This window comes from Haliotis asinina, chromosome 4, assembly GCF_037392515.1.
Source record: "Haliotis asinina isolate JCU_RB_2024 chromosome 4, JCU_Hal_asi_v2, whole genome shotgun sequence".
Taxonomy (NCBI): domain Eukaryota; kingdom Metazoa; phylum Mollusca; class Gastropoda; order Lepetellida; family Haliotidae; genus Haliotis; species Haliotis asinina.
The window spans coordinates 81,792,272-81,863,609 of record NC_090283.1 but is presented as its reverse complement, the minus strand read 5'-3'; the positions used below and the strand labels follow the sequence as shown (position 1 = coordinate 81,863,609).

General features: G+C 43.7%; 2 protein-coding genes across 3 annotated transcripts; one reads left to right on the top strand and one right to left on the bottom strand.

The window, feature by feature from the left end:
• Positions 1–21,520: 21,520 nt before the first annotated feature.
• LOC137281195 (uncharacterized) lies at positions 21,521–25,670 on the top strand. Its single transcript, XM_067812316.1, has 2 exons — positions 21,521–21,790; positions 25,434–25,670. The coding sequence occupies exons 1-2, from the start codon at positions 21,521–21,523 to the stop codon at positions 25,668–25,670; spliced, it is 507 nt and encodes a 168-aa protein (XP_067668417.1).
• Positions 25,671–29,220: 3,550 nt separating this feature from the next.
• Positions 29,221–69,943, bottom strand: LOC137282774 (monocarboxylate transporter 12-like). Of its 2 annotated transcripts, none has more exons than XM_067814565.1 (7): positions 69,866–69,943; positions 58,221–58,453; positions 57,673–57,816; positions 56,575–56,639; positions 34,262–34,982; positions 33,794–33,844; positions 29,221–29,893 (listed from the first exon to the last, which is right to left on the bottom strand). In XM_067814565.1, exons 2-7 carry the CDS (start codon positions 58,414–58,416, stop codon positions 29,658–29,660), a joined length of 1,413 nt encoding a protein of 470 aa, XP_067670666.1. In that variant the 5' UTR covers positions 58,417–58,453; positions 69,866–69,943; the 3' UTR covers positions 29,221–29,657. The 2 variants fall into 2 exon arrangements, with proteins under 2 accessions (XP_067670666.1, XP_067670665.1); XM_067814564.1 differs by lacking the exon at positions 69,866–69,943 and adding an exon at positions 69,544–69,674.
• Positions 69,944–71,338: the final 1,395 nt, after the last annotated feature.

Below are 71,338 nucleotides of genomic sequence, written 5' to 3'. Positions count from 1 at the left end.
TCAGTTCCAGTAATTACTGCTTGGAGAGGTTAAAGTGACCCCGTCTAATTGTATATCACAGTTTCCCCCAAACACTTGGCAAGCGGCACATGTTGATATTTAAGTAATAGACTTGTTATGACATCTCGCGACGCGCCAGCAGGCAGTAAAAATCACTGCTGACATTTCAGTCCAGGCTATTATTTGGTGTACAAGTAGTATCTAATAGGGAATGAGTTATGTAAAATAACATACATCATACACTTCAAGGGTGACCTCGTGTTTTGCCAAAGTTTCGCTAACACAAACTATGTAATGTAAAAAGGTGATATGTAAAAACTGTGTTACATCAGGGCTGCTTCACGGACAAACCTAACATATGTAGTGTCGGACAGAGGATGGGGAACTGGATGGGGAACTGGATGGGGAACTCGTTGTTCCAGGAATAACACCAGAAGCAGGGACCGGCATCACTCACTGACTAACTCACGGAAAGACACCTTTATCCTACACTATCAACATCAACAGTTCTCTGATAATAATGCACAGTTGCCTCCCTTGGTCGAGTTAGAATAAGGTGAGGACGCCTAAGACAATCTAGACATTATTCTCTCGACTGTTGCCAAATGTAAGAAAAGCGTTATCAAAACAAGGGGGACATAATGGCTGTGTTTCTGTGTAAGTCGTGTTACTGCGGGTCACAGTGCACTCTAGTCGTCTAGCCATGCTAGAATCAGTGTGTTTATAATCCTTCAGGCTTATCTTCTCAAGTAACGGTAAATACAATCCGGTTATGTGAAATAGATTATTATATAGGCGCTACGTACGTCTGCCACAGGTAGGGCATCCATCTCAGGTTACAGTCCTTGAGTCTGCGTGTACTCATTCTACCCTGCCCCACATGACACTGGCAAGACGGGTGAGTACGACTAACACACGCGTGCACGCACACAGAAATAAAGAAGAGGTCACACAAACGAATGCGATTGCATCATTTTCAGCGCCTTTTCTGAGAATGGAATTTGCAGTTATGCGCATGCTTCAGCGGGGATTACAGAAATGTGACTCTGGCATCTGAAGCTATGTATTTTCCTTCTTGGTGTTGGAAGTTCGTATCATCACTCATTTGGTGTGACAATTTTGACGACCATTCTTAGGCATCAAAGGGCGCCACTCCTATGCGATCCCACCTGTACGGTCGGCTAAGAACATCGCAGGAAACAGGCAGTGGACTCGTAATCCAGATTTGTCACGGACGGTTCAGGTTCCACTACACTATATCAACATCACACGCTCCTCGAGCGAGGACCAATCAACTCAAACGGACAGAGGCCTGTGACAGCTGTGATTGGATGAAATAGTGTAAGATGTTTATGTGTTTTAAAAGCACACCCACCCTATTATTAAAACTGACCACAATTTTAAGCATTTAGTGCTGTTATTTTTATCACCATGGGTTATGCTTATGTGTGTACATATATTTTGAAGTAGGTGACATTTGGTGCGGAGATGGGGATTGATGTTTTCCGCTTCCTGAGTAGTATATACAATGGGGGTTCTAAAACACTTTCAAGAAAAGTCTCTACAAACTAAATAAGGCTTTGGTTGGGCCCTTAGCTCTTGCTACTATTACCCCTACTACTTAACGTGTGTTGGAGGTAACACTGTGCCGTACGGTACGATCAATAATTCTTCTCTTACCCGGCCTATGTCACGTTTACCTCGATGAAACAGTTTAACGTGAACCGCCTACGATCTCTTTGGTGTTCATAATAAAGGCTTGTTGGGCTTTTTGTATCCCCTGTTCTATGTACCTTTTTTTCTCGTCCTCGCTGATAGCAGACTTACGAGACTTGGATCGAATATCTTGCTTCATTCCGTTATATTTTGTGAGTTCAGAGAGGATTGAACGAAACTCCTCTTCTGAGATCTTACTATCAGAGAGTGCCGTGGAAATACGCCCACTTACTGTGTTGAGCTTTGCTTCGGCCAGAACCCTGATCTCGTCGTGTTTCAATGCCTTACGATGCAGTCTGCGTGATACCAACTTAAGCGCCAACCCTAACACCCCCGCTATCCCAGCTGTTATTTCAAAACCTAGCACTATAGGTGCAGCCACGATGGTGGTTAACAACCCAACACCTGCAGCCCCTAGTCCCATGCTGGTTGCCATAAGGGTAGTGTCAGCCCCGTCCACGATATTGAAAGCTCTATTGTACTTCTTACATAGTGCTTTCCGCGTGTCACGGTCATGTTCTAGTTGGCGTTTCACATCACATAACTGCCTCAAGCGGAACCCATCTACGGTTTCCAGCGTCTTCGCTACTTCCTCTACGACTGGGTACAGACCCATCCTATAATATATATTATGAAAGATATTTTAATTGGGTTTCAGTTAATAGTCCATAAGTGAATTTGAATTCTATAAGGTCTATACCACTATTCAGGGTAATAGGTGAGAGGTTAATAGACTTTCCTGTTGTAATAAAAACCCCACTGAGGCTTATTAAGCGGTTTATATGACCCGGGGTATCCCGTTGTATAACAATACGACAATGTTGACCTATGTGTTCGTCATACCAGTGTATTGACACCCCGGGTACAATTTGGTGTACTCTTGAGTTGTTTTCAGTGCTTAAATAAAAGAAGACTTCTATGATGAGTGTGGAAGGGGAGAATATATCAAGAATATTTATATTACTCAAATGATTGCTAAATGTTAATTTATTTTTTCCTACAGACCTTAAACTATTTACGGAATTAATAGATATCATGAATCCCCTCTCCGGAATGATGAAATCCCCGATCCAGCTACCGTTGTTACTAATCTTAGAGATCCACTGATTTTCGTCCATTGTGATATAAGGTGAGGCGAGCTTTAAGTTGATCCTCCATTTGGGCTCTTTAAAATCTGATAACGACACCCGTCTGTACACGTTGTCTTTGAAGTGCAGGATATATAAGGTGTCTTCCTCACCAGGCTGATCGAATCCCTCCGTATCTCCTAGGTCGTTAAGCGTAGTGTTGGGTCGATGACTGGTCATTATTATACTATTACGATATAATTTCCAACTGGTTTTTTGATAATAGTTCAGGGGTGAACTTCATACCCATGAAGTGTATGTTGGCAGGCAGGAAGATATTGGTTAGTGATATCTTGTTTTCCACGATAACGTTGACCCCCTGCAGACTGGTGTTGGAGTCGGAACCCACCCGCACGTAAACGTTGCAAACTTGATACTGGTGTCGTTTCACCCACCCGAGTTTGATCCCCTTCACGATCTCGACATCATTCCCCGATGGTTCCCCTAGGTAGACTTTGATGATCAGTGTTGAGTTTGCCGGTAGACTCTCTAGTATAGTGACCACGCCTTCGAATTCAGACACCAACTGCAATTTCACGTTTTGTACGGCCGGTTTACTCGTTAGCATGTGGGCTGCCATAGTGTCGAGTGGGCTGACGACTATGCTACGTCTCTGAGTTGGGACGTAAGCCACGAGCAGGGTTCCATTGTTCACGACTTTGTTTAGGTGGTTGTCTTTGTTATCCGTGAACACGTAGGGAGAGACGAGTCTAATATTGAGAAACCAGTCGTCGTTATCGGGTAACAACACCCACTTGTCATCTTCGGTGAAGACGAGCATATATGGTTTGTTTTGGACGACGGTAGTGCTCTCAACATCATCTAAGTCGAACAGTTTACCCCCGAACGATGGGTATATTATCCAGTTATTATTACCGGTGTTGACAAGGGCGTACTTAGTGTTGACTTTTGCTCTTGCGGTATCTACTATATCACTTAGGGTTCCACCGGAGGTGACTTCAACGCGTTTGTAAATGTTGTTTTTCAGTTGAAAGGCGTACGATGTACCATCTACTCCGGGAGCGTCGAAACCGCGCGTGTCTCCGAGGTCGGAGATCCCGATATTGACGCATTTTTTCACTCCGGGCCCTTGTGCGCTGGTCATTTTACATGAAGCGTTAAGCTGAGGTATCCTATATTTACAGGATTATGATTTATATCTAACACCGATATTGTCAGCTCAGGTATGTTGCCCTGGGTTAATCTCTTATACTGCCGTGGTGAAAACGACTCGGTTCTACCGTCGTTGTATTTCTCAGTTTTCACCGGCACTGCTCTCAGTATAGTGGAAGGGTGACCTCCTTGAATGTTGTACGTTGTGCTCACCTGATCGAGATGAATGTACAGCTCTCTGTACGGTACTAGATCGGGTAACTTCGTGCCTGTGACGGTTGTTGTTGGTTTTATCTCGTCAGGAGACATACCGAGTATCCTCGCTAATGGTCGGCCGAGCCTCAATGAGGTTCTTCCCTTGTTGATTAACACCACTGTACCGTTTGAGTCGTTCATCTTGAGTTCGGCTCCCAGGGGTTTGAAGACCTCGTCGTTTAGAGAGCACACGCTGTAGTAGCCGTCAGTTATCTGGCTGCGAGTTCCACTGACGAACAGCTTATTGTTGCTGATGTTGATGTTAGTCCATTGCGGTAGGTAGGTGATATCGCAGAGTGCGACTTCGAGTTGGTCTGACGTGTTATCGATCGCGTGCGTCAGCTGAACGGCCTCACCGCTCGTTATTCCTGGAAGTGTTATGTACATGTTAGAGTATATATGCTCATTATATAAGAGTTTTAAAATGTTGTTTTACCCTAAACTGGATGTAGATTTCTCCCCCATGAAGATCGTGGTTGCTCCTGGGTTGTATTTCAATGCCCAGCTTTTAGATGTGTTCGATAAGTATAAGCTTTCGGTGACTAACATCAAGGCAGTCCACGCTTGGTTCAACAACCCTATGCAGTTCTGGCAGAATCAATTAAACTTTGCCGTGTGGTGCGCTACAACGGGGTGTGGTGTGACATTGACCGACACTCGGCGTGGACCGCTGACCGCTGTGTTCAAGTTCCACGTGTACTACCAGGTCAGACGTATCCTTAAAGAGATCAGCGCCCCCCTCCCACAGGACAAAGCGTGGGACGCAACAAACAACCCGTACGATAGACGGGTCTACGAACGTATTTGCAATGAATTCGAAATATACCCGAAGACGGATTGGAGTTTGCCGGGGCTGAACCACGGGTTGGGTATTCCTTACAGCGATGGGCTCTCAGTAAAAGCATTTAAGAAAGATTTACTAACAAACTTTATGAAACGAAAAATGTTTAGTACTGGGAATTTTTTCCATGCATTAGATGATATTGTTCCTAAACCTACCAAATATGGACCAAAACCAGTGAAAGATGCAAGTGATGATTTAGTGAAACGAGGTATACTTAGGCAGGACTTTGCTTTGTCGAGTAATGAATGGAGGGATGATCGTATGGACTTTGAAGGTGGTGTTGCTTTCACAATCCAGAAAGTGGAGCAGTCAACCGCAGACGGGTGGAAAATGTTTATGCTGGACACGTCGAAAGGATTCACTCGTGCCGGGGTAGCCAGGTTGAACGACTCGATTCGAACGTACGTGTGGGCGCTGTTGGGTGCGCAGTCGATGACGCGTTCCAACATCCTCGGTAAGGGAACTGCTTACGACGCTCAGAAACAGTTCGTTTCCAACGTTGAGGATGCTATCAATTCTCCAGTTGATCTCCCGTGGGCCATCGACCGTTACCAAAACGTGTTAGAATACGCCAGATCGAAAGTCAATTACGTGTTCGGCGTGGGGCTGTACATGGCTCCGAGTGATATGCAACTGAGAGTAAAAAAAGTGGTGGGTTATAACAACAAAATAGTCATAGCCACGGCGGATCAAAAGTTGGGTATCAACCCCGATATTAACACCACCTATATCCCACACATCCCACCACGTGAAACGGGTATAGTGGCGTCACCCCCGGAGTCTAAAGTTCATGTGGGGGTACCCCCCACACACCCTCATATGCAGGCTCAGCAGCATATTGATAGTAAAACGGCCCTGGTGGTTGGTGGGGTAGCTTTGGGACTTATTTGGTTAAAGATTTCTTAGCCGCTACGTACACCAGACCCGCCACGGCGACGATGGCTGCCCACAGGTTTTGACTGAGCCACGTGGCAGTTTTAGCCAGAGCGCTCAACAACCACAAGACGATGCTACCCAGGATGCCGGGAAGGGCTTCGGCGGCTTTACCAGCCAGTTTAGCTAGGCCTTCCCCAAGTTTTTTTATCCAGTCTTTAACCCCCCCACCGCCACTTGGAGTTCCGCCGCCGGCTGGCACCACAGTACCCCCTGTCAGTGACACCACCAGGGTTGATATGATGAAACCAAATGCAGTCAGAATGCTGGCGATGGTGATCCCTTGCTCCCGGAACAATATCCGAATCCTGTCTGCTAACGTGGTGTCTCGGTAGAGGACTTGATTGATGGTTTCCCGCACATGGTTGGTCTGGGATCGAAGCTTTTCTTTGTAGCCGGACGCTGTCTCCAACCAGACCTGCCTTTCATCTTCCAAATTATGTATTCGTTCCTCGATGGTGGTTTTAATAGACTCGTCCTCAGTTTCACCGAGTTTTTTCTTTTCATAGGCGATTTTGTCGTCTATCTCACTCACTTTGGCCGTGCTTTTCCAGAGATGACCACGAATGGTTTGCATCAACAGGTCCAACCCCTTCAGTTCCCGAAAGGTAATTTTGAGGCCCGGGAAGGGCTTGTTCTCGTAGTCGGCCAACACCTTTTCAATATCATAAGTCATGTTTTGAACCGATGTGGCGTCCCTGATGCCTTCCAGATCTTGACGGACCTTCGGGGGAATCTTCTTCGGGGGAATCTTAGGTCGCGTGCCACCGTAATTTGTGAAACCTAGTTCATCTTGGACAAAGCTAGTATAATATTTACCGACCAATGTTGCTAAGGCAAGCGGTTCTCTCGTTTTTTGATGAAAGAGATCGATCTCCTGGTTATTATATAAAAAACGCAGCTTGCCCTCTTTATTGAGGGTAAACTTGTTATAGTACCTTCCCAACGGTTTGATTTTGTCTCTCTTTTCAACTGCGTTGTAATAAGCGTCGACGGCGCCCCTCACGAGTGTGGCTTGCTTGTTTATATCTTCAACTTCGTCGACAGCCGGCTGTAGGCCAGTACTGAATGAGGTCTCCTGCTCATCGGATGCCTGGGCACTAGCGCCCCGCATCTCCTCCATAGGTATGTCTTCATCCATTATTTAGTATTAAAAATATATTTCGTTTATATATAACAATGTACGGCAGAAAATTAGATCCTTTCAGAAGATTGAGAGAGCCATTAGGAGCCAGAGCCGTGCGCCAGTCGGTGACCATCACCAACAATCCCAGCAAGATAGACCAGAATCAAACTCTGCTGGCTAGATTTCCAAACCTTGGTGAGAATGACCTTATTGTACCAGGCACTGTTCGACTGGCGTTCAATATCACGTTGACCTCAGACAACGACAAACGCGAGCTAGTGCGGAACGTGGGGCGAGCCATCATCAAGAAAACGACCGTCAAGATCAGCGGTAACGAGGTGCTGAGCATCGACGACAGCGACGTGTTTCACTGCTACAGGGATCTCTGGAAAAGCGAGGGAGAACGAGTCAATGATGTGTACCAGGGAACAGCAAATCAACCCGGGCGCGCATAGGGTATGTCTTCACGCAAGACCAGCAAGACAAGCTATCGGACGGTGAAAAGGCCATCGCTCGAGCATACGGGAATCGATTCTGCGTGCCGCTCGACTTCGAGTTGCTCACGGGACACGCGCCATTTTACCAGGCCGCGCTGGGTGATAGGCTCGAATACGAGCTCACGTTTAACGACTATAACAAAGTAGTGCGTACGCCGAACGGTGATGAGGCCAGTTATGCCATAGAAAACATCTCTCTGGAGTTCGACATGGTCACTAGCCCGGAGCTGGCCAGGCAGGTTCGAAGCCAGTACTCTGGGAAGATGGCTATCCTGTACGATCGCGTACTGAGGCATAGATCAGTCGTGCGAGATAAGAGCGACACTGTGTGGAATATCAACCTGAACGTGCCGGCGCGATCGATGAAAGGTATCCTGGTCGTCCCCGTGGAGTATTACGATCCATTCCGGAGGGACAGCGAGAAGTTTTTCAACCCCGAGATTGAAAAGGTGGAAGTGACCATCGAGGGCGTGCCCAACCAGCTGTTCAGTCATGGTATGAGACCACACCAGCAGTGGGATGAGATAAAAAAGCTACCAGTGGGGGATTATATAACAAAGGACCTGGACCTCGGCTCCGTACAGATCGGTGAATACCTGACCACCAAGTACGCCCTATGGTTGGACATGCGATCCACGGATGATGATAAACTGCACGGTAGCGGGCGTCGTATAGATAACGGCAGCGAAGGGATAACCATCCAGATTACTAAGAAGGCTCAACCCGCTGGTAAGTTGAAATTATATCTGTACGTTATTATGGACGCGCAACTTAATATAGACAATGGGAGATTCGTGCAAGCCATCTACTAGTGGGGGAGACCCCCACACCCCCCGGGGGTACCCACAACTACCCACTGACCCACACTGCGCCATAGTGTGCGGGCAGACTGGTTGTGGGAAGACCGTTTTCGTGTTGGATATGTTGGAGGGTTACTACAAGGATGTGTTCGATAACATCGTTATCATGTGCCCTACTCTGAGCATGAATAAAACGTACGCGCGACCTTGGGTGATGACGGACCCGGACGTACACAAAATCGACCCTGGAACACGCCTGCAGGACTGGTTGAAAGCTCTTCACGAGAAATTTAAAGGGGAACTGACGCTGTTTATACTGGACGACTGCAGCGCTAATCGCGAGATAACAAAAAAGAGAGACATGCTATCGTACCTGGCCTTCTCCGGCCGGCATGCAAATCACAGCGTCTGGGTGCTAACGCAGAAGTTCAACTCGGTGTTGAAAGACCTCAGGGAGCAGACGCGATGGGTGGCCTTATTTCATTGCAAGGACAGGGATTCGTTCGAGGAGTGTTTGAGAGAGAACGATGTGATGAGTAAATTAGAACGGGAACGGGTGAAGAAACAGCTCGCTGAAACTAAACACGCTAAGCTCGTGCTCAAGACCGACCAACCAGTAGCATATAGAGTATGCTAAGCAAAGCTAAACAAAGCTAAACAAAGCTAAGCAAAGCTAAGCAAAGCTAAGCAAAGCTAAGCAAATGCTAAGTATAGCTATGATATTTGAAGTGTTTGTCGTGTGCAACTTAACCTTCATTTCTCTGTGTTTTGTCTGCATCGGGTATTATATAGTTAAAACTAAATCTTACTTGTTATATTATAAGATGGAGTGTGAGGAATTGCTCGAATAGTTGGTACCTGGGGGTACCCCCACTGGGGTCTCCCCCACTGATGATAAGCGAGAGAAACTGGTGACGTTGGCTGTTGGCGGCAAAGCCAAACATTATTTTGGAGACTACACTACGGATAAAATTCACAAAATGTCAGCCGAAGAAATCGATAAGCTGTACGCTAGATACGAGTCCCGGCTCGGAGCAGAAATGACAAAGACAATAGGATCGGCTATGACCCAGATATACACCGGTATTGTGTCATACTTCCTTCCCATTCCACCAGAGCGCCGACTTTACCTGTGGGAGGACCTCGAGAAAGACCCTTTTATCGAACACGCTGTGGGCTCTATCAGCTGCGAGCTGTACCACAAATATGGCATGTTGTTGGCTCCAGTGACGGCGGTGATTATCACGGCAAAGCATTGTCAATTTGAGAGAAAGAATAATAATAATAGTATAGATGGATGCTGCACAGGAACCAGTGGAGGTACTGAGGGAAACCCCAGTGGTGGTACCCCCAACAGTGAGGGAGGAGACCCCTTCACAGGAACCCCCAACAGTAACCAGGCAGAAGAATCCTAAGAGGGTAGCTGCGGTAAAAAACGGTGGTGTAACCAACATAAAGTGACCAACCCAACCCGACTGTTGTTGGCTGTAGGCGTAACTGCTGCCTTGGCTATCTCGTGGTTATATACACGTGAGGGAAACCCTCACCGTGAGGTACCCCCAAACAGTGAGGTATCCCCCAACAGTGGGAGGGTAACCCCCACAGTCGACCCGCATATCATGTTATAATTTTAATATTTTTATATCATATACATAATGTCTGAGGGGAAAACGTTCGTCAACGACGCATACCACGCCACAGTGGTCGCCAGTCTAGCCGTAGGGTACGCTCGGTTGACTAAAATGGTGCTTAAACAACCAACTATCAAGCTAGATTTCAACCTGCAGGATATGGGTATGCTCATAATGAACCTTGGTATGGCGATGGCCACAAAAGACATCCTAGTAAAACAAGGGATAATACCTGAAAATATAATGAAATAAATATAGGATGGCCACGATAGCTATGATGGCCGGTGGGGCGTTAGTGAATGCCCTGGCATTTTCCGGGAGTAATTTCCTCTTCTCGAAACTACGAGATGATCACGCAATACAGGAAGAAAGGAAGCGACACGATCTCGCTACTGAGAAATTACAAAGGGCACAGGCCGAGTACGCTAAAAAACGCCTCCAGAGGATCGATTTTATTAACGAACAACTCACGTGTGAAAACCATGCCGTTCAAACATTCAACGATGTCGATGAAGCAATGAAAGAATACTACCTACTAACTGGTAAATGATTGGAACCGCTCAATAAACCCACACTCGCTCAGTACTACACACCATCCAAGGGACAAATGAATCGTGAACTGGTCTTCATAGTGTTGGGTATAGCAGCTACTGCGTTGGTTGCGAAGCAATTAAATTAAAATACCTATATAAGTAAACATGAGACACGCTCCATACCGATGCGAATACATACTTATGGGGAAGACCGAGGCCTGTGGTAGGAAATGCAGGAATCAGGGGTTCTGTTGTTTCCATATGGGAATTCGAAGTCCTAACTACACGTGTTCTGTGTGTGGTATCGGGGTTAAAGGGCACTACTGTCTATGTAAAGCTCACGGAGCGAACGTAGTCAGACATCAACTCATCTACGAGAATAAAAAGGGCTACATAAAAGAACGTAGGCGACTGCTCAAGATAGACTCCAATTAAATGTTTTATGTGAACCAATTAGACATTGGTTCTCTTAGGTGTAAACACTATGACTACTGTGCGCGAGCTGAAGCGGGTCGCAAAACAGAGAGGTGTGATCGGGTATTCTCGAATGCGGAAGTCAGCATTGTTGAGATTACTAGGTTTAGAAGCCCCTCCTATGGTAACACAATTAAAAGCTCAAGCAAAACAGCTTGGATACACGGGTTATTCAAACCTGGGGAGAGCCGAGGCACACGATTTGGGTTTAGGTGGGTATTCCCGTATGAGAAAACCACAGCTTGTAGAATTATTACGACAGAATAGAGCTATTGACCTACAGTTTGTGCGCACTGAGCGTGCTGTAGGCAACTATTTGAGAGGTTGGCGCATGCACGTTGATAGAAACATAGACATTACAGATATCAAGCCTCTGATAGCTGATAAGGTCAACCAGGAACTAAATAACCTAGGAAGTATCAAGTTTCAGATCACAGTGAAAATGTCGCTCGATAAGCAGGTTGGGGGTCTCACAGGGACCACTGAGTATGTTCAGCCTTACTTCCGAGGTAAACAAGAGGTTGTCACACATACAGAGACCATTGACGCATCAATCGATACCAGTTTTCAGCAGATACGAGAATACCTAGAACGCTACACACACTTGGGGTCCGGGTGGGCTGTAGATAAAATCGATAATGTCTATCTAGACATAGATAACTACGTGCCGTTCAGAGGCGGGTCATACCTAGCCTTGCCCCCCTACTATAGGAACAAAAATGCCATAGTAAACGTTAAGAATAGAGGAAACGATTGCCTGAGGTTAGCTATCAGGTCAGCCTTATTTCCAGCTGACACTAATCCGAACAGGCCTTCTAATTATCCTCAGGATGATGGGCTCAACTGGGATGGTATAGATGAACCCACCCCCATATCCCAGATCACTAAAGTAGAAAAACAGAATAATCTGGCTATAAATGTCTTTGGGCACGAAGGTAACACAACAATAGTACACAGGGTCAGCCCGGTGAAGGATCGACAAGTTATTAATATATTCATGATCCAGCGAGGTGACAAGTATAACTACACATGGATAAAACACTTTAGCAGGCTGTTGTATGACCAATCGGCACACAGAGAAAAGACCCACTTCTGTGAACGATGCCTACATGGCTTCACACGAGCTGATTTATTAGAATCCCACTGTGAGGATTGCCAAGGTGTGGGGCAGACGGCCATACGAGTCGACATGCCTAAGGAAGGTGATAATATCCTAAAATTCGGTAACCACAAGAACCAAATGTCTGTGCCTTATATCATATACGCCGACTTCGAAGCCTTGGTTTCCCCCACACAAGAGCATAAAGCCTGTGGGTTTGGATACATTGTCGTCCGTTGTGACGGGGAAACGAAAGCTCCGGTAGTGTATAGGGGTCCTGACGCGGCTGAAAGGTTTCTAAAGTGTTTGCAGGAGGAAGAAAAAATTATTAGGAATGCATTGTATAGAATCGCTCCCATGCGTATGACCCGAGTCGACAGGCTAGCTCACGCTAGTAGCACTAACTGTCACGTGTGTGACTCACCACTTAACGGTGATTCGGTGAGAGATCACTGCCACATAACTGGTAAGTATAGAGGCGCCGCTCACAGCGCGTGCAACCTCAAGCTTAAAATCAACCCTAAGACAATAAACATCCCCGTTGTCTTTCACAACTTGAGAGGGTACGACTCACACTTGATCATGCAGGCCATCGCGAAAATCGATGGTAATATAACGTGCATCCCCAACAACATGGAGAGATACATCTCCTTCAGTTTAAACGGACTTAGGTTCATTGACTCGTTTCAGTTCCTCCTGTCGTCACTCGACAGTCTGGTCAAGGCCAACAATACCTTCCCTATCACCGATCGATACACAGACGCCGAGACTAGACCCCTGCTTATGAGGAAGGGTGTGTACCCCTATGAGTACATGGATAGTTGGGTCAAGTTCACCGAGACCAGACTACCCCCTATTGACTGCTTTTATAGCAAGCTGAATGAGGCGTCCGTCTCACGAGATGATTACTCGCACGCGACTAACGTATGGAATAAACTGGGTTGTAAGAACCTGGGTGATTATCACGACCTGTACTTGAGGACAGATGTACTGCTGTTAGCCGACGTGTTTGAGACGTTTAGGCGGACGTGTTTCAAGCAGTATAAACTCGACCCCGCATGGTATTACACCAGCCCAGGTCTGTCGTGGGACGCCTTGCTTAAAAAGACCGGAGTTAATTTGGAATTGCTCACAGATTACGACATGCACCTATTCATTGAGAAAGGCTTGCGAGGTGGGATTTCCATGGCATCCAAACGATACGCGAAAGCAAATAATCAATACGTGAAAGGTAACGATCCTAACAAGCCAACCAATCACATTCTCTACCTCGACGCAAACAACCTGTACGGCTGGGCCATGAGCCAGTATCTACCTACAGGGGGATTCGAATGGGTACCCCACGTTGATGTTATGGGGGTTGCACCAGATTCGAACAAAGGGTATATCCTCGAGGTTGACTTAGAGTATACCAAGGAATTACACACATCACACAACAGCTACCCCCTGGCCCCCGAACGTATGAGGGTTAACCCAGACTGGATGTCTGAGTACCAACATAACTTGTTAGGTGGGCGTGTGACAGACGTTGAAAAACTTAATGAATAAGACCAAGTACATCGTTCACTATCGCAACCTACAGCTGTACCTGTCGTTGGGTATGAGGCTGACCAAAATACACAGGGTGCTCATGTTCGACCAGAGCCCATGGATGGAGCCCTACATCAGAATGAACACAGACCTACGAAAAAAAGCCACCAGTGATTTTGAGAAAAATCTCTACAAGCTCATGAACAACTCAGTGTTTGGTAAGACTATGGAGAACCTGAGGAAACGCGTGACCGTGAAGCTGGTTTGGTCGAGTGAGGAAGACAAGCTCAGGAGATTAATAGTCAGTCCGGCATTCAACCGTAGTAAGATATTCACAGACAACCTGGTTGCCCTACACATGAAGAAAAGCCACATAAAATTCAACCGGCCTGTTTACGTGGGGATGAGCATCCTCGATTTATCCAAACACCTGATGTACGACTTTTACTACAACGAGCTCAAGAAACAGTACGGCGACAGGTGTGAAGTGCTGTACACTGACACGGATTCCCTGCTGTTAGAAATTCGAACCGAGGACGTGTACGAGGACATGAAAAAACACCTCGATTTATACGACACCAGCGACTACCCTAAGACCCATACCATACACAGTACGGTAAATAAAAAGGTCCTAGGTAAGATGAAGGACGAGTGTGCTGGCACGCCCATAGCCGAGTACATAGGTTTGAGACCTAAGATGTACTCCATACTGAAAGCCGACAATAGTGAGATCCAGAAGGCTAAGGGGGTTAAGAAGTATGTGGTGAAACAACACATCAAACACGCCAGATTCAAGGAAGCCCTGTTCAAGACCCGTACCTTTAGGCATAAAATGAACACACTTAGAAGTGATGGACATAAGATATACGGACTGACTATAAACAAGACGTCCCTGTCGCCTATGGACACAAAACGTTGGATAGCTATTGATGGGATAAACACATACGCGTATGGACATGAAAAAATTTGAGGCTATTTACTACAGCCCGCGTGGGTACTGGAAAGGAGCTAGCGCAGTAGATAAGCTAGCTAAAATAGCGCGAGTACCCCCGGAGGAAGCCAAAGCGTGGCTTGAAAAACAAGCCCTGTGGCAGATCTATTTGCCGGCACCACGCTACGTGCCTAGAAGGAGGTTCGGTATTAACATACCTAATAGCGTTCACCAGGCAGACCTACTGTTCCTACCCCATGACAAGAGGTACAAGTATGCCTTAACCGTAGTGGACGTAGCCAGTCATTACAAGGAGGCCGAACCCTTGACCACGAAAGATTCGGCCCAGGTAGCCAGAGGATTCGAACGCATATACAAACGCAGCCCGCTGACGTGGCCAACAGAGCTGCAAGTTGACTCCGGACGGGAGTTCATGGGTGCCGTGTCACAACTGCTAGCCAAACACGATACAAAGGTCAGGCGTGGCACGGCCGGAGCCCATCGCAGCCAAGCCATAGTTGAGAGATTTAATAGGACTTTGGCTGAGCGCTTGTTCGGCCATCAGTATGCTAGGGAGATGGTCACCCCTGGAAAACGATCGACTGAATGGGTCACGAGGTTACCCAAGGTGGTGTCGGCAATCAACCATGAAGTCACCCGTCTCACCGGTAAGAAACCGGCAGACGCTATCAAACTAAAATCAATAGTTGCAGAATCGGCCGCTCCATTGCGTGGGAAGGAGAAACAGATACCAGATAGGGCCCTAGTGAGGTATCTATACCAGCCAGGGGAACACGAGGGTGATAGCCGTAAGCGGGCCACCGATCCTATATGGTCAGTCAAAACTTACAACATAGATAAAGTGGATATGAAAGCTGACGAACCTAACTTGTACTACTTGAGGGATGGGCCGGGTAGGGGGTTTGTAAGAGAAGAATTATTGATCGTACCGTACGGCACAGTGTTACCTCCAACACACGTTAAGTAGTAGGGGTAATAGTAGCAAGAGCTAAGGGCCCAACCAAAGCCTTATTTAGTAAATAAGGCTTTGTAGAGACTTTTCTTGAAAGTGTTTTAGAACCCCCATTGTATATACTACTTCCTGTGCTTGGAAAATACGGCGGACAAGTTGGCCACAACATGTGTTTTATTGTAGCTTAGAGGCCAGCCTGTGCCCATGTGTACATGGAATGGCTGTTGATAGCCTGTATGATTTTAAAGAAAATATAACGTTACTATAGAAGTCTATGGGAAAACATTTGGTGTCGTGTAACCTTCAATGGATGGTGATGCAGTTGGTCAAAACATGAATACCTCCGTGGCATCTGGCGGACAGTGTTCCACAAATACCCATGCTGACCCACATCTAGATATGTGTACCGACCTCACTCTCTAGTTTAAACACAACAGTCGTGAAGAACTGAATGATAATTTAAGTAAATCTATATTTATTTCAGCAACTGTAGTACTAATCAGTTCACGGGATAGATCGCGCCTGTTTGTGGTTGGTGTGTGTGTCTAATCAAAACTCTGTATTAAAACAACGTCTGTTCAGGTCAAAGGCAGCGAGGTTATGTTCGTGTTCAAACCTTCTAATTCTTCAGAATCAGCCGAGCGTACATTCACCATACACCCCTTTCCGTAAACTCCAGATGCACTCGTCCAGTCTCAATGCTGCTTATCAGAGAAATTACAAGCCAATCATATAGCGAGTAATGATTGCGTGCTTGGATAAAAACAGTCCCGAGGACTAAAAGCGTTTATGGCATCATGTCATTGTCAAACATCATGAAAAATATGTATTGTCAGATGGAAGTTAAAGAGAACGTAGCTAACAGAATTGTGTTGCCTCACGCGAAGTCTCCAATACATAACGGCTTACACGCGGTGCTTCCGGGTGGTGTGACAATCTTGTGGGCTTGTTTTGGAGATTGTACGTGCGCTTTAGACATTTTTTCAGGAAACATATTCATAAATCTTTACGTTATAACAATACTATTCCATAGCTGAATAATACGATTTGGTCAGGGAGGGTCACATACGTCCCACTACATAGTACGGTTTCAAGGAAGATATCTGTTTCAAGGGGGATAAGTTTCCAATCTCATCTATCGGAGCTTCCGTACACGAGCAACCAAGTTGTGGTTTGTCTAGGTCTGTCAGCACGTTCCTATGTTACACGTGGTCAACGTTTGAGACCGCATCAGTTCCCTCCCACACTGAGCTAACGCGCAGATACAGATTTAGTAGAGTTCAAAGCCGGGATAAACCAAACTCATTCACTCACATACTCAGTCATATTCGTTACTCTGCTTGGATTTTCAAATAGCTCTACTGCCTTATGGATACCTCGGGAGAGATTAAGGCTAAGGGAATAGAGCCTAACAGCAAATCAGGAACCGGAGTCCCCAAGGCTTCTCGACGGTGCAGAAACCATTCGTACTGGCAACTGCCTTTCCATTGGACCATTTCCACGACGCAGAGAGGGGGTAACAGTGTTTCCTCCATATGCACCTACCCCGACCCTTGTACAATGGAAAGGTCACTACATCTTCGCTACGCAGCGTCGATATAACAAGGGAAGCAGCAGTCTACCGGTTATAAGTCATCTGCTTGATTGGTGTAGAGCTGGACGCCAGGAGTTGGTTACCGCCTGCCTTAAGCCTTAAGGTACTGCCTCGCCACGGTCCCTTAATCTCACTGGGTGCGTGGGGTTTAGGGTGAAAATTGACAAGTGGATCAACAACCTGTCCATCAAGCAACAGCCAAAAAAGAACAAAAACAAAACGAGAAAGGAAAAGACAAAGTCTTCTGCCCTGAAGTTAGGCACTTAGAATATCACGACAAAGCCATTAGGTTTCTCTGAGAAATCAATGACACCTGTAAAACAGCTATCATCGACTGGGAAATGAGCAGATTGAAGATGGACATCGTCGCCCTACAGGAAACTAGGCTCCCAGGTTCAGGGTCTGCGAAAGAGAAGGACTTCTTCTCCTGGAATCTGTCATCCCACCTACAAGAGGATCAGAAAGAATCCTGCCCCAAACTGTTGCTGGACCAGCCATCCTCATCAGCGCCTACGATCCATCTATCACTTCTACCACTGATGTCAAAGACATCTATGACAAACTCTCGAAAACAGCCTTCAAATCCCCTGAGGCACCCGCAGCAAAGTCCAGATCGCCAGGCGCTGTGCAAACGACTACTGACTCCAACACTGCTCCATGATACAGATCGCAGCAATCACCAGCAACATCAACCGGATGTATGATGGAATCAAACAGGCCCTAGGCTCCAGCAAGAAGAAATCACCCCTCTGAAATCCTCCGCAGGTGAAAAAATCAATGACCGAGCACAACAGATGGAACACTGGGTAGAGCACTACTCCAAGCCGTATGCTAGGGATAACTGGGTGTCTGTAGACGCCTTGGATGCTGCTGAGTGCTTACCTGTGCTTGAGGAACTGCACGTCCAACCCTGAAAGAAATGCACAAAGGCCTGGACTCCCTCGCCACCGGCAAAGCACCTGGAAAAGACAGCACTCCCGCAGAGGTCGTGAAGTGTTGCAAAGGCACCGTGACAGAAGAGCTACACAAAATCCTCTGCCTCTGCTGGACCGAAGTTCTCTAGACATGATGGACGCCAACATTGTCAGATTGTACAAGAACAAGGGTGAGAGGAGTGACTGTAACAACTACTGGTAAACACATAGAAGATGATCCATGACCTGACAAATGACCCCAATTTGCATACTTGGGAACGCCCCACAGAACGATCCACTTGAAACAAGAGGGAGACAGGTTGTCTGATAAATATCGAAAAGTTCATTTTCCCCGTAGGTTTCACGCATGAATTGTTATAGCACACTCGATTTGGGACCTGGTACAATCCCAACGGATTGAATCAACACAATGTACTGAGCAGATATGTTCAGGACCACCGATCCATTTCACGAAGCAAATGACATTTTCCTGGGGTTTGTAACAAAATTGTTGAATATCTAAAATGCTTGTCAATGCCCCAATCATCCATTTGTCTTCGTCTTAACTAAAGGTTAGCGTGGAATATCAGTATCTTATGCCTGAAATTGCAGTCTTATCATTCGAAGGAATATGCGGTGTTGATTTCATGTTACGGTTAGCATGTATTGCACGTGCATAATCGTCAAGCTACCTGTAGCAGCCAAGTGTACTCGCCCAATTCGTTGTACCGCCTCTCTTGTCAAAAATGCGTTTAGTGCGCAGGATCATCTAGTATGTGTCTAGCAGTAAGATGATCCACGACCTGACAAATGACCCCATTTTGCATACTTGGGAACGCCCCACAGAACGATCCACAAGAGGGAGACAGGTTGTCTGATAAATATCGAGAAGTTGAATCAACACAATGTACGAAGCAAATGACATTTTCCTGGGTTTATTTTAACAAAATTGTTGAATATCTAAAATGCTTGTCAATGCCCCAATCATCTATTTGTCTTTATCTTAACTAAAGGTTAGCGTGGAATATCAGTATCTTATGTCTGAAATTGCAGTCTTATCATTCGAAGGAATATGCGGTGTTGTTTTAATGGGTAATGTTGACTTTTCATCTGCTGAATATTAAATAGATAATAACTACATATAGTTAATTGCGTTTCATTTAACCTTTTAATATGTTAAAAGTTATCTGTTACTGAATGGTGGTGGCTAAATCAGAGTAGCAAGGGGGAAATATTTTCATCCCATTTTGTTCCTATTTCTCTGTACGGGCTGATTTTCGTCCATAATTCCGCTAGCGATCGTTCGGGAATGCATGTCTTGGAAATTTGTATAACCGGTTCCAGAGAAATGGTTAGTATTCAAACAATATTTCCAAATTTCTGTCATATTTTTATTATGGTCACCAAAATTGTATACAGAAAACTGAAAATACCTTTTGACAATGATAAGTCAGTGAGAAATATCTTTGTACACAAATTTGTCGGTTTGAGGATTACTCAGTACCAGACTCAGTAGATTTATCAGTGACTAAAAAATATAAAATACAGACAACTCACCAAAGATTACTCTTTTTTTATGACAAAGTATGGGAACAGTAAAAACCTGATATAGTATGCGTCAACTATTATACAAGACACAACAATGCTGGAAAATTAGGCGGACTTACTGATTTATGCTTTAATTACCACTCTCTGAATCAGTCTCCGTGTCTAAATCACTTGCAAGTCCTAAGTCAATCACTAGTCTGTCAATTTCCCTTTCTACTGCGATTTCGCGTTGCCAGTAACCATCTTCAATTGTTTCAACATGTTTACAACATTCCGACCATTCTTTTGCACCGATTGCAGACATCCTTTCATTTATGGCAACTCTTAAGGAACTTTTTGTGAACTGCAAGTTTTGTGAAGCGACATAATTTTTCACATTTGCCCAAATTAACTCAATCGGGTTTAGTTCTGCATGGTATGGAGGGAGACGTAGTACATCATGACCATGTTGCTTCAACATCGTGTCTACTCTGTACACAGGGCCCGATATTTTGGATTTTGCAAGAAACAATAGTTCGGCTTTAGGCATTTTCTCATCAAATCAGATATAGTGCCTTTGTAGCCACGCTTTTATGTCATCTTTTCTGTTGGCGGTTGGCGGACATTTGTCCACTTGCTCGCTATGATATGGTGCATTATCCATAACAATGACAGAGTGCAGTGGAAGGTTTGGGATCAACTTTTCCTGGAGCCATTTGGAAAAAATTTCAAAGTTCATCTCGTCATGATAGTCTTATGATTTGAGTTTGGAATCAAAAACAAGCAAAGCATTTGGAACAAAACCTTTTTCACCCCTTGCATGAACCACACTAAGCCAATGCCCGGTGCCAGACGGAGGTTGAACCCCATTTATTACGACTTCACCCTCAAGCTGCCAACACTTTGGGACAATGTGGTGTACATGCAGCCATGTTTCATCGATAAAGATAAGTGTTCGATTTTCTTCTCTGTATTTCTTTATTGCACGCAAGTATTGCAAACGCTTGGAAACAATGTCTTTACCTTCCATTAAAAGTTTACGGTTTGACTGCGTTTTTCGCCACCTAAACCCCATGTCTTTGAGATTTTTTCGAAAACTTTCCTTAGAACCCTTGTAGTTCAACTGGCACTTTACCATATTATACATCGTATCCAAAGTGGGTAGTTGTTTTTTTACACCATATAAACTTTGTACAAATTGACGGACTGCACACCCGTCGAAATCATCAAGTTTGTAACTGCAAGTTTTGGGTTTGCGCAACTTGGTGAGACTGATAAATGTAGGTCCACTCGCACTTCTGCCACCCTCTGCCTTAATGCGATTTAGAGTTGCCGTTGAGAGTCCAGTAGCAAGGCTATTTTGTAAAAGAGAATCTGCTTTGGTTGCACAACTTTTGTCCATATACATGATAACATTCTCTGCTAGCTCTCTTGCCTGAGAATGAACTATTTGCCCATGTTTTCCTAACTTGGACATTTTTTACTACAACTGAAATCTGTCTAAAAGTATTGAGACAGGTGTAAAACAGTAGCGAGACAGGAGTTACAGAGTAGCGCGACAGATGTTAATCAGTAGCGGTGTTAATTTAATGTCACGGTTAGCGTGTACTCGCCCATTTCGTTGTACCGCTTCTCTTGTGACAAATGCATTTAGCGCGCAGGATCATCTAATATGTGTCTAGCAGTACCACGGGATCTTCATTCTGAGTATCGTAGGAATGCTCTTCACAAGAGCTGCATTGAAGAGACCCCAAATCCTTGCCGAGAAAGTCTATCCCGATTCCCAGTGCGGCTTCCGCGTGAACAGGTCCACCATCGATATGGTCTTCTCCCCCAGGCAGCTGCAGGAGAAATACAGGAAACACAGACTGCATAGATCTACATGGCCTTCATAGATCTAATAATGGCCTTCGACACTGTTAACAGAGTCTTCAAGATCTTCCTCAAAATAGGATGTCCACCGAAAGTCCTGAACATCATCAAGTCCTACCATGACAACTTACAAGGTAGAGTGGTCTTCAATGGGTTAACATCAGAGACCTTCAACGTTCAGAGTGGAGTGAAACAGGGTTGTGTCCTTGCCCCGACACTGTTCGGTATCTTCAATGCTGTCCTGCTGAAGCATGCCTTTGTCCCCACACAGAGGGCATCAACCTCTGAACCACGCCGAATGGTAAGCTCTTTAACTTGTCCAGACTCCTGGCCAAGTCAAAAGCGCAACCGAAACTGGTGAGCGACATTCTCTTCGCTGATGATGCAGCAATCACCACCCACTCAGTAGAAGAACTTCACCACCTCATGGACTGTTTCGGTAATAGGCCAGGAGCATTAAATTAAATATATTAGACATGAGATTGGGAAAAAATAGTAGAAAGCTGAATTTTTCAGGAAAGCTTCAGAACATCATTGCCATGTGTAAAGTACAAAGTTCTGCAAATTCTACCTTGTGGCATTTTCAAGATGGCCGCCAAAGTCATTAAAATGATTATACACACAGATATTTTGTCAATAATTATGTCATGTGATATATCAAATAAAAGCTCATCTCACAAGGAATCTAAATTTGTTGATATCATGCATTTTGGCATTTTCAAAATGACCGCCAATTTCAAGATGGCCGCCAAAACCATTAAAATGAATAGACACACATACTATTTCGTCAATAATTATGCCATGTGACATATCAAATGAAAGTTAATCTCACAAGGAATCGAAATATAATACTTTTAACACCACATATACATAAGACAATGAAAAATGCCATGAGATAAACACATTAGGTGCTTGTGCTTTTTTTCAAATTTATTAAAATGTCTACAATGGTTGACTTAATACATTTTCAGCTGTTATTGATGAACAGAATTTCTATCCTCTCAAGATAAATGCTTTTATCATTTTCTCGAAAACAATTACCATTGAATCCATGTGAAGGTGATAAGCATATATAATATGTTGTCTGGCAAGTACAGGAAGTGCATTTCTCTGAGCAAAAACAACGTCACTGGTGTGACGAGAAATTATGGCTTTCATCATGATTTTTCCAAAGCATTTAAGTAAATTTTGAGTTTGAAACAATTCAGTGACTTTATGGAACAAATAAACTAGATGTGATGTTTGGGTGAACTTTATTGAAGTAAGAGTTGAAAACTGACAGAACGACATAAGACACAACATAATGATGGAAAGATGCTGAAGGGTCTTCATGGTCTTGTCCGAGCAAGTATATTGAGAGGAGATGGTTACCAGTCATATTTTGAAGAAAGCAAGACAAAGTTACTGTTTGTTGTCAATGGTGAATGCAGAAGACACTACATCAGAAAGAGCTGCATCAATTCTTTTAAATGAAAACTTGAAGAACTCCTATCTCCTGACATTGAAAGCCCAGCTTCTAAATTGCGCTCAAATACTCCTGTTGTCAACGTCAAAACACATTGTCTCAACTGTACTAAGGAAATAGCAAAGGGAAAATCTGGTTTTAAAATTCCCAATCATCATAGAGTCAAGTCACACGAAGCTATGACGAAGGATTCTATTAAAGTATACTGAAGAAAGCAGATGCTCGAGCTGACGAGTGGGAGGACGCTGTCAAACTCCAGATCTGAAATACCTTTTTCAGCGGCAGAGCTGATTCATGATTGTCAGGTCCTCTACTATGCTGGTAAGCCATTTCCAACTGAGGACAATACAGGTGGAAGAGGCCGGCGGCTCGATACAGCAAAACATGAAAAATTTTAGGAACTCTGCATGTATATTCGTGAAAATGATGAAGGTCAGCGTTCACTTCAGGATCTCACATATTTCATGAATAGCTTTCTAGGAGGAACCAATGGATATGAGCCAAAAACTCTTCATCTTACGTTGATGGACATTTTGGGGAAGGATATTATCAGCTCGTGTGAGCATGGAAAGCCCAGAATTTACACATTCTTGAATGAAAGAAATTGCATCTTAAGAAGCCATTATTTGAATAGCGGTTTGTCCAAGGATTCAATCAAAGACATTGCAGCTGCTGATATACGATCCACAGATCCACGGTGTATGAGAGTGATAACTATCCTGAAATGACAAAACTTGATGAAAGCAGCAGACTGTTACCAGACTCTTTACATCGTTTCATGTGTGACATGAAAGTCTGTCAATGTCGTCAAACAGCAAATGCTCACAGTATAATCTTGCCTGTCGTCCAAGATCTTTTGTCTCACTAATATTATTGGCCATATACACTTACATTAACCGCAAGTATGAAAGCAAAGAATTGGTTGATATCCAGTGCAGCTTTAATCCTTTGCAGCTTTAATTCTTTGCTGATAAATATAGAGACTTGTATGGTGCACTTCTTTCAGATGACAAAGTTTTGGACATTGGGGGTGAGCTTGTCAATTTCATATTTGACAATGCTGATATCAATGTTAGAACAACCAGTGGCTTAGGTACGTGGCATGTTTTAGGTGAAATTACATGTGTAACGCGAGTCAGAAAAGAACCCGTTCTGATATCTATACCTCGCTCCACTCAAATCATGACATCAAGTGACGTAGCAGCTAAGGGCACAAAGATCCCTGTCAAGGTATACCACAAACCTTCTATATCAGGACTACAATCTGTTAAGATTGGACCAATTGAACTACCCAACTCATCTGCACCATTTCTTAGCTTGACAAAAAGTTTGGATAGTCTATGGCTAGCAGGTTTTTCACTTGACATTCCACTCTCACAACGTCCATCATGGAGTGGATTTATGCAGTCAGCTGCAACAGGAGACAACGAAAGAAGCAAAGTTCAGATTTTTCCATTTGTCAACGAGGACCCATGAAGGCCCGACACCATCTACTCTGCTCTATCATTTCAAATATGACTGGTAACCATATTCTCTCAATATATGTGGTCGGACAAGACCATGAAGACCCTTTTCACCAACTTCAACACGATTGGTTGAATGATTTTTCCACAGGTTGGCATTCAGCATCTTTCCATCATTATGTTGTGTCTTATGTCGTTCTGTCAGTTTTCAACTCTTACTTCAATAAAGTTCACCCAAACATCACATCTAGTTTATTTGTTCCATAAAGTCACTGAGTTGTTTCAAACTCAAAATTTACTTAAATGCTTTGGAAAAATCATGATGAAAGCCATAATTTCTCGTCACACCGGCGACGTTGTTTTTGCTCAGAGAAATGTACTTCCTGTACTGCTTACCAGACAACATATGTATGCTTATCACCTTCACATGGATTCAATGGTAATTGTTTTCGAGAAAATGATAAAAGCATTTATCTTGAGAGGATAGAAATTCTGTTCATCAATAACAGCTGAAAATGTATTAAGTCAACCATTGTAGACATTTTAATAAATTTGAAAAAAAGCACAAGCACCTAATGTGTTGTTCTCATGGCATTTTTCATTGTCTTATGTATATGTGGTGTTAAAAGTAATATATTTCGATTCCTTGTGAGATTAGCTTTCATTTGATATGTCACATGGCATAATTATTGACGAAATAGTATGTGTGTCTATTCATTTTAATGGTTTTGGCGGCCATCTTGAAATTGGCGGTCATTTTGAAAATGCCAAAATGCATGATATCAACAAATTTAGATTCCTTGTGAGATGAGCTTTTATTTGATATATCACATGACATAATTATTGACAAAATATCTGTGTGTATAATCATTTTAATGACTTTGGCGGCCATCTTGAAAATGGCGGCCATCTTGAAAATGCCACAAGGTAGAATTTGCAGAACTTTGTACTTTACACATGGCAATGATGTTCTGAAGCTTTCCTGAAAAATTCAGCTTTCTACTATTACCTATAAGGTGTGCCAGGACTTTGGACTCACAATCAGCCGGATGAAAACGCAGGTCATGGGACAGGACACAGACTCCCCAACTGACATCAAACTTGGTGACCATCAAAAGGACGTTGTCCACGACTTCGTATATCTGGGCTCCACCATCTCAGACTCTTTGTACCTGGACGCTGGACAGGATAAGTGCATCAGCAAAGCTGCTACCACGGTGACTAGTGGTTCTATAATTCGCTGGAATGCTTAAAAATCAGTGTGTGTATATACTGTAAGTCTGGTTGTTGTTTGACGGGACACACACAGAGAATTACTCTCAGAGGTATACTGAGGTTGTGTCAGCATTCGGCCTACCCACATCGGTAGTATTGGGGTATGGGACCAGTGTATATAAGGTATGGAATAAATAATTATCCTGTCCTCACTAATGTTAATTTATAAATCCATAACACAGCTACTTTTTATCTCCCTGGGAAAAAAGTAGCCACAGTCTTCCTCGTGAGAAGAAGACTGTGGGGTACGGAACCATCCTATACAAGGCAGGGAATCAATTTGTAAACCCATAACATCGTATCAATTTTAAATATTGACTTTACCTAAACAGTTTATCGTTTTTTACCCCTTGTTCTATGCAAAGAATAGATAGATTTAAAAAAGAGTAAATGGGTCCGTGTGTAGCCATAGTCCTCAAAGGGAGACTTAGAAAGATAGTTTTGCACATTTCCCCCAAGGAGGACTGTATTGGTGCCTTCTCTCGTCAGGAGAGTGCTCCACTACTACATCATCTTTGTTGGTACCTTTAGAGAATTGTGTCACATATAGTATAAACGCAGTGTGTGTAGCATGTTTACAGTACATGAATTGAAAAAGCATGCACGTGGACTTCAAGGTTATTCTTGTATGAGGAAATATGAATTACTAGATTGATTAGGTTTAAAGTATCAAAAAACACATGCTGTGAAAGAGCTAATAAAACAAGCTCGTGAAGGTGGAATGCGAGGTTATTCTCGTATGAGAAAATCTGAGCTCATTGAATTACTAAAAGAACAAAAACCTAGAGAATTACAATTCACGCCTACTGAGTATGCTGTAGGTAAATATCTGAGAGGTTGGAAGATGGAAGTTCACAGAAACATAGGCGCTGAAGATATATAACTATTGGTATTTGATAAAGTAAACAAAGAACTGAAAGGTTTAAGAGGCATTAAATTTCAACTCACGTTAAATATGACACTAGAGAAACAAAGTCAAATGAAACAACTGAATATACCAATGTTTACTTAAGAGGTAATATATTTGTACCATCGGGTTGACATGTGAACCAGCGGGTTTAGCGAGTGGGTTTAGTTCACTGTGTTCAGCAGTACATTTTTTCCACAACTTCAGTTGTGACAAAAGCACAATAGGTTTCTGTCTACTTCTCGTGGTGGAACATATATGTGTGTGCGTGAGTGCGTATGTACGTGTGTATGTGTGAATGGTTATTTGTTTATTGTGAAAAAGCAGAATGGACCTCGTGGAGATGCATTCAGAAAGACTACATGTCAGTCTCAACAGTGATCGACATAATTTCCAAAATACCCGGAGACCACAACTATGGACTTGTACACAACGAATTCAAGGTGAATCTTTAGACTGCGTCACTAAATACTGACAGGGTTTGGCATGGCCGTCTCAGGAAGGATGTGGGAAAACAACATCCTAACCCTTTCCAGGACTTGTTAGGCATATGTGATGTTATATGGATGTGTATTATTAATTATGTAGGCAATAGAAATTACCGGCCTTTATGTTGCCTATGTCATGACTGAAACAAGTTGTAAATTCACCCTAAATACACGTAAAGGATAAAAACCCGTCAACGAAGGACAGTAAAACCTCTCGAATATTACAGTTTTTAAGAATTAAAACCTGTATCAATCTCTAAAATTGGATTTGAAATTCCGACCAGACCAAATTCTTTGTGGCACATCTCGAAATAAATTGGAGAAAGGTTGAGAATTAGTCACATTACACACACTGCCAGACAGTGATTGTTATATTTCATCACGAATTATAAACAAATTCAAATAATAAGGCAATACATCTCGAAATCCATTCTTGAAAGGGGAGAATCATTCACATTCCATCACGATGCCAAATACCATATGTGTCCATTGACTGACACACACCATCTGCTGTTTGTGTCACAGTAATGACGGACTGAGGGTAATAATCTGTAATCCATTCTTTCTGTAAAAGGTCGACTTTTCATTGGTAGTCTTGCAATTTCATTCGTTCCTTTTCCATTAAATCATGTACGTGCAGGTCCGGAGTGTACTGGAGAGAAATGTTCAAGTTTTACATATTGTTACTAGAAAGTGTTTTCTGCAAATTGTATTATTGATTAAGTAATAATTATCATTGGGTCACAACGTTTTGACTTTTAAGTGATTGTTGTTGTGGGTCACATTTCGCATCATAAATGTTTAGTGCTTTCAGTATTTTGGCAGCAGGCTTTAAGGAACTGATTTAGAGTTACCTCCTCTTGACTATATGTTTTGATTCGTTATGCATACTTCCGGGAGACAACCAGAAGCTGATGGCGATGATCGCAAAGTACTTGAACCTTCAGAAATTGTTGACACTATATGTAAACATTCTGCGTAAATGTTTCTCACTTTAACATAAAGACTTCGGTGAGTTGACATAATATTTGTGACCCAGCACTCTAGAACTGACTCGGTTGTATTGTACCAGAAACCTTTGTAGAGTATCTTTCGTATCTTGCTGTTTTTGCTGAATACAAATTATTGAAAATATCAGACAATATCATGGCAATTTTAACCGTAACATGGTTGTTCAGCTGTTCAGATTCGGAATGCTTGTGTTGAGAATAACTGACATTCTTGCAGATGTAAACGTATGCACATGTTAAGTTACATTTATCTAAATACCGTTTGACATGTTTCTTTTGAAAGTATTAATATTAGCAACTTAATTCATTTAAATTCGTTATGTTAAAAGGTCACTTGTTTTGTGTAGAGATATATGTGATTTGGGCTCAGATGTTGAAAATTCCGACTGTGGTTAGGTAATGGTACGGAGATATAATTTGAACACAAATATTTCTGGTTTTTATAACAAAACTGAGCCCGGTGTGTGACACTTTGTGCTTGTTTGTATTTTGATTGGACAAAATGATAGACAAATCAAACAGCCCTTGTTGCGATTAAATGCTTTAGTTTAGATTGAGATCATGTGATCCAGGGTAAGTCACATGACTGCAAAAAGAGGAGATAACGTGGGAAGACACATGCAATGTTGTGCAGTTTTGATGTTCACAGTGTCAGTTGGGAATTCAGAGTGACAATACGGCTATTTCATCAACAGAAGCAACAGTGGACACAGATAACACAGAATAAAAGTTTGCTGTGTTGGAACCTTGGTTGTTCCAGGCATAATTAAAACAGACATTTGCAGCGGTGACAAGGTCATCGCAGTTCAGTTTAATCTTTTGCATTCCTACTTCGGATATTATAACGAATGCAGAAAGGATATTGCTATAACATTTTGACTTGAGTGTATCTTTCCACTTCGCACATGAACCGTCGTGTCTTTGACCGGAAGCGACCACCCAAGGACGTTTCCAGTGTACATTCGTCTCCTCGCGCACAGATTTGAAAAGTTTCATACGGCAGTTTGCAGGTTTGAATGGAATACTGGTATATTTTGTGAATAACTGAATTGTTGACTGATGAGAGAAAGGCCGGTTGAATAAAATACAGAGATCGCTGTTCTCACTTTTATGAGAAACGTAAGCAAAAGAACAGTTATATTTTAATATCTGTATCAGTCAATGATATCAGCAGATTTATACAGGTGGCATGGTATACGTAATAGATAAATAAGATGTATTTCATAAATATTCTGCAACTTTTTCTACGTACGGCATTGAATCACACGACCACGGACGTCAGTAGGAGGCTGTGAGGTCCCTGGCATCAACTCATAACTCATAACTCATATCTAAGTTCAAAGCAACAAGCTATACAAGTGACATTGCTCTGTGGTTCTAACTTATACCTTGCTACTGGCAGAGTTTATACTTAAGGGATGCTGCTACTCTTGTTTCGTACTGATCTCGCTACACGACATATCTCTTCCGGCCCATGGAAGGTCCTGTAGTAACTGGAAAACAGTCCGTGGCTTTGATAAACCTCACTCACTCCACTCACTCCGTTCTCCTCACTCTCACTCACTCTGTAGACATGCCGTCTTCAGTCCCAGATGATGCATTTGGACTCAGAACGCGGTCTGTGGTGGGGCACTTGATGACGACAGTCACCTCAGCAACGTCATGGACGTGGTCTTTCCAGTCAGTGAGACTCTGCAACTCCGGAACGTCAGACTTCTCCTGAGGCAAGTCCGACCGCGTCTTCTTCAACAACATTATCATCAGACCACACGCGGACGACACGAAGAACATGCAACCTGTAACATGTAATTACAAACAAAACATGTGTTACATTTGAACACTTTAGAATATGAAGTGTGTATTTATGCTGTTAAGATGTTTCAGGATTTGTTTGTAATAAAGGTGGGTAGAAAAGCAGTTTGAGTGTCTGACGTGTCACGTGGTCTCATAGGCGTCACATGTTAAACCCATCACTGAGGTTAACACATTTGTGTTGAGTAAAAACGTTGGAAGATATAAACACGTGTACACAAATATAATATGTAATGTTATTATTGTAAACCTAATACCAGAACAGTTTATGTTATGATTCGCAATATAGTTTAGTATCGAGTGCATGTTATTTCTATTTGGCTGGTTTGCTGCCGCCAGGTGTCGATGTGAACTGTTCTGAACTGTGCGTACATGACTGCACGTCATATACTCTTACTCATAATTAAGGGATACTCAGAATTCATTTACCACAAAGAAATAAAATGGCACAACCCTAAAATCTGATAGTCACATACAGATTTAATAGTGATGAGGTAATTTATACCCTAAGGTTAATGCAACCTTTTTAGCGCTTAATGGACACTTTAATGTTAAAACATGCAGTGAAGCAACCGATTCAGTATTCGGTGAGTTTGCGTAAAATGAAACACTGTCCAAAACATGGTACAAAAAGGGAGGTGAAATACACCAGCAACATGTTTGATTCAAGCGCCCAAACATAACAGACTAGTGCATGTGGAAGACAGACTTCCTAGTACTCAACCCAATGTGTGTTAAGTCAACGAGATCTCGTTTGTTGCCTCTTACACTGCTGAAGGCCAAATCTAACTGTGATCTTCACGCGTGTCAATACAGAAACCAAATCTTAAATACTCACGTGGTTGCGATTATTGATCCCCAGTGGGAGTTGTTCCTCTACTCACTACTCTACGCACTACTCTACAGGTGCCACTACTCAGTATCTTCAGAAAGAGAACATTCCAGTGCTTCCATGACCTTCCAGATCGCCAAACTAAAACCCCACAGAGCATATTGTGGGATAATCTCGACCAGCCCTACACGTTAGACCAACTGTCAGAGGCATTGCAAGAGGAATGGGTCAGAAGTCCATAAGATCGAACTGTAAGATTTATTACGTCGATGCCGAGACAGAGCAGGGCAGTTTTCCGGGCTTTTGGTGGTCACAACAGGGAACGGACACCGTCATTTATTCATTTTTTGTATGTTAATACATGTTACCAGATATTTAGAAAGTGGGCAAATTTGGGGGATATAACTCTTTCAGTAAAGTACAGATTCTTGAATCTTTGTTGGATTGAGTGATGTTCAGGGCTGGGACCCAGACCCGGCTAATCGTGTGATGATTAAGTGTCTGACACCGAGGATGTTCATTTCGACGTCGCCAAGTCAGGACCATCATGGAAGTGCACAGTTGAGTTTGATCTGAAAACACTACACCTGACCAGCGACAGTTGCCCAAAGTATCCACATTGTGTAAACCATTGACGTATTTTAAACACTTGACGGTACAACACGTGATCACGCATGGAAATTAGCTGCATTTATACACTTTCTAACCAGTTGACAGACGGAGGAGTTAAGCAGTTTCAGTCTCCGTGTAAGTTCCGGTTCATACGCCCTAGATCTATCGATCGTTTACCTTGCTCCTGACCTTTCACTACTCACTGTCTTGAATGAAGAGTATGATAAAAAAGGAAGAATGTAACTAATGAATTCTGAGTGTTATCTGGTGTCTTCAAGAACTGTTTTGGGCTGCTCCACTATAGTATGGAACATGATATGAGGCGTGTGAAAATATGAGTGACCATTCTACAATGATCTCACCTCATATCGACATAGCGGTCGTGAGAGGAACATACCTAGTATCGATACACAACATGGTCCTACAGAAGCTGGACGTACACGAGATGGAACTGCAGAAGCTTGACTTGCAGAAGGTGGACATATAGAAACTGGATCTGCAGAGGCTGGAGGCTGGGCCTACAGAGGCCGGGCCTACAGAAACTGGACCAACAGAAGCTGAATGGGTCAGAAGCTGGACCTGTGGCGGCGTGTGGTCCTGTGCATACAACCCAGGTCACAATCAGGTGAATCTAAGCAACTATGGGCGCGGATAATCCTGAGAGGTTCTAGGAATTCAGTCCTGAACCACAACGAACCACATGACTCATGTGTTCTCACCTTAGGCAAATGAGTTTGTTCAAAATTGTCACTGTTCACCCAGCAGTAAATAGGTACCCGGTGGAATACGTCACATGGCTATAACCTTCCATAACCTAACGAGCAGCTTGGGGTATTCGTTGTAATTATATGCCAGCTTTGATTGTTAGTGCTATGAGCATTCACCTGGTGAATGGAGTTTGGCGCAATATAGATGCACATATCATTATTTATTAAGCTGGAGCTACAGAAGAAGGACCTGCAGAAAATGGACCTACGGTAGATGGACCACAACAGGTGCTCAATGAATACTAGCACCACGGACTACTGTAGCTGCTGTTGGAAGTATAAGTGAGTATAAGTGAGTATAAGTGAGTATAAGTGAGAGGGTGCTGGTTGATGCTGTTATTAGAAATATCCCAGTACTATGACGGTAGGCGACATGTGGCACCAATGTGGAGAATCGATCCCAGTTCTTTGGCCATTATAATCATTCTTAGTTTGTATACTGAATGTCAGTCCCCTGCACAAATAATTAGCTCTCCTAAAACATTTGTTAAAGTACTTGTGAATCAGCAGTATTACAAATGTATGTGAGTGAGTGAGTTAAGTTTAAATTTCTAAGCCGCTTTTAGCAATATTCCAGCAAGATCACGGCGGGGGACACCAGAAAATAGGCGTCACACATTGAACCCGGGTCTTCGGCGTGACGAGCGAACGCCTTCACCACTACGTTAACCACACCCCACACCCCACCCCTCCACCCTCGATAAATGTATGTACTTTATATACTTTCAGCAGATACTTATATGGGTATGTATAAACGGTTTTGAGAATATAGCCTGTGTGTTAGGTATAATCATTCTTATGGTTTACATTTGTGTAGATATATCACGAAATGAGATAATCATGATGTTCCTGTGTGGACAGGGGCTTGTATTGCTGAAAATTACACCAACACGATACATCGCGTAACGAAATAAAAATAATACGGATGGTTTATTTTTGACCAATCAGAGAACAGCAAGCCTATCGAGCGTGAAGGACAAACATGGTGGACTGGATCACTTGATACCGCTAATTTCCCAATAATTTCGTGTATTGCAGGTAAAAGAATAACCTATTTCATTTGAGAGGTTGTAGAACGAAAGCGGAATATCTTGCAATTACGGAAAAGGTTATGCTTTTTCGCCGATCGGGTGTTTTTTAAGTAAAATACAAAGTATTTTTTCTCCGAGAGGCGATGATTTTCGAAGGCAGGTTTTTGGCGTACAAATGAAAAAGTTGTCCTTCCCGACTTCCGAGTAATGTTACTCGGTACATAGTGCACCGATTTTGATAATTTTGGATTTATTCGAAAGTTAATTTATCAGGCGTTCTTTGAAAAATCGCGGCTGTATATTTCACAATTTCCCACACAGAATTCGCCCATAATAGAGAGTGACAACTTTGTGCGCGTTACATCCATTTCCTTCTTTGTATGTGTATGGATATCAGTGTAGGCTTGTTGGACCCAGGGCGTATTGTTTTCAGCAATACAAGCTCCTGTGGCTGTGTGTGAACTTTCAATTTACGATTGCCTGGTGAATATTTGTTGTAAATGTTAAAGAGTGTAAACAATTAAACCCTAAGTGGTCAAACAGTGACAAAGTAACTGTTTACCGGTGTAGTAGGATGGAAATAAGGACTGACTCCAGAAGGACACCGTCAAAATTCAGTAATATTACATTACAAACACTTACCAGCAAAATAAAAGGCCTCTTGATATTTCCCGTACGCTTCAACAATTATACCTGTCAAGGAAAATTGTGATATTACGCTGCATATTCTATTCGCGTTGATAATCTACTCTGGGCTACACAGTCCTGTGATTGGCTCGTTGTACATCAGCCGCCACTGGGCCTAGTCACTGGGGTATTTCACCTGCATGATAGGTCAACCTGCAGCCATTGGACTGACAATGCGTAAACCATCCCCACTTTGGTAAACAGAGGTCCAGGTTAACCAGGATGGATCACAGTATCGCTCCCGGCAATCGTGTCTAATTAACATGGATGGATAGTCAAGATTTTTATTTCACTGTATTGTTTGATTCAGGTTTGATTGGTCCCAAATAGCCGTGATACAGTTTGCATAGAGCGCTGAACACTGTGCTAACAACAAACAGACGAACAAATACACAAACACCAACGCCAAACCGAAGTACTTACTTGCTATTGGAGGTCCCACTAGAGTTCCTGCTCCTGAGGTAAACATCGCAATCCCGTATCCAGAGGCGAGGTTCCTCACCCCCACGATATGTAGAGTTAGTGGGTTGATTAGCACCCAGCCAACGGAAGCATACAAGCCGAACATAAAGGCATACGCTACCTTCCCTACCATTGTCTTCGTCATTGGCCAAATGAAGAAGTCTATTGTTGCTATGATACCGTATGTTCCTGAGAATAGAACAGAAGGTCCAATATTTGGATCGTTGGCAGCGAATCCCCCGAGAAGTCTTGCCAGGGCTCCACCCACTCCAACCATGGAGAAGAGAAAGGAAGCTTCTTGAGGAGAAGAGCCTTGCTTGATGAAGATGTCGGGGAGGAAGAGGTAGGAGATGAAATTGCCGACGCTGAAGGAGAACGTTGCCAACAGCAGCAGCAGAAATGCTGGATGGAACATCTCCCCTACACGGTCACATCGTCCACACAAAGAAGTAAGGATTTGTTGACAGAGAGACTTCCCAGATTTAGCGCTGACCGCTAACTCCGTCTCAATCTCCGACGGCCTCATGAGTGCCCCGAACGCCACTGCGTGGAAGGCTATTGCCCCCAAGAAGAGGAAGCATCCTTTAAGTCCGTAGTTGTCCAGCAGATACTGAGTCAGTGGAGGAAGGAAGAAGGTGCCCATCCCAACTCCCGCCATCCCAACGCCAGTCACTAAGCTCACCTGTAACAACACGTAAAATGACATGCGTTTCCGTACCTTGAGTGCAAGATCCACCATGCATTGTACGAGCTTCTGCATTGAGTGAAGCAGGTATTCAGTTTTTCCTGATTTCTTTCAGATATCCAAGCTCTATGATGTGATTCCAATAAAACTTTTGATCGAAGGTCAGACACTTTGTCCACAAGCTCAAAGAGTTAAATCACGTTAACAAACTGTTAATGTATGCCATATAAGTGAGTGAGTGAGTGAGTTCATATTTAACGTCACATCGGCAATATTTCAGCCATATCGTGACGGGAGCAAAAGACTGAAATGAAATACATGTGTACTATAAAGACCTGTCGACGAAGGACAGTAAAACAACTAGAATACCACAGAAAGGAATGTGAGTGAGTGAGTGAGTTAATACTTAACGTCACATTGGCAATATTTCAGCCATATCGTGACGAGAACATTTTGATACTGAAATGAAATATGTATCCATTATAAAATCCTGTCCTCAAAGGACAGTAAAACCACTAGAGCATCACATTTACAATTAAAACTAGTGTGGAGACTTAAAACAATTACCACTATTCGGACAATACAACATAAAATACGGGCTGTAGATCGCCAACAACTGAAGGCAGATCACCATACTAGGGACCATGGGGACTTACAGTACTTCTGCTACCTGCATGGACCCCAGATGGATTTACACCATCCCCTCAGCCGTTGGCGATTATACTGAAACTTAGCCATTATCAAAAACAACAAATATACTACGATTAAAAGTTTGGTCGTACTAAATTTACATAGAATGTTTTGGACTTACGTACCCTCTCAGGAGGACAATAATTTTACAATACTTCAACCCCCCTCGAGGGCACAGCCACTAACAATCTCAGTTATTAATCTAGACTACCAATAATAAAATATTTATCTATTTACAATTCTGATAACAAATCTAATTCTTTTAAGAAGGCAATAATTAAATGAGAGCTGGTATGAGTAAAAAGATCAATCATAGTTCGTGAATTAAAATACTGATCCCTTGTGATGGAATACTCTACACAGTCAAGCAGGATATGTTTTTAGTACAACTAATCTGAAATAAAGGCCAATTAGCTTTAGAAAAATTCCATCTTGACGTCGACAGATCATCAGTTGGATTTATAGCAGTGATTACTGTCGGAAAATGGTCACTACCACACAGGTCACCGTGGACTGACCATGAAAATTCATTAAGTATGGTTGGATCTGTGATTGACAAATCTAGTACTGAATATGTACCCGTTGCTGGATGTAGATATGTGTTCGAACCGTCGTTAAATATGCACAAGAAACAAAACCTTCAAGAATTTTACCTTTATTGTTCGTATCCTTGCTTCCCCACAGAGGATTATAACCGTTTAGATCTCCCGTTATAACACAGGGTCCAGGCAATTGGGAATATAAATCCTGAAGTTCTGATAGCTGAAGAGTCGAGGATGGTGGTATGTACAAGGAACAGAGTGTGATCGTGACGTGTAAGCTTAGTCGGACAGCAACAGCCTGAAGTTTAGTTGTAAGAGGAACAGGGCTGGGAATGATACCCTGTCTCACCAAAATGGAAGCACCCCCGGTTGCTTTATCCCCCGGAGGTGAAAAACAGTGATACGAGTTGTACTGACGCATTTCAAACTTATCATCACGTTTAAGAAATGTTTCCTGTAGACTAAATGCTTTTGGGTTTAAATCTTGAGCTAATAATTGGACTTCGTGAAAATTATTCCTAAGCCCTCTGCAATTCCACTGTACTACATTTGTAGCGTTACTCATGGCGGTTCTATTGGAGACCTCTCACGTGTACGAGAGAAGGGTGTACCGTTATTTCGGTTTTGTGAAGATGGCGTATCATCCATCTCCAAAGGCTCAAACAAATTGTGAACTTCTACAGGAGTATCAGCAGGAGATTTATTTGATCTACGATTTAGACGTTTTCTTTGCGATTTTGACATTTCACCTTTTGACGTTTCAACATCTATAGCTGTTTGAACAACTTCACCTGATACATGACTAATAGTCTGAGAGGCAGACGCTGTAAAAAAGCCCTGACTGCCAGAAGTACTATTCACATGAACAGGTTTCTCAGAAGCCATCCAGGTCAAATCCGTTTGATACGAAGTAGAGATTGTTTCTGGTCGTCGTGAGACTGCAGCAGAGTATGTCACAGTGGGAGAGGGATTATGTTGATTCTGGCTAAGGACTTTGTTTTTAGCCTCCATGAAGGAAATATTTGTTTCATACTTTAATTTAAGTACCTTAAATTGCATTTGCCATTCAGGACAACATTTAGAAGAGGAAAGATGACTGCTTCCACAATTGGCACATTTAATATCATTTCTGCAGTCAGAGTCCTGATGATGTTCACTACAACGATGACAACGAGGAGTGTTTCGACAGGACTTAGACCCGTGTCCAAACTTCTGACAGGAATAGCAGCGGAGTGGAGTGGGGATATACACCTCCACTCCGATATTGATATAGCCGGCTTTGATTGACTTTGGCAGAGTGCACGATGAAAAGGTAAACATTTAAGTGTGGCCAGGTACAATGCTACCATCCTGCTTCTTAACAGGAAAGCGTTTGACGGAAGTTACATTCTGATCCTTAAGTTCAGCCACTATGTCATCCTCGGACATGTCCGCCAGACAATGGGCTCTATCCCGAACAATGCCTCTACTTGAGTTCAGAGTTCTATGAGCTGAGACAGCAACATTGACGTTGGCAAATTGATGTTGTTGCAATAAATTTATGGATTGCTGTCGTCGCGCACACTCAACAAGAACTGTACCTCCTCTGAGACGTGAAACGTTCTTAACCTCTCCACAAATAGATTGTATTGTCTTTGATACTAGAAATGGATTGATCTTAAGTGGTTCACCGTTGGTAGATTCAATAACTATGAATCTTGGCCAAGGTTCTTGGTGTGTTGGACCTGAAACATCTTCATTGCAAGAAAGATGATCAGCCTCTAAACGTCTTTTTTGTCGTTTCTCGTGGAACCAGAAAGGGTGATTGACATGGTGATGATAATAGATTCAGCACTCCCGCTCCCCACCCGCCACCGAGTGTCAACGAGGACAGTGTTGTACTGCAGTGGAACTCCAGCCTGCAAACACTAAGGATACAGGAGTGGTATACTCCAGTAAATACGACATGAGTAGCTACATTTGTCTACCAATTCAAATGCTAGGCTGGTTCGGCTATTAGCAAGAAATTGGAGACATATAGAACACAGAGGTCGACATCACCAGATTGGCCCATGAGCCAATGCCTTCTGGCATAGGACTCTAGGCAAGTAGATATAGCAAAAAGGTATTACACACTAGACGTCAAAAAAGACCAATGCCCAATAAATCAAATGTGCGAAAATACTTTCCATGCACAGGGCATGGCGTGACCAGCCGATTGATAGAATCGGGCCGATTCTACCACCCGTCTAGGTGAGGTAAGGGCCGAAGTGGTGTGTTGAGCAATAGGAGCAAAATGGTTCAGTCTCCTACTGCCCTCAACCACCAGGATCCCGTCCTCCACCAACACGGGACGCAACCCACGGCAAACAGGTTGCCCAATTTAGTCGCCTCTTACGACAAGCAATGGGGTGCTGTGGACACATTCTGTCCCGGGTCCACTCGGGAGAAGGGCACTTAGCGTTACCCAGCACCCACCACGAGGAGGTGGTTCTTCATGGGTGCCAGAAAGGAATGTAAAACTAGTAATCATACCTAAAACAGTTTATCTATAGAGGACAATACAATATAATGGGCTATAGATTGCTAACAACTGAAGGTAGATCACCATACTAGGGACAATGGGGACTTACAGTACTTTTGCTACCTGCATGGACCCTAGCTGGATTTACATCATCCCCTCAGCCGTCAGCAATCTAGCCATACAATAAAAAGATACTTATTCTACCATTAAAAACCTGGAAAAAGTTTGAATTTACTGTGAATGTTTATGGACTTACGTACCCTCTCAGGAGGACAATAGTTTTACAGTACTTCAAGCCCCTTTGACGATACAAGCATGAATAAAATATTTATCTATTTATAATTCAGTTAATAAATATAATTCTTTTTAAAATGCGATGATTAAATGAGTACTTGTGTTATTAAAAGGATCCTTCATAGTTCGGGTATTAAAATACTGATCCCTTGTGATGGAATACTCAACACAGTCAAGCATATCCTGATTCTTTCATCACAAGGGATACAAAAAGGAGGATCCTCACCTTAAGCAAATATTTATGTGTATACCTTGTGTGGCTGTGGCCAATACAACATCGTCGTAAAATAACCTTTTCAACTCCGGACTGACATCCCAAGTAGGTGTAACCAATATACGGTTTTATTTCATGTAATTTATGTATACCTACTTGAGTGTCACACTTCTTCTGCATCAGGTCACGGATATACGATTTAATTATAGCTTTGTAATCAGAGTATGGAATATGAAGTGGAGTGACAGATCGGCCATTGTGTCACCAGAAATGCCAATATGGCTGGGTAACCAAAAAAAGACGATGTCATATTAGCCAGTGGCAAGATCATTATATAACTCAATAATTTCTATTAAAAGTGGATGTTTACATGATAAGTTTTTAATCGCCTGAAGACAAGAAAGAGAGTTTGAATAGATTATGTATTGTTTATGTTTAGGGTGTCTTTGAATATATTTAAGAGCCGTTAATATGGCGTTAGCTTCCACTGTAAAAATAGAACTATTATCTGGTAATCTAGAAGATATTGTTCTGGATTCAATGACCGTGGCACAAGCTACTGCGCCGCCGTCCTTGGACCCATCTGTAAATAAGGATTTGTAATTGTTATATTTGTTTTTTCTTTGATGATATTCTTGTTTATATTGTAAGTCATTTGTTTCTGATTTTTTAAATGATGTTAATGTTAGGTCAACTTGTGGCCCAACCATTTGCCAAGGAGGAGAAGAAAGAGGACGGGAAGGTGATATACTTTCCAGCACAATGCCGACAGAAGAAATAAATGGTTTAATTCTGTGTCCTAGAGACGGAACAAGAGAAGACTTTTTGTGATACAAATCCTCATAAAGCGAATTGACTACACAGTTATAGGCAGGGTTAGATTCATTAGACTATAGTAATGTATTGTGAAGACAATTTTATACGAAGTTGTGTAAGAGATGGTTCATCAGCCTCAACGTGGATGGTGGACAGAATCAAGAAGTTTAAGGTTGCTTTTACAGACTCCAGCATATACGACGGCAGCGTAATCAAGTTTAGATCGTACTAATGATCTGTATAAGTGAAGGAGGGTAGTTTGATCCCCTCCCCACTTTGATTTTGAAACACCTCTTAATGCCTACAAGCACTTAGCTATAAATGATGTAATGTGTGGTGCCATTTAAAGATAATTCTGGATCCTTATGAGGCTTATATTTTCTATATGTATACAATTCGTTTTGGATTTAGAACATTTAAAGTTTGGTTACAAGATTATTGGTTTCAATATACCAAGTTAATGAATTATTCACTATACGTTCCATAGTTTTACAAGCACAGCTAGAGTAGTATAGGGAATGGGGGTTCTGGACCACTTTCAAAAAAAGTCTCTACAAAGCCGTATTTACTAACTAAGGCTTTGGTTGGGCCCTTACCTCTTGCTACTATTACCCCTACTACAAAAAAGTTGGCGGTAATTACTGTGCCTATGTCACGTTTACCTCGATGAAACAGTTTAACGTGAACCGCCTATGATCTCTTTGGTGTTCATAATAAAGGCTTGCTGGGCTTTTTGTATCCCCTGTTCTATGTACTTTTTTTTCTCGTCCTCACTGATAGCAGACTTACGAGACTTGGACCGAATATCTTGTTTCATTCCATTATATTTTGTGAGTTCAGAGAGGATTGAACGAAACTCCTCTTCTGAGATCTTACTATCAGAGAGTGCCGTGGAAATACGCCCACTTACTGTGTTGAGCTTTGCTTCGGCCAGAATCCTGATCTCGTCGTGTTTCAATGCCTTACGATGAAGTCTGCGTGATACTAACTTAAGCGCCAACCCTGCCAACCCTGCCACCCCAGCTGTTATTTCAATACCTAGCACTATAGGTGCGGCCACGATGGTAGCCAACAACCCAACACCTGCCGCCCCTAGTCCCATGCTGGTTACCATAAGGGTAGTGTCAGCCCCGTCCAAGATATTGAAAGCTCTATGGTACTTTTTACATAGTGCTTTCCACGTGTCACGGTCTTGTTCTAGTTGGCGTTTCACATCACATAACTGCCTCAAGCGGAACCCATCTACGGTTTCCAGCGTCTTCGCTACTTCCTCTACGACTGGGTACAGGCCCATCCTATAATATATATTTTGAAAGATATTTTAATTGGGTTTCAGTTAATAGTCTATTAATGAATTTGAAGTCTACAAGTTCTAGACTACTAGTCAGGGTAATAGGTGAGAGGCTAATAGACTTTCCTGTTGTAATAAAAACCCCACTGAGGCTTATTAAGCGGTTTATAGGACCCATGGGGGTATCCTGTTGTATAACAATACGACAATATTGGTCTAGGTGTTCTTCATACCAGTGTATTGACACCCCGGGTAAAAATTGGTGTACTCTTGAGGTGTTTTCATTGTCTAAATAAAAGAAGACTTCTGTGATGAGTGTGAAAGGGGAGAATATTCTATCAACATGATATGCGCTAAAAGGATTATTGCTAAATGTTAATTTATTTTTTGATCCAGACTTTAACCTATTTTTTTCGGTACCAGTAGTTATCGTGGGTGCTAATTCCTTCTCCGGAATGAAATCCCCGACCCAGATACCGTTGTTCCTAATCTTAGAGATCCACGTATCTGCGCCTAATGTGATATAAGGTGAGGTGAGTGTTAAGTTGATCAGCCATTTGGGCTCTTTAAAATCTGATAACGACACCCGTCTGTACACGTTGTCTTTGAAGTGCAGGATATATAAGGTGTCTTCCTCACCAGGCTGATCGAATCCCTCCGTATCTCCTAGGTCGTTAAGCGTAGTGTTGGGACGATGACTGGTCATTGTTATACTATTACGATATAATTTCCAACTGGTTTTCTGATAATAGTTCAGGGGTGAACTTCATACCCATGAAGTGTATGTTGGCAGGCAGGAAGATATTGGTTAGTGATATCCTGTTTTCCATGATCACGTTGACCCCCTGCAGACTGGTGTTGGAGCCGACACCCACCCGCACGTAAACGTTACAAACTTGATACTGGTGTCGTTTCCCCCACCCGAGTTTGATCCCCTTCACGATCTCGACATCATTCCCCGATGGTTCCCCTAGGTAGACTTTGATGATCAGTGTTGAGTTTGCCGGTAGACTCTCTAGTATACTGACCACGCCTTCGAATTCAGACACCAACTGCAATTTCACGTTTTGTATGGTCGGTTTACTCGATAGCATGTGGGCTGCCATAGTGTCGAGTGGGCTGACGACTACGCTACGTCTCTGAGTTGGGACGTAAGCCACGAGCAGGGTTCCATTGTTCACGACTTTGTTTAGGTGGTTGTCTTTGTTATCCGTGAACACGTAGGGGGAGCCGAGCCTAATATTGAGAAACCAGTCGTTATCGGGTAACAACACCCACTTGTCATCTTCGGTGAAGACGAGCATATATAGCTTGTTTCGGGCGACGGTAGTGCTCTCAACATCGTCTAAGTCGAACAGTTTACCCCCGAACGATGGGTATATTATCCAGTTATTACCGGTGTTGACAAGGGCGTACTTAGTGTTGACTGTTGCTCTTGTGGTATCTACTATATCACTTAGGGCTCCACCGGAGGTGACTTCAATGCGTTTGTAAATGTTGTTTTTCAGTTGAAAGGCGTACGATTTACCATCTACTCCGGGAACGTCGAAACCGAGCGTGTCTCCGAGGTCGGAGATCCCGATATTGACGCATTTTTTCACTCCGGGCCCTTGTGCGCTGGTCATTTTACATGAAGCGTTAAGCTGAGGTATCCTATATTTACAGGATTATGATTTATATCTAACACCGATATTGTCAGCTCAGGTATGTTGCCCTGGATTAATCTCTTATACTGCCGTGGTGAAAACGACTCGGTTCTACCGTCGTTGTATTTCTCAGTTTTCACCGGCACTGCTCTCAGTATAGTGGAAGGGTGACCTCCTTGAATGTTGTACGTTGTGCTCACCTGACCGAGATGAATGTACAGCTCTCGGTACGGTACTAGATCGGGTAACTTCGTGCCTGTGACGGTTGTTGTTGGTTTTATCTCGTCAGGAGACATACCGAGTATCCTCGCTAATGGTCGGCCGAGCCTCAAGGGGTTTCTTCCGTTGTTGATTAACACCACTGTACCGTTTGAGTCGTTCATCTTGAGTTCGGCTCCCAGGGGTTTGAAGACCTCGTCGTTTAGAGAGCAGTAGCCGTCAGTTATCTGGCTGCGAGTTCCACTGACGAACAGCTTATTGTTGCTGGCGTTGATGTTAGTCCATTGCGGTAGGTAGGTGATATCGCAGAGTGCGACTTCGAGTTGGCCTGACGTGTTATCGATCGCGTGCGTCAGCTGAACGGCCTCACCGCTCGTTATTCCTGGAAGTGTTATGTACATATTATAATATATAAATTATACACTAGACTACGGTATAGACGAACTGAGTAAGGCAGTCATTTTGTTTCATATTTATTATCAAACGAGACGAATATTGAAGGAAATAAGTGCTCCTCTTCCCCAAGATAAAGCGTGGAGTATGACGAATAACCCCTATGATAAATGCGCTTATGAACGTGTTTGTGGGGAGTTTGAGATTCCAACGAATAAAGACTTTCGCCTTCCTGGTGTTAACCATGGTCTCGGTATAGTTTACGTGTACTTCTACAGGTCCGGAACATATATAGCCGGTTCTGCAGATGGTACATACAACCCAAACCGTCATACCTTTACAGGCCCCACAACGAATGAAAAGATCCATGTCAGCTACATAAAGCAAACCAATCCTGATGCAGCCACAGCCTGGACTAAAATGATCTCAAAAACATCGAAAGAATTCACTCGTGCTGGTACAATACGCTTGAACGACTTGATTCGAACGTACGTGTGGGCGCTGTTGGGTGCGCAGTCGATGACGCGTTCCAACATCCTCGGTAAGGGAACTGCTTACGACGCTCAGAAACAGTTCGTTGCCAACGTTGAGGATGCTATCAATTCTCCAGTTGATCTCCCGCGGGCCATCGACCGTTACCAAAACGTGTTAGAATACGCCAGATCGAAAGTCAATTACGTGTTCGGCGTGGGGCTGTACATGGCTCCGAGTGATATGCAACTGAGAGTGAAAAAAGTGGTGGGTTATAACAACAAAATAGTCATAGCCACGGCGGATCAAAAGTTGGGTATCAACCCCGATATTAACACCCCCTATATCCCACACATCCCACCACGTGAAACGGGTATAGTGGCGCCACCCCCGGAGTCTAAAGTTCAACCAACACCACAGGAGGTGGCCCCCCATATTCAGGCCTCCAATCAGCAGCATATTGATAGTAAAACGGCCCTGGTGGTTGGTGGGGTAGCTTTGGGGCTTATTTGGTTAAAAATTTCTTAGCCGCTACGTACACCAGACCCGCCACGGCGACGATGGCTGCCCACAGGTTTTGACTGAGCCACATGGCAGTTTTAGCCAGAGCGCCCAACAACCACGAGACGATGCTACCCAGGATGCCGGGAAGGGCTTCGGCGGCTTTACCAGCCAGTTTAGCTAGGCCTTCCCCGAGTTTTTTTATCCAGTCTTTAACACCACCGCCGGGGGGTGTGGGAGTTCCCCCCACAGGGGTACCCCCTGTCAGTGACACCACCAAGGTTGATATGATGAAACCCAATGCAGTCAGAATGCTGGCGATGGTGATCCCTTGCTCCCGGAACAATATCCGAATCCTGTCTGCTAACGTGGTGTCTCGGTAGAGGACTTGATTGATGGTTTCCCGCACACGGTTGGTCTGGGATCGAAGCTTTTCTTTGTAGCCGGACGCTGTCTCCAACCAGACCTGCCTTTCCTCTTCCAAATTACGTATTCGTTCCTCGATGGTGGCTTTCATAGACTCGTCCTCAGTTTCACCGAGTTTTTCCTTTTCATAGTTGATGTGGTCGTCTATCTCGCCCACTTTGGCCGTGCTTTTCCAGAGCTGACCACGAATGGTTTGCATCAACAGGTCCAACCGCCGCAGTTCCCGAAAGGTAAGTTCGAAACCCGGGAAGGGCTTGTTCTCGTAGTCGGCCAACACCTTTTTAATATCATAAGCTTGCAGATCTTGACGGACCTTCGGAGGAAGCTTAGGTCGCGCGCCACCGTAATCTATGAAACCTAGTTCATCGCGGATCAAGTCACTCCCATGTCGACTGCCCAGTGTTGATAAAGCAAGCGGTTCTCTCGTGCGTTTATTCACGAGATCGATCTCCGGGTGAGCCTTCAAACGCAGCGTGCCATTGCTATCGAGGGTAAACCTGGAATAGTCCCTTCCCAACGGCTTGAGTTTGGATTTATTTTCAACTGCGTTGTAATAATCGTCGACGGCGCCCTCCATGAGTGCGTCACCTGAGAATGAGGTCTCCTGCTCGGCCCCTGTATCATCCATAGTATCATCCCACATTTCCATCATAGGTATGTCTTCAGCCATTATTTAGTATTAAAAATATATTTCATTTATATATAACAATGTACGGCAGAAAATTAGATCCTTTCAGAAGATTGAGAGAGCCATTAGGGGCCAGAGCCGTGCGCCAGTCGGTGACCATCACCAACAATCCCAGCAAGATAGACCAGAATCAAACTCTGCTGGTTAGATTTCCAAACCTTGGTGAGAATGACCTTATTGTACCAGGCACTGTTCGAGTGGCGTTCAATATCACGTTGACCTCCGACAACGACAAACGCGAGCTAGTGCGGAACGTGGGTCGAGCCATCATCAAGAAAACGACCGTCAAGATCAGCGGTAACGAGGTGCTGAGCATCGACGACAGCGACGTGTTTCACTGCTACGGGGATCTCTGGAAAAGCGAGGGAGAACGAGTCAATGATGTGTACCAGGGCATCAGCAAATCAACCCGGTCGCGCATAGGGTATGCCTTCACGCCAGACCAGCTAGACAAGATATCGGACGGTGAAAAGGCCATCGCTCGAGCATACGGGAATCGATTCTGCGTGCAGCTCGACTTCGAGTTGCTCACGGGACAAGCGCCGTTTTACCAGGCCGCGCTGGGTGATAGGCTCGAATACGAGCTCACGTTTAACGACTATAGCAAAGTAGTGCGTACGCCGAACGGTGATGAGGCCAGTTATGCCATAGACAACATCTCTCTGGAGTTCGACATGGTCACTAGCCCGGAGCTGGCCAGGCAGGTTCGAAGCCAGTACTCTGGGAAGATGGCCATCCTGTACGATCGCGTACTGAGGCATAGATCAGTCGTGCGAGATAAGAGCGACACTGTGTGGAATATCAACCTGAACGTGCCGGCGCGATCGATGAAAGGTATCCTGGTCGTCCCCGTGGAGGATTACGAGCCATTCCGGAGGGACAGCGAGAAGTTTTTCAACCCGGGATTGAAAAGGTGGAAGTGACCATCGAGGGCGTGCCCAACCAGCTGTTCAGTCATGGTATGAGACCACACCAGCAGTGGGATGAGATAAAAAAGCTACCAGTGGGGGATTACATAACAAAGGACCTGGACCTCGGCTCCGTGCAGATCGGTGAATACCAAGTACGCCCTATGGTTGGACATGTGATCCACGGATGATGATAAACTGCACGGTAGCGGGCGCCGTATAGATAACGGCAGCGAAGGGATAACCATCCAGATTACTAAGAAGGCTCAACCCGCTGGTAAGTTGAAATTATATCTGTACGTTATTATGGACGCGCAACTTAATATAGACAATGGGAGATTCGTGCAAGCCATCTACTGACCTCCACCTCCCCACTGACCCACACTGCGCCATAGTGTGCGGGCAGACTGGCTGTGGGAAGACCGTTTTCGTGTTGGATATGTTGGAGGGTTACTACAAGGATGTGTTCGATAACATCGTTATCATGTGCCCTACTCTGAGCATGAATAAAACGTACGCGCGACCTTGGGTGATGACGGACCCGGACGTACACAAAATCGACCCTGGAACACGCCTGCAGGACTGGTTGAAAGCTCTTCACGAGAAATTTAAAGGGGAACCGACGCTGTTCATACTGGACGACTGCAGCGCTAATCGCGAGATAACAAAAAAGAGAGACATGCTATCGTACCTGGCCTTCTCCGGCCGGCATGCAAATCACAGCGTCTGGGTGCTAACGCAGAAGTTCAACTCGGTGTTGAAAGACCTCAGGGAGCAGACGCGATGGGTGGCCTTATTTCACTGCAAGGACAGGGATTCGTTCGAGGAGTGTTTGAGAGAGAACGATGTGATGAGCAAATTAGAACGGGAACGGGTGAAGAAACAGCTCGCTGAAACTAAACACGCTAAGCTCGTGCTCAAGACCGACCAACCAGTAGCATATAGAGTATGCTAAGCAAAGCTAAGCAAAGCTAAGCTAAAGCTAAGCAAATGCTAAGTATAGCTATGATATTTGAAGTGTTTGTCGTGTGCAACTTAACCTTCATTTCTCTGTGTTTTGTCTGCATCGGGTATTATATAGTTAAAACTAAATCTTACTTGTTATATTATAAGATGGAGTGTGAGGAATTGCTCGAACAATTGTCTGGGGTGGATGATGACAAGCGAGAGAAACTGGTGGCGTTGGCTGTTGGCGGCAAAGCCAAACATTACTTTGGAGACTACACTCCGGATAAAATTCACAAAATGTCAGCCGAAGAAATCGATAAGCTGTACACTAGATACGAGTCCCGGCTCGGAGCAGAAATGACAAAGACAATAGGATCGGCTATGACCCAGATATACACCGGTATTGTGTCATAGTTCCTTCCCATTCCACCAGAGCGCCGACTTTACCTGTGGGAAGACCTCGAGAAAGACCCTTTTATCGAACACGCCGTGAGCTCTATCAGCTGCGAGCTGTACCACAAATATGGCATGTTGTTGGCTCCAGTGACGCCGGCGATTATCACGGCAAAGCATTGTCAATTTGAGAGAAAAAATAATAATAATAGTATAGATGGATGCTGCACAGGAGACCCCTCCCGAGGTGAGGGAAGTGACCCCTTCACAGGAACCAGTGGGGGAAGTGACCCCAGTGGGGGTACCCCCCACACCCCCTACAGTAACCAGGCAGAAGAATCCTAAGAGAGTAGCTACCAGTAAAAAACGGTGGTGTAACCAACATAAAATTATCAACCCCCGACTGTTGTTGGCTGTAGGCGCTGCCGTGGTTATAACATGGTTATACGTGGGGGTACCCTCCCACAGTGAGGTGGTACCCCCCAACAGTGAGGTGGTAACCCCCACTGTCGACCCACATATCATGTTATAATTTAAATATTTTTATATCATATACATAATGTCTGAGGGGAAAACGTTCAACGACGCATACCACGCCACAGTGGTCGCCAGTCTAGCCGTAGGGTACGCTCGGTTGACTAAAATGGTGCTTAAACAACCAACTATCAAGCTAGATTTCAACCTGCAGGATATGGGTATGCTCATAATGAACCTTGGTATGGCGATGGCCACAAAAGACATCCTAGTAAAACAAGGGATAATACCTGAAAATATAATGAAATAAATATAGCTATGATGGTCGGTGGGGCGTTAGTGAATGCCCTGGCATTTTCCGGGAGTAATTTCCTCTTCTCGAAACTACGAGATGACCACGCGGCTGAAATACAGGAAGAAAGGAAGCGGCACGATCTCGCTACTGAGAAATTACAAAAGGCACAGGCCGAGTACGCTAAAAAACGCCTCCAGAGGATCGATTTTATTAACGAACAACTCCAGCGTGAAAACCATGCCGTTCAAACATTCAACGATGTCGATGAAGCAATGAAAGAATACTACCTACTAACTGGTAAACGATTGGAACCGCTCAATAAACCCACACTCGCTCAGTACTACACACCATCCAAGGGACAAATGAATCGTGAACTGGGCTTCATAGTGTTGGGTATAGCAGCTACTGCGTTGGTTGCGAAGCAATTAAATTAAATACCCATATAAGTAAACATGAGACCCGCTCCATACCGATGCGAATACATACTTATGGGGAAGACCGAGGCCTGTGGTAGGAAATGCAGGACTAGGTTCTGTTGTTTCCATATGGGAAGTCCTAACTACACGTGTTCTGTGTGTGGTATCGGGGTTAAAGGGCACTACTGTCTATGTAAAGCTCACGGAGCGAACGTAGTCAGACATCAACTCATCTACGAGAATAAAAAGGGCTACATAAAAGAACGTAGGCGACTGCTCAAGATAGACTCCAATTAGACATTGGCTATGTTAGGTGTAAACACTATGACTACTGTACGCGAGCTTAAGCGGGTCGCAAAACAGAGAGGTGTGATCGGGTATTCTCGAATGCGGAAGTCAGCATTGTTGAGATTACTAGGTTTAGAAGCCCCTACGGTAACACAATTAAAAGCTCAAGCGAAACAGCTTGGATACACGGGTTATTAAAAACTGGGGAGAGCCGGGTTAGTCGAATTGTTATCACATACCCCCGTAGCACGTCCCACTGTAAAACAACTGAAAGCCGAGGCACACGATTTGGGTTTAGGCGGGTATTCCCGTATGAGGAAACCACAACTTTTAGAATTATTACGACAGAATAGAGCTATTGACCTACAGTTTGTGCGCACTGAGCGCGCTGTAGGCAACTATTTGAGAGGTTGGCACATGCACATTGATAGAAACATAGACATTACAGATATCAAGCCTCTGATAGCTGATAAGGTCAACCAGGAACTAAATAACCTAGGAAGTATCAAGTTTCAGATCACAGTGAAAATGTCGCTCGATAAGCAGGTTGGGGACCTCACTGAGTATGTTCAGCCTTACTTCCGAGGTAAACAAGAGGTCGTCACACATACAGAGACCATTGACACATCAATCGATACCAGTTTTCAGCAGATACGAGAATACCTAGAACGCTACACACACTTGGGGTCCGGGTGGGCTGTAGATAAAATCGATAATGTCTATCTAGATATAGCTAACTACGTGCCGTTCAGAGGCGGGTCATACCTAGCCTTGCCCCCCTACTATAGGAACAAACATGCCATAGTAAACGTTAAGAATAGAGGAAACGATTGCCTGAGGTTAGCTATCAGGTCAGCCTTATTTCCAGCTGACACTCATTCAGATAGGCTTTCTAGCTATCCCCAAGACGATGGGCTCAACTGGGATGGTATAGATGAACCCACCCCCATATCCCAGATCACTAAAGTAGAAAAACAGAATAATCTGGCTATAAATATCTTTGGGCACGAAGGTAACACAACAATAGTACACAGGGTCAGCGGGGTGAAGGATCGCCAAGTTATCAATATATTCATGATCCAGCGAGGTGACAAGTATCACTACACATGGATAAAACACTTTAGCAGCCTGTTGTATGACCAATCGGCACACAGAGGAAAGACCCACTTCTGTGAACGATGCCTACATGGCTTCACACGAGCTGATTTATTAGAATCCCACCGGGAGGATTGTCAAGGTGTGGGGCAGACGGCCATACGAGTCGACATGCCTAAGGAAGGTGATAATATCCTAAAATTCGGTAACCACAAGAACCAAATGTCTGTGCCTTATATCATATACGCCGACTTCGAAGCCTTGGTTTCCCCCACACAAGAGCATAAAGCCTGTGGGTTTGGATACATTGTCGTCCGTTGTGACGGGGAAACGAAAGCTCCGGTAGTGTATAGGGGTCCTGACGCGGCTGAAAGGTTTCTAAAGTGTTTGCAGTAGGAAGAAAAAATTATTAGGAATGCATTGTATAGAATCGCTCCCATGCGTATGACCCGAGTCGACAGGCTAGCTCACGCTAGTAGCACTAACTGTCACGTGTGTGACTCACCACTTAACGGTGATTCGGCGAGAGATCACTGCCACATAACTGGTAAGTATAGAGGCGCCGCTCACAGCGCGTGCAAACTCAAGCTTAAAATCAACCCTAAGACAATAAACATCCCCGTTGTCTTTCACAACTTGAGAGGGTACGACTCACACTTGATCATGCAGGCCATCGCGAAAATCGATGGTAATATAACGTGCATCCCCAACAACATGGAGAGATACATCTCCTTCAGCTTAAAAGGACTTAGGTTCATTGACTCGTTTCAGTTCCTCCTGTCGTCACTCGACAGTCTGGTCAAGACCAACAATACCTTCCCTATCACCGATCGATACACAGACGCCGAGACTAGACCCCTGCTTATGAGGAAGGGTGTGTACCCCTATGAGTACATGGATAGTTGGGTCAAGTTCACCGAGACCAGACTACCCCCTATTGACTGCTTTTATAGCAAGCTGAATGAGGCGTCCGTCTCACGAGATGATTACTCGCACGCGACTAACGTATGGAATAAACTGGGTTGTAAGAACCTGGGTGATTATCACGACCTGTACTTGAGGACAGATGTACTGCTGTTAGCCGACGTGTTTGAGACGTTTAGGCGGACGTGTTTCAAGCAGTATAAACTCGACCCCGCATGGTATTACACCAGCCCAGGTCTGTCGTGGGACGCCTTGCTTAAAAAGACCGGAGTTAATTTGGAATTGCTCACAGATTACAACATGCACCTATTCATTGAGAAAGGCTTGCGAGGTGGGATTTCCATGGCATCCAAACGATACGCGAAAGCAAATAATCAATACGTGAAAGGTTACGATCCTAACAAGCCAACCAATCACATTCTCTACCTCGACGCAAACAACCTGTACGGCTGGGCCATGAGCCAGTATCTACCTACAGGGGGATTCGAATGGGTACCCCACGTTGATGTTATGGGGGTTGCACCAGATTCGAACAAAGGGTATATCCTCGAGGTTGACTTAGAGTATACCAAGGAATTACACACATCACACAACAGCTACCCCCTGGCCCCCGAACGTATGAGGGTTAACCCAGACTGGATGTCTGAGTACCAACATAACTTGTTAGGTGGGCGTGTGACAGACGTTAAAAAACTCGTTCCTAACTTAATGAATAAGACCAAGTACATCGTTCACTATCGCAACCTACAGCTGTACCTGTCGTTGGGTATGAGGCTGACCAAAATACACAGGGTGCTCATGTTTGACCAGAGCCCATGGATGGAGCCCTACATCAGAATGAACACAGACCTACGAAAAACAGCCACCAGTGATTTTGAGAAAAATCTCTACAAGCTCATGAACAACTCGGTGTTTGGTAAGACTATGGAGAACCTGAGGAAACGCGTGACCGTGAAGCTGGTTCGGTCGAGTGAGGAAGACAAGCTCAGGAGATTGATAGTCAGTCCGGCATTCAACCGTAGTAAGATATTCACAGACAACCTGGTTGCCCTACACATGAAGGAAAGCCACATAAAATTCAACCGGCCTGTTTACGTGGGGATGAGCATCCTCGATTTATCCAAACACCTGATGTACGACTTTTACTACAACGAGCTCAAGAAACAGTACGGCGACAGGTGTGAAGTGCTGTACACTGACACGGATTCCCTGCTGTTATAAATTCGAACCGAGGACGTGTACGAGGACATGAAAAAACACCTCGATTTATACGACACCAGCGACTACCCTAAGACCCATGCCATACACAGTACGGTAAATAAAAAGGTCCTAGGTAAGATGAAGGACGAGTGTGCTGGCACGCCCATAGCCGAGTACATAGGTTTGAGACCTAAGATGTACTCCATACTGAAAGCCGACAATAGTGAGATCCGGAAGGCTAAGGGGGTTAAGAAGTATGTGGTGAAACAACACATCAAACACGCCAGATTCAAGGAAGCCCTGTTCAAGACCCGTACCTTTAGGCATAAAATGAACACACTTAGAAGTGATGGACATAAGATATACGGACTGACTATAAACAAGACGTCCCTGTCGCCTATGGACACGAAACGTTGGATAGCTATTGATGGGATAAACACATACGCGTATGGACATGAAAAAATTTGAGGCTATTTACTACAGCCCGCGTGGGTACTGGAAAGGAGCTAGCGCAGTAGATAAGCTAGCTAAAATAGCGCGAGTACCCCCGGAGGAAGCCAAAGCGTGGCTTGAAAAACAAGCCCTGTGGCAGATCTATTTGCCGGCACCACGCTACGTGCCTAGAAGGAGGTTCGGTATTAACATACCTAATAGCGTTCACCAGGCAGACCTACTGTTCCTACCCCATGACAAGAGGTACAAGTATGCCTTAACCGTAGTGGACGTAGCCAGTCGTTACAAGGAAGCCGAACCCTTGACCACAAAAGATTCGGCCCAGGTAGCCAGAGGATTCGAACGCATATACAAACGCAGCCCGCTGACGTGGCCAACAGAGCTGCAAGTTGACCCCGGACGGGAGTTCATGGGTGCCGAGTCACAACTGCTAGCCAAACACGATACAAAGGTCAGGCGTGGCACGGCCAGAGCCCATCGCAGCCAAGCCATAGTTGAGAGATTTAATAGGACTTTGGCTGAGCGCTTGTTCGGTCATCAGTATGCTAGGGAGATGGCCACCCCTGGAAAACGATCGACTGAATGGGTCACGAGGTTACCCAAGGTGGTGTCGGCAATCAACCATGAAGTCACCCGTCTCACCGGTAAGAAACCGGCAGACGCTATCAAACTAAAATCAATAGTTGCAGAGTCGGCCGCTCCATTGCGTGGGAAGGAGAAACAGATACCAGATAGGGCCCTAGTGAGGTATCTATACCAGCCGGGGGAACACGAGGGTGATAGCCGTAAGCGGGCCACCGATCCTATATGGTCAGTCAAAACTTACAACATAGATAAAGTGGATATGAAAGCCGACGAACCTAACTTATACTACTTGAGGGATGGGCCGGGTAGGGGGTTTGTAAGAGAAGAATTATTGATTGTACCGTACGGCACAGTGTTACCTCCTACCAACACACTGTAGTAGGGGTAATAGTAGCAAGAGCTAAGGGCCCAACCAACGCCTTAGTTAGTAAATAAGGCGTTGTAGAGACTTTTTTTTGAAAGTGGTCCAGAACCCCCATTCCCTATACTACTGCTAGTTAGAGATAATGGTCTGTAGTTTGACGGATCTGTATGATCCCTGCCAGGCTTTGGTATTGGGAATACAATGGCATTATGCCATGAAGGGGGAAATTAAATATGCACAGATCATTATTTGAAATGAAATCATGAAGTATTTTACCTTTAGTATTAGTGGTTCTACTGCCCCATAGTGGGTTGTGACCGTTTAGGTCACCCATAATAACACATGGCTTCGGGAGTTGGTCATAGAGTGATTGAAGATCAATCTGTTGTAGTGTTGAAGAAGGCGGAATATACAGAGAGCACAGTGTAAATGCTACTCCCAGAGTTAGTCGCACAGCAACAGCCTGGAGATCAGTTTTAACAGGGCTGTGAATAACATCCCCGTCGTATAAGGACAGTGGCCCTATCACCTGGAGGGGAATAATAATGATATGCTTCAAACTGACGTAAACTAAAATTACCTGTCTGTTTCATATATGTCTCTTGTAGACAGAACGCTGATGGTGCTAAATCCTGGATTAACAACTGTATTTCAGAAAGATTTGTTCGTAGTCCTCTACAGTTCCACTGCATGATATGCTGAGATGGACCTATCTTTTAAGTGGATTAATAGGGGATCTACCCCGTACCTTTTTCGAGGGCGACAAGCTATGTGCCTTTGAATGGACATTTTCAGACACGTCCATGTCCTCAAGCGATCCGTATCTGTTAAATACTAGTAATCTGGTCTTATCATCTGACCCCTTTGGGGCTCTGCCACTTTGGATTTAGAAAGAATCTTGTTTCGGTTTGGTTTTGGTTTTAACAGTTGGTTGAACGCTTCCGTTTGACTGAGTCAATTGAGATGTTTGAGAAGAGGTAGCACAAGCAGGAGATGGTTCTGATTGGGTTTGGGGCGTGTCAGGAAGTGGTGCCACAGTTTGTGTAGATATTACAGGCAGTAACATCGTAGGAGACTCGGTTTTAAGGCAAGTCTAGTTCGTTTGACAGCTTGCAGATGTGTGCCCTAGAATGGACATTCTACTTAAGAGTACTCTCACTATCTTCTGATGTATGTCTTCTCACCACAGTGAGCACGTACAACGAACAATGTACAGGTACTAACACCATGGCCAAATTTCTGGTATTTAAAACACCTCAGAGGATTTGGAATGTAGGTGCCAACAGTCATGTTACAATATCCTGCCTTTATTGATTTGGGAGCATTAGGAGAGGAAAATGAGAACAGGTAAATGTTTGTCTGAACGGTTTCATGGTTTTTGCGTGTTGTAAAACGCTTGACGTAAGTGACTCCTTGGTCTTTCATTTCCGAAACAATATCAAGTACAGATATGTCAGCGAACAATCGATCTCTGTCTCTAACAACTCCTTTGCTGGTGTTCAGTGTTCTGTGAGGAGAGACTGATACCGGAATGCCGACGAACGTTTCAGTAGACATCAGATTAGTTGCTTGTTGCCGTTTTGCTGCACTCAATGGGCAGTGACCCTGAACGCAAAAGTCTAATGTTTTTCACATAACCAGCTATGCCTTGTATACCTTTTTGCACTGCAAAGGGATTCAGCTTCAGTCGTGTGTTATCTTCAGTCTCCATTACTGAAAACCGTGGCCAGTAGTCAATTGATTTTGGCTGTCTGTGGTCATCATGATCAGGATCAGTGTCGAGAGGACGTTTTGTTTTCTTTAGGGGAGTTTCGTATGCCGTGGTAAGTGTTTAGAGATTCATCATCCGTGCTCCTAACCCACCACGGAGTATCATGAAGTCAATGCTAAACACAAGTGGGTCTCAAACTTGCAGCACCAAGGATTTTCGGATGATATACTCCAGCAGAAAACACCAAAAGATTAATTCTTCCACCAGATTGGCCAGCCTTCTGGGTATAAGACTAGGCAAAGATCATATAAACAAAATTCATGTCAAATTATCTTCTATGAACCAAGACAAAACTTTAACAATTCCAAATCAAGTTTTGTGCAATTACATAAAATCCATGCACAGAGCTTGGCATGACCAGCCGATTGGTTGAACCGGGCCCATTCAACAACCCCTCTAGGTTAAGTCAGGGCTAAAGTGGTGTGTTGAGCAATAGGAACACTGGTCCTGGTCCTATGCTCTCAACCACCAGGATCCCTTCTTCCACCGACACAGGGCCGCAACCCACAGCAAACGGGTTGGTGAACCAAATATGCCTCGGGTCCACGGCTCTTGGCGTGGTCGTTCAGGGGTGCCATGTGCCATATGAGAGCTCCACATTCCAACTATTTTAAAATATCACGAATTTACCAGGCGTGTCACTTGACAGAGTTGTGTCCCTTGGTCACAATTTGTTCTGGTGTCGAATCGAGGTTACCTACAATTATGTATATGGATTTTACAACACCAGGTAAAAATGCTTTCCTCCCACATCGCTAAAACACCTATCCTATTCACTCACCTGATCTTCGAAGCAGAAGCCTAGAATGACGATAGAGCCTGTGTAGACCAAGCCCTCCCCCAAACCTGGAATGCAAACCATATGATTCAGAGACACCGGACCGCCAATGACGTTTTGAAAAGCAGGCACAGTTTCGTTATATCGAAATATTCGTTACATGTCTTGTCAAGTCATTCGATGTTTAGGTCATTGTTTTATTCAGAGGCCAGTGTACAAGGATTGACTTTGGATATGGATGAACATCTCATATGAATAGCTCTTCTGCCTCTTTCTTTGATTACTAAAATATGTGGATCCCCTGCCATTCAGTCGAAGGTCTGACTTGTCATTCCAAAACAAAAGGTCATCCAAAACAGAATTATCTTTTGTCATTTTGAGATAACATTATGGTCAAATTGTCGTCGCATTGTCGTCATACTGTGGTCACATTGTCGTCATACTGTGGTCACATTGTCGTCATACTGTGGTCACATTGTCGTTAACATAACATGACAATGACCATACATAAATCAAGTGTTTCCACTTCTACACCAACGGGGACTGTACAATGAATGAACGTTTTAGAAATATAAAGATGTTGACTTTCATGCCCCGTGGACTCGAACAGACTGACTCAAAACAAACAGCACAACAGCAAATGTTTATGTCTTCCTAAAACACCTGACAAAAACAGTCCACTTCAATAAATGTATGTATGTATGTATGTGTATGTGCGTGCGTGCGTGCGTGTGTATGTGTGTGTATGTGTAAACCGAGACAATGTTTCAGTCAGTGTTTCTGATCAGACAGATAGACAATTATGCACATTGCAAAGTATAAAGAAATCACACAGTAACCAGTAACAACCAGGTGTTTAGGAGTTACATCCAGTCACGTCATCTAATCATGTGATACTCCTGAAGTGAAATGGCAGCCGCCTCACTATTGTTTATCAGCGCGGCAGACTTCGGATCAGAAGATCCATGGTTCAGATCCTAGCATTTTATGGCCGCATCATTAACAATCAGTCAGTAGTATTGATTTCAAGTTTTCATAAAGATCTGCATCTAAATTAAACGTGATTACTGCCAAGCGCTCAGCTGTTATCCTCGCCCTTACCTACAAGAATAGCGTATGTCAGGAAGAGCCATCTCATGTCAGTGACGAACACACTACAAGCAAACCCCACCAGCTGCAGGACGCCGCCCAGCATGACACAAGTTCGACAGCTGAACATGTTGATCACCAAGCTGGCAACGGGACCTGGAACGTAAACAACACAAATAACATGTCTTGGAAATTTTCCATATTCACTTTAGATTAAATGTGCAGGTTTCAGTACCACATTGTTCTGTGAAGCACTGTACTGGACAATAACCGGAATCCGTGTAACAGGGGTTTGTTAACCAATGTTGGGTAACTTTTTGATTTACGTGTAGAGGCTTAATGTAGACCGGCTATCAGGGTTTAACCATAAGTGAAACAAACAGCAGGATGTAATGGATAACTGTACAATGAAACTAAGTATGTTTGCAAACTACTAAAAAAAACTTTGATGGTATTACAGCATCAGCACAGACTCAAAACAAACAGAACAATTCTGATTCACACCCTATCATTTACATAGCTGGCGCTTAGTTTGAAAAAACAAACAAAAAGCTGCAAACCCGTGAGAGCGAACATGCTGGCCAGCAGCGACCCAAGCCACGCCGTGACGGTCGGATCCTCCTGGTAGTAGTCCAGCAGCGCCACGTGGACGACACCCGCACAGTAGGACACTGTGGAACCCAGGAGCAAGGCGAAGAATGACGCCATCATCACCACCCACTTCCACCATGGCGGGCTGTGTGCAATGGTTGCCATGACAACCTAGTAATGACCTCGTCAGGAGTCTGAAATACTGTGTGAAAAATAAACGATATATGTTTAAGAAAACGTGTGTCTCTTCTTGTTAGTTGCAAATGGCACCTTCTAAGTCAACTGAACAAGATATCTGACTGTATCATACATTATATTTGGCGTCCGTGCGTCGTATTTGACCTCTGAACATTTACCATAAACTGTTTTGACACCTCTACTACAGTAGTGATTGTAGTGGCCCATATGAAGCATCCTGCAAGCGCGACATCATGTTTGAAATGTGTACAGCACGAGCTGCGTTGTCCGTCAAAAGCTTGGACATGCTGAAACAGAGCTGGCATTTGCTAAGTTGAAGTCCTTCTTTTCTGTGTGTGGATCGTACTTTCGTTACTGAGATCTATAAGATTAAATTAATAAAATTAAATTAAACGGACCCGTAAAGGTCCGGGATGGAATAGACCTTCAGCAAACCATACTTGCCCTAAAAGGCGACTAGCGGAATCGGGTGTTTAGATTCGCTGACTTGGTTGACGCATATCATCGGTTCCCAATTACGCAGATCATGCTGTTGGTCACTGGATTGTCTGGTGCAGACTCGATTATTTAGAAACCGCCGCTATATAGCCAGAATATAGCCTAGTGTGGCATAAAACTAAGCTCACTCACTCTGGATAAAACGGCACTGTACATAATCCTATTTAGAGTTAAAACACAAGCCGTGGAAAATGCGCTATCACGTAATACAGGTTGAAAAAAAGCTGTTAGTTTCACTGAAACGAAAACAGAACAAACATCGTGTCTAGGTAATACTATCACAGATACCTGCCTTGTCTTGCAGAGGTCTCTCAGGTAACAATTAATAGTTAATATGATAATTTCTAAAACGTATAACAGACTGGCGTCCGCATATCTCGACTACTTCATTAAAGAATAGAATTACTATAGATCCATGGGCTTGGCATTCACTATAGCCCTGAAGGTAGGGTAATGCACTGGTCGACTTGTCTCCAGGGCCAGACATACATGTTATATAAATGTGTACAAATGTGACACCTGTTGTTATGTATGTGATGACATGCCTCAAAACAAGTCAGCTACAAATGCCCCTCTTTGTAAAACCACTCGACGTCAGAATAATATCTGTGGAGATATTTAAATAACATACAGCAGACATCAGTGTTTAGGGTCACAGCAGCAGGCATCGTTCTTGTTTTTTAATGATCAGTTTGTAGAACTGACATCAATACGTTGCCATCTGACTTCGCCGTTCACTGACATCTACTGACATCCTGTGTTGGCGTAATACACGTTGTCTCAGGTATACTCTTGCCCTACCTTGGATTAATGTATTGTGTCTTGGGCAATAGCGGCACATCGAACTATCGTTGAATCTCCGATAGCTGGTAATCGACAACGACCTGCATGTGTGACTGTCGATAGCTAGTAAATGACTTCCGCTGATAAATGCTCTGCGTGTAATACAGGAAGTACCAGATATACGTACAGACTTGCAATAGACTATCGCTACAGCAAAAGTATGTCGTAATAGACTATCGCTACAGCAATAGTATGTCGTAATAGACTATCGCTACAGCAATAGTATGTTGTAATAGACTATCTCTACAGCAATAGTATGTCACAATAGACTATCGCTACAGCAATAGTATGTCGTAATAGACTATCGCTACAGCAATAGTATGTTGTAATAGACTATCTCTACAGCAATAGTATGTCACAATAGACTATTGCTACAGCAATAGTATGTCACAATAGACTATTGCTACAGCAATAGTATGTTGTAATAGACTATCTCTACAGCAATAGTATGTCACAATAGACTATTGCTACAGCAACAGTATGTCGCAATAGACTATTGCTACAGCAATAGTATGTCGTAATAGACTATCGCTACAGCAATAGTATGTCACAATAGACTATTGCTACAGCAATAGTATGTCGTAATAGACTATCGCTACAGCAATAGTATATATGTCGTAATAGACTATCGCTACAGCAATAGTATGTCACAATAGACTATCGCTACAGCAATAGTATGTCGTAATAGACTATCGCTACAGCAATAGTATGTCACAATAGACTATTGGTACGACAATAGTATGTCGCAATAGACTATTGCTACAGCAATAGTATGTCACAATAGACTATCGCAACAGCAATAGTATGTCACAATAGACTATCGCTACAGCAATAGTATGTTGCAGTAGACTATCGCTACAGCAATAGTATGTCGTAATAGACTATTGCTACAGCAATAGTATGTCGTTCACAATAGACTATCGGTACAGCAATAGTATGTCGCAATAGACTATCGCTACAGCAATAGTATGTCGCAATAGACTATTGCTACAGCAATAGTATGTCACAATACACTATTGCTACAGCAATAGTATGTCGCAATAGACTATTGCTACAGCAATAGTATGTCACAATAGAGTATCTCTAGATCAATAGTATCTCGTAATAGACAATCTCTAGAGCAATAGTATGTCGTAATAGAAGATCGCTACAGCAATAGTATGCTGTAATAAGCTATCGCTACTGCAATAGTATGTTGTAATAGACTATCTCTAGAGCAATAGTATGTCGCAATAGACTATCGCTATCGCAGTGGTATGTCGTAATAGGCTATCGCTACTGCAATAGTATGTCGTAATAGACTATTCCTACAGCAATAGTATGTCACAATAGACTATTGCTACAGCAATAGTATGTCACAATAGACTATCGCTACAGCAATAGTATGTCACAATAGACTATCGCTACAGCAATAGTATGTCACAATAGAGTATGTCGTAATAGAATATCGCTACAGCAATAGTATGTTGTAATAAGTTATCGCTACTGTAATAGTATGTTGTAATAGACTATCTCTAGAGCTATAGTGTGTTGCAATAGACTATCGCTACAGCAATAGTATGTCGTAATAGACTATCGCTACAGCAATAGTATGTCGCAATAGACTATCGCTACAGCAATAGTATGTCACAATAGAATATCGCTACAGCAATAGTATGTCATAATGGACTGTCGCTACAGCAATAGTATGTCGTAATAGACTATCACTACAGCAATAGTATGTCACAATAGACTATTGCTACAGCAATAATATGTCACAATAGAGTATCTCTAGATCAATAGCATCTAGTAATAGACAGTCTCTAGAGCAACAGTATGTCGTAATAGAATATCGCTACAGCAATAGTATGTCACAATAGACTATTGCTACAGCAATAGTATGTCACAATAGACTATCGCTGCAGCAATAGTATGTCACAATAGAGTATCTCTAGATCCATAGCATCTCGTAATAGACATTCTCTAGAGCAACAGTATGTCGTAATAGACTATCGCTATAGCAATAGTATGTCACAATAGACTATCGCTACAGCAATAGTATGTCACAATAGACTATCGCTACAGGAATAGTATGTCATAATAGACTATCGCTACAGCAATAGTATGTCGTAATAGACTATCGCTACAGCAATAGCATGTCGTAATAGACTATCGCTACAGCAATAGTATGTCGTAATATACTATCGCTACAGCAATAGTATGTCGTAATAGACAATCTCTAGAGCAACAGTGTGTCGTAATAGAATATCGCTACCGCAATAGTATGTCACGATAGACTATCGCTACAACAATAGTATGTTAGTAATAATAAGCTATCGCTACCGCAATAGTATGTTGTAATAGGCTATCGCTACAGCAATAGTATGTCCTAATAGACTATGTCTAGAGCAATAGTATGTCGCAATAGACTATCGCTATCGCAGTGGTATGTCGTAATAGACTATCGCTGCAGCAGTAGCATGTCGCAATAGACTATTGCTACGACAATAGTATGTCGCAATAGACTATCGCGTCCACGATAGTATGTCGCAATTGACCGTAGCTATCAACACTTTTTCTACTCATGAAACAGAGCATCCATGTGATCTGAAGTAATAAATATGAGAGATATATTAGTTACCAGGGTCAAAGTCAATCATCTTCCACTTGTATGTTTTAACTGGATCATATTGAAACCCATTCGGATATTAAGAACCTTCCCTATGTTCTCCATGCGCAATGGTCGCACGTTGTTGAACTCGAGAATAAAGACCCTTTGTTGAGGGTGAGGATGACAATGAAACGTTTGCTTTTATATAATCTTCTCTTGGGTAAGCTCTTGACACTGTGTCGGGAGAGAAAACTAATCATCATCAGCTCATTACACACTTGCCTAATTCATATTTGGAAACACTTCTTACTATATTTTGTTGACATTTGACAACCGAAAAGTTCTCCATTCATGTCAACATCATCTCTATATTAATCCATCAAACTGCCACCTCAACTGGACATATCTTTAACTACCTGGGCGTGTGCAGCCATGAAGCGCACGGTCAGTAATCGATAATGCAATATGTCCACTGCTAATCTAGTATCCGGATTTGAAACATAATATCAAAAGTTATACACGGGACCTTATAAACACAAAAATGTTGGTCCCACAGGTATGGAAAAACAAACTGCATAAAGTGAAAACCAAAATATGTTATACCTACTGGGGCTGTCATCCGTAAAGAGCCACGTCATAAAAGATCTGTAATAACCCGTGCTTGCCGGAAGTGGCAGCTAGCGGGATCGGTGGTCAGACTCACTGACACATCATCGTACGCAAGTTGCATACATGGATGCTGATAATGTCAGCCACATCATTATCAACACAAGACTCGATTAATTACAATTAACAGCCATGTATGGCTGGAATAGGGCAACGTTAAGCAACAACTACGTACGTATGAGGACTGTCAGTCAAGACGTGGTGAGGACAAACGGCGATGTCGTACTGGCCACAGTCGGTGTACACCATTCCTCGATAATCTCCAAGGTATGCGTTCAGATAAATGTCCACTACATCCTGTATCTCCGGCTCGGTCAGATAGTTTCATTAGCTCCCGTGGTGGGCAGTCTATTCAGCCAGAATTCTACGCTGGGAAGTTGGGCTTACTAATCACAAGGTTTCGCCTCTATCTTCTATCCGATTAAACTTGGCAGCACAAATTTTGCAGAGGTACTCTGAAAGTTTTGGAAGGAGATCTTGCATACATATTTTAACGGTTTTAGACCTGTCAGTTTCTCTGTATGACGTTCATCCTAAATCGCATATCAAGCAAACCTTCGCGACTGTGGCCGCTATCTGTGTCGACATTCGCAAGGTCGGATGTAACGACGTATTTGTCTGGCTAATGTGAGAATGCGGAGTCAACAGAGAGAGTGCTTGAAAGGCATTTAGAAGTTGGACGAACATGAATGCATGACACTTTTTATGGATAACAACTTCTTTCCTATAATCTTCACGACTTCGTAATTATATTGTTATCTTTGTATTGTCTCTCTTTTTGCATTGCCTAACATGTTTTTTTCCATATATTGAGAGCTAATTCCTGCCCCTTCATCGGGTGAATGCTGAGGCACTGCATAGAGTGAATATATATACGTAGAATTAGCTCTGAGGAGCATACATAAAGAAGTCATGAGGAGCATACATAAATAAGTCGTGAGGAGCATACATAAAGAAGTTGAAGTCAGCAAAGGGAGGTAATAAAATTACCGATGCGTACTTGCCTCCGTGGAACTTGTGGAGATGTATCGGAATGCACACGAGGAAGGTTTACACCGACTGCTTAAAGGAGCAAGGGATAACGTTGATTATTCAAAAAAGCCAAACAGAAGTGAACGTGTTGCAAAACGACAAAGAGACGTTGTGCCGATTTTAAAGAGGTTCGATCTTTTTGATGACATGAAAGTGTCATCCCAACTGAGCACCCGCTCCAAGAACCACTCTCCAAAGAAGAAAGGCCGGGAGCTTTCTCCAATATCACACCCTAAATGAAAGCTCAAAATATAATCCAATGGAACTGTAGAGGAATGAAGAATAATTTGAGTGACTTACAGCTTTTAGTTCAAGATATGAAACCGTCAGCTTTATGCTTGCAGGAGACGTATCTCAAGTCAACTGATACATTTGACTTGAGACAGTATACATCATACCATTGTTTTTCCCCTTCAGGTCGTAAGGTGACTGCAGTATCTTCAATTATTGTACGGCAGGGTTTAATCCATAGCCCTGTCCCACTTAATACCCCTCTTCAAGCTGTTGCTGTTAGGCTGACTTTGCATGTTGTCTTCACTTTATGTCCTCTCTACATTCCACCCTCATCCTGTTTTGAGCAATCAGATCTTCAAGAGTTATGTGACCAACTCCCTAAACCTTGTGTTATCACCGTTGACGTGAAAGGCCACAATCCACTTTGGGGTGATACAGTTATAAACACGAAAGGAAATGTCCTTGAGGATTTCATCTCGAATAATGAATTTATGTATATTCGATGATAATTCTCCTGACGGTCTGTGAGTGAGTGAGTTTCACGCCACACTCCGCAATATTCCAGCTGTATGGGACGGTCTGTGAGTGAGTGAGTTTAGTTTCACTCCACACTCCGCAATATTCCAGCTGTATGGGACGGTCTGTGAGTGAGTGAGTTTAGTTTCACGCCACACTCCGCAATATTCCAGCTGTATGGGATGGTCTGTGAGTGAGTGAGTTTAGTTTCACTCCACTCTCCGCAATATTCCAGCTGTATGGGACGGTCTGTGAGTGAGTGAGTTTAGTTTCACTCCACGCTCCGCAATATTCCAGCTGTATGGGATGGTCTGTGAGTGAGTGAGTTTAGTTTCACTCCACATTCCGCAATATTCCAGCTGTATGGGATGGTCTGTGAGTGAGTGAGTTTAGTTTCACTCCACGCTCCGCAATATTCCAGCTGTATGGGATGGTCTGTGAGTGAGTGAGTGAGTTTAGTTTCCCGCCACATTCCGCAATATTCCAGCTGTATGGGATGGTCTGTGAGTGAGTGAGTTTAGTTTCACTCCACACTCCGCAACATTCCAGCTGTATGGGACGGTCTGTGAGTGAGTGAGTTTAGTTTCACGCCAATCTCCGCAATATTCCAGCTATATGGGACGGTTTGTGAGTGAGTGAGTTTAGTTTCACTCCACACTCCGCAATATTCCAGCTGTATGGGACGGTCTGTAAGTGAGTGAGTTTAGTTTCACGCCACACTCCGCAATATTCCAGCTGTATGGGATGGTCTGTGAGTGAGTGAGTTTAGTTTCACTCCACTCTCCGCAATATTCCAGCTGTATGGGACGGTCTGTGAGTGAGTGAGTTTAGTTTCACTCCACACTCCGCAATATTCCAGCTGTATGGGACGGTTTGTGAGTGAGTGAGTTTAGTTTCACGCCACTCTCCGCAATATTCCAGCTGTATGGGACGGTCTGTGAGTGAGTGAGTTTAGTTTCACTCCACACTCCGCAATATTCCAGCTGTGTGGGACGGTCTGTGAGTGAGTGAGTTTAGTTTCACGCCACTCTCCGCAATATTCCAGCTGTATGGGACGGTCTGTGAGTGAGTGAGTATAGTTTCACGCAACACTGCACAATATTCCAGCTATATGGCGACGGTTTGTGAGTGAGTGAGTTTAGTTTCACGCTCTCTCCGCAACATTCCAGCTGTATGGCGACGACCTGTGAGTGAGTGAGTTTAGTTTCACGCCACACTGCGCAATATTTCAGCTGTATGGGACGGTTTGTGAGTGAGTGAGTTTAGTTTCACGCCACTCTCCGCAATATTCCAGCTGTATGGGACGGTCTGTGAGTGAGTGAGTTTAGTTTCACTCCACACTCCGCAATATTCCAGCTGTGTGGGACGGTCTGTGAGTGAGTGAGTTTAGTTTCACGCCACTCTCCGCAATATTCCAGCTGTATGGGACGGTCTGTGAGTGAGTGAGTATAGTTTCACGCAACACTGCACAATATTCCAGCTATATGGCGACGGTTTGTGAGTGAGTGAGTTTAGTTTCACGCTCTCTCCGCAACATTCCAGCTGTATGGCGACGACCTGTGAGTGAGTGAGTTTAGTTTCATGCCACACTGCGCAATATTTCAGCTATATGGCGACGGTCTGTAAAAAATCCAGGCTTGACCTGAGGTGTACTTGCATCCTGTGTGTTGTGATGCATTGTATCATAGCTGTACGTGTATCCCACCTTGTGTATTGTGTCACAGGTGTACTTGTATCTTACCTGATGTGATGTATTGTGTCACAGGTGTACTTGTATCCTACCTGGTGTGATGCATTGTGTCACAGGTGTACTTGTGCCCTACCTGGTGTGATGCATTGTGTCACAGGTGTACTTGTATCCTACCTGGTGTGATGCATTGTGTCACAGGTGTACTTACATCCTACCTGATGTGATGCATTGTGTCACAGGTGTACTTGTGTCCTACCTGGTGTGATGCATTGTGTCACAGGTGTACTTGTATCCTACCTGATGTGATGCATTGTGTCACAGGTGTACTTGTATCCTACCTGGTGTGATGCATTGTGTCACAGGTGTACTTGTATCCTACCTGGTGTGATGCATTGTGTCACAGGTGTAATTGTATCCTACCTGGTGTGATGCATTGTGTCACAGGTGTACTTGTATCCTACCTGGTGTGATGCATTATGTCACAGGTGTACTTGTATCCTACCTGGTGTGATGCATTGTGTCACAGGTGTACTTGCATCCTACCTGATGTGATGCATTGTGTCACAGGTGTAATTGTATCCTACCTGGTGTGATGCATTGTGTCACAGGTGTACTTGTATCCTACCTGATGTGATGCATTGTGTCACAGGTGTACTTGTATCCTACCTGGTGTGATGCATTGTGTCACAGGTGTAATTGTATCCTACCTGGTGTGATGCATTGTGTCACAGGTGTAATTGTATCCTACCTGGTGTGATACATTGTGTCACAGGTGTACTTGTATCCTACCTGGTGTGATGCATTGTGTCACAGGTGTACTCGCATCCTACCTGATGTGATGCATTGTGTCACAGGTGTAATTGTATCCTACCTGGTGTGATGCATTGTGTCACAGGTGTACTTGTATCCTACCTGATGTGATGCATTGTGTCACAGGTGTACTTGTATCCTACCTGGTGTGATGCATTGTGTCACAGGTGTAATTGTATCCTACCTGGTGTGATGCATTGTGTCACAGGTGTAATTGTATCCTACCTGGTGTGATGCATTGTGTCACAGGTGTACTTGTATCCTACCTGGTGTGATGCATTGTGTCACAGGTGTACTTGTATCCTACCTGGTGTGATGCATTGTGTCACAGGTGTACTTACATCCTACCTGATGTGATGCATTGTGTCACAGGTGTACTTGTATCCTACCTGATGTGATGCATTGTGTCACAGGTGTAATTGTATATTACCTGATGTGATGCATTGTATCATATGTGTGTGTTCTTGCATCCTGTGTGTTGTGATGCATTGTATCATAGCTGTACGTGTATCCCACCATGTGTATTGTATCACAGGTGTACTTGTGTCTTTCCTGATGTGATGCATTGTCACAGGTGTAATTGTATCCTACCTGGTGTGATGCATTGTGTCACAGGTGTACTTGTGTCCTACCTGGTGTGATGCATTGTGTCACAGGTGTACTTGTATCCTACCTGGTGTGATGCATTGTGTCACAGGTGTACTTACATCCTACCTGATGTGATGCATTGTGTCACAGGTGTACTTGTATCCTACCTGGTGTGATGCATTGTGTCACAGGTGTACTTGTATCCTACCTGGTGTGATGCATTGTGTCACAGGTGTACTTGTATCCTACCTGATGTGATGCATTGTATCATATGTGTGTGTACTTGCATCCTGTGTGTTGTGATGCATTGTATCATAGCTGTACGTGTATCCCACCATGTGTATTGTATCACAGGTGTACTTGTATCTTTCCTGATGTGATGCATTGTCACAGGTGTACTTGTATCCTACCTGGTGTGATGCATTGTGTCACAGGTGTACTTGTGCCCTACCTGGTGTGATGCATTGTGTCACAAGTGTACTTGTATCCTACCTGGTGTGATGCATTGTGTCACACGTGTACTTACATCCTACCTGATGTGATGCATTGTGTCACAGGTGTACTTGTGTCCTACCTGGTGGGATGCATTGTGTCACAGGTGTACTTGTGTCCTACCTGGTGTGATGCATTGTGTCACAGGTGTACTTGTATCCTACCTGGTGTGATGCATTGTGTCACAGGTGTACTTGTATCCTACCTGATGTGATGCATTGTGTCACAGGTGTAATTTATCCTACCTGATGTGATGCATTGTATCATATGTGTGTGTACTTGCATCCTGTGTGTTGTGATGCATTGTATCATAGCTGTACGTGTATCCCACCATGTGTATTGTATCACAGGTGTACTTGTATCCTTCCTGGTGTGATGCATTGTGTCACAGGTGTAATTGTTTCCTATCTGGTATGATGCATTATGTCACGTTTATTCTATGTGGTGTGATGCAGTCTATCACAGGAATAATTGTGTCCTAGCTGGTGTGATGCATTGTATCACTGATGTAAACCCCGTGGAACAGGGTGTTCCTTCCACACCACTGGAGAAATCCGGTGACGTTTCACTAAGGATAGATCACATAGGACAATATTCTCCATCTTGAAGTACACAAGCTGTCTCCTCACTGGACGTTCATTCTGTAGCTGACAATATCAGATGGTTGAGGCGCTGTGCTGTCTACTACAGGAAACTCAATACTTGTACATCATCCAATTTTAAACATGTAGTAATGTGGTCTGAGGTAATACATATTGGGCGAGTATGTGAATATATGTCATCGTATATATCTGTATCACAAAGTGGAAGCCCTTTTCTTTGATGGTATCCATGACCCACAAAATGTTTACTTATTTTCTATTATGGGAATAATAGCGGCATTCATAGATTTGAGGCTGTTGAGGTTACCCAGTGCAATTTGTCTAGCGCTTGTAAGCTTTTGCTGAGTCGTATTAACACCCACCCTTCCCTGATCTTCCCCGAACTTGACCATATCATTTCTACAGACATCAGACGCACGTGTTTATCCTGTTACAGTATGTGTGCAGCATGCTGACAGGTTCAGGCACGTATCGCCTCGATCGGTGCTGACGCCATGACAGAACTCATGGTTGTGAGTAACATAAGAACATACCTTGAACAAGTGTCTGTCTAGTTGCCCTATCCTGAACACCATCTACCAGGTGTCATGTTGGCATGATCCAACACATGTAAAGGAAGACGCCGACACATAAGCCACGTCAAGCTGTACGGTCCCAACTGTGTGGAATCATTCAAGCGTACTAACTAGGCCGTCCTGCGTGGCAAGGTGCAGCGTTCAATGAAAGCATCAGTCATTTGTACAGCGCCGATATCAAGCTCGGCCGCTCAAAGGAGGTTTGGTTTACCCTTGATCACGGGATGTCTATCTCAACACCAAGTCGTATCATCAATCACAACTCCTGAGGATCACTTACCTCCTGCTGTCACTAGACGCACCAAGTTCATGTGGCTTGTACACAGGTGGTGAACTGGAAAACTTTGTCCAAGTTTACTGTATGTTGCTGTACCCGTAAGTAGCTGTTTGCACGTATTCATGTGGCCACCATCTGGTTATTTACCAACGAATTCGTGGGTTCTTTTAACTGCACTGGTACACTAAGAGTCTTTGAAGGGCATTTAGAAGTGAAATACATAAGATGAAGATTTTTATGGATATCAACTTCTTTATTATGAGAACACAACTTTTCAGAGTTAATGCTTACTCCTTCACCACCTATATTCTTAGGTACACTAGGAGTTGTGATAACACTGAAAGAGCCTACACGCAAAGTTGACTCCAAGCTTTTTACACCCGGTCACAGGTGGGCTCGATCCCGACACTTAAAGCTCCCTGGATCAATTGTCTCACAACTGGCCCACCACGCCTCTGTGTATACGATAGTCTGTAACGTAGACAGAAACACTGGTGTGTCTGTGTGTGTCGTTGAGCACGGTGTCCCTTTGATCAATATTTCACATTTAACGTATCAGAATAAATCATGAGCTGTAACTATGCAATGTCATCACGTTTCTAATTGCAGATAATACTCTAACGACGAAATACGTGTATAAAGAAATGAACGTCGATATACTGTTGAGATAATACCGACGTAAGATTCAGTCTCACTAAATCGATCAGAAATAGAGTATCGTCATTGGAGTGAGTCAGACCAAAAACTGTCTTTCATTGGCCGGACAATGTGTTTTTCAAGCTATGTAACTGTGCACAGATGTCAACTCAACATCGACTCCTACACATTATGTATACATTGCACACACAAACGCATCTAAATGGTAATTTCCTCATCCCCTGTTTTGCATCCCGCTCACACATGCAAGCTGAATTTGATGCACCAGTCCATCCGTAAATATGCTTTCAGCAACTGAGAGTTTAGACATCACAAACATGCGGTTTAATTGAGATTATGACCTTTTGATGACACGTGTAATATACATACAGATAATGGGGTTTAACCGATGAATACCTTTCTTTTTGCAATACATCGAAAACATGTATGTTCCGAGGTATTAAAATTACCGTTTATGCTCTCGAGACCAATGTTCCAGGCATGCGACGACAAGGGACCCCAGACGGAGTCAGACATTAGACCCAAGAGGGAACTGAACCCTGACATTCAGACCGTGTCAGACATTAGACCCAAGAGGGAACTGAACCCTGACATTCAGACAGACGGGACGTCCTCTAGCGTACTTACACTTAAAGGAAAGATCTGGAACATTAATAATAAACCTGGAATAGAGCCACCTCACATTCCCTTGGTGGAGGGGTTTCAGCAAACACAAATGATAACTAAACCATATCTGCTTGACAAGAATTCCCCCAACAGTGAGTGTACTTGCCAAAACAACAACACTTAACGCTGGCATCACGATTCCGAGAAATGATG

Bases quoted from the DNA above. Each gene is read 5' to 3' on its own strand.
- LOC137282774 (XM_067814565.1), bottom strand. From the start codon at position 58,416: ATGGCAACCATTGCACACAGCCCGCCATGGTGGAAGTGGGTGGTGATG. The intron at 34,983-56,574 runs GTGAGTGAATAG...GTGTTGTTACAG, and splicing joins GCTTCTGCTTCGAAGATCAG to GTGAGCTTAGTGACTGGCGT. The intron at 29,894-33,793 runs GTAAGTGTTTGT...TACATGTTACAG, and splicing joins AGAGGCCTTTTATTTTGCTG to GTTGCATGTTCTTCGTGTCG.
- LOC137281195 (XM_067812316.1), top strand. From the start codon at position 21,521: ATGGCCTTCGACACTGTTAACAGAGTCTTCAAGATCTTCCTCAAAATA. The intron at 21,791-25,433 runs GTAAGCTCTTTA...ATTACCTATAAG, and splicing joins CCTCTGAACCACGCCGAATG to GTGTGCCAGGACTTTGGACT.